This window comes from Chinchilla lanigera, unplaced genomic scaffold, assembly GCF_000276665.1.
Source record: "Chinchilla lanigera isolate Chin_1 unplaced genomic scaffold, ChiLan1.0 scaffold00102, whole genome shotgun sequence".
Classification (NCBI taxonomy): Eukaryota; Metazoa; Chordata; class Mammalia; order Rodentia; family Chinchillidae; genus Chinchilla; species Chinchilla lanigera.
The window spans coordinates 7,844,546-7,916,634 of NW_004955503.1; the positions used below are offsets into that span (position 1 = coordinate 7,844,546).

General features: G+C 36.2%; 1 pseudogene; it reads left to right on the top strand.

Moving 5' to 3' along the window:
- The first annotated feature begins 44,736 nt into the window (after window positions 1–44,736).
- LOC102005159 lies at window positions 44,737–46,617 on the top strand (annotated as a pseudogene).
- The last annotated feature ends 25,472 nt before the right edge of the window (window positions 46,618–72,089 follow it).

The following is a 72,089-nucleotide window of genomic DNA, read 5'->3' on the forward strand; positions in this document are numbered from 1 at the left end:
AGGGACAATAGATATAACGGATTCATACGACCCCATATTTTTCTAAACACTATTTTAAAAAGCATGCAAACAAAAATAAACAGTATCAAACTTGGGTGAAAGGGTACTGTATCTGAATATTTTGTCATTGTGTAAAGCAGCAGTTAATTCAAAGATATGGACAACTGGGGGCTGTGCACTCCTCAACACAATATAGATGATTAGGGGGGAGAAGCTTGACTATGTCTGTGTGAGGGTGAGCAGAAGAGGTAGGATCTTTGTGGCAGAAACATGAAGTGGATGATGGGATCAGAAACTTTGTAGGGCTCTGGGAGAGACAGTGCTTCAGACTGTACTACTACCTTTGAAGGAAAATGTAAGTTTATAAGGGTTCTCAAGATTATAAAAACCATGCGAGACTGCTGGACACTGGGATCTCTGGTCCACCTTATGAATGGGGCACCTATACAGAGGGATCTCTCAGAAGAGAAGATACCAGCTGCGGTTATATTTTAAAGTTCTGGAAAATAAGCGACAAAGAGGGTCCATGTTTATATTATGAGTCACAGCTCTGATAGGAGTTATGTTTGGAGCTTAATAGCTGCATATGCTGTTTCTGAATGCCAGGCTTGTTCTGCAGTATTTGTAAGAGTGAGTTTGGAAAAGAAGTGAGGAAAGGAAAAGGTCTCTTTCAGTGATCACTTGCAATTTGGATCCTTTTCTTCCACTTTAAAGGAAAAATAATATCAATATACAAGGGATGATGCAGCAAATTAAACTCATCAGCAAAATGTCAGCAGAACCTGTAGCAAAATTTACTGAATGTAGATACTATCAGGGATAGGAATGAAATAAGAATAACAAGATAAATGAATGATGGAGGATACTATGGATAATAAAAATAAAAACAGAAACAAAAACCCACCTCACTCTTCTTAAGTGGAGAGTCAGCATTTAAATATTCACTGTCCAGAAACTCTGTTATCTTGGCCCCAGAGCTCTCCTTTTTACTTTCTGAAGTTGTACCTATGGAATTTTATGTGCCATCTGTCAGATGTTCTAGCTTGTAATCACAGCATCTATCAATATTCTATGGGTAAATTCCACAGTAAGGAAAGATTAATGTCGAGGTCATATCACACATAATTATCAAGGACACTCAAACATGTATGGTTTCTTATATCTACTTACATTATTACCATAACTTCTTTGACTTGCATTAAAAAATAAGAGAGAAATCTTGAGAAAATAGCAGCAAATAAAGAAATATAAGTATATAAACCTGCTTTAGGAAGAAATATAGAGAGGTAAGAAGAGGAAGAGGGAAGAAGGGAGGAAGAAAGGGAGGAAGGAAGGAAGGAAGGAGGGAAGGAAGAGGGACGGTCAAAGGAAGAGGGGAGGAGACAACAGAGCTTGTTCTGGACAGCTGAAGAAATAAGCAACAGCCACACTGATAGGGCTAGTAAAAGTGTTTTCCCATCCTCTCTTTACTCTGTTGATAGTTTATTTTGGTGCGCAGAAACTTTTAAATTTCATATGTTCTCATTTATTGATTTATAGTATTTTACACCATTTGTTGATTCTATTTCCTTGGTGCAACTGGAATTCTCTTCAGAAAGTCTCTCCTGTGCCTATGCCTTCAAGAGTTTTGCCAGAAATGCAAGTTAAAACAACACTGAGATTTAATCTTAATCTAGAAAGAATGACTAACAAAACTCAAATATAGATATTCTTTTAAGGACCAACCTGTTTAATAACTGTTCTAACTTATGACCTGGTGTTTGGACTTATGACTTGTCTTTTTTCTGTACAGTTTTGTATATCTTGTTTGTAGAACATCAATGTCTGTTTTGTTTATACAGTACCATAATTTTTGCTGATTGTACTGTATAGCATAGTACTGTAGTTTTCTTTTGTGTCATACATTACAAAACTGCATATAAAAGTTATGCAAATAAAAACAAAGTCAACAAATTGGAATTTTATTTAATCATTTCTTCATTCTGAATATTATAGTCTATATACTATATACAATTCCTCAGTTAGGGAACAATTAATTTAATGACTCAGTTATGAATGGCCTAGTCACAGGAACAGAACTCTCTGTAGTTAAACAAGGCATGTCTATAGTAACAAATGCTGGTGAGTTTGCAGGGAAGAAAGGAACTCTTCTACATTGTTGGTGGGAATGTAAAGTAGTACATCCATTATAAAAATCAGTGTGGAGATTCTTCAAAGAATTAAAAATAGAAATTTCATTCAACTTATTCCCCTTCTAGGTATTTTCTGCAAAGAGTTCAAGACATCATGCTACAGTGATTTATGCATATCTATGTTTATAGAAGCATAACTCATAATAGATGAATCTTGGAAGCAGCCTATACATCCATCCACAGATGAAAGGATAAAGAAAATTAAGTATTTACACAATGGAGTACTCCTTTGTCATAAAGAAGAATAAACTTGAGTCATTTATAGGAAAGTGGATGCACTTTGAGGCCATAATGTCAAGTGAAATAATTTGAATATCACACTGTTTCTCTTATATGAGAAACCTAAAATATAAATAAAAAACAAAATAAAAGATAGATATGGTAATTGGGTAAGGAGACAGAACTCTTGTAAAGGGAAAGGGGTCAAGAGATGGAAGGAGGGGGAAAGGGGGTGAAAAAAGAATTAATGTGTGTTAGCATATGTACCCATTCCCCACAAGGAATGCAATCATCATGTACACAAACATGTATTAATACAACTTAAAAACTGAGAAAAAAGGAAATGAACATCAAACTACAGTAAAGTGATAAAAAAGAGAACAAAATAATGTACACATTAAATTTAAGCTCGAGACTTGCATTTTAGTATATTCATTGTGCAGAGGCAGAAACTGAACTGCTAAGGATGCTTTGCTGGCTCCAAATAAAACAATAATAAACTAGCAGGCTTAGGCATTAGGAAAGAAAGAAAGAAAGAAAGAAAGAAAGAAAGAAAGAAAGAAAGAAAGAAAGAAAGAAAGAAAGGAAGGAAGAAAGAAAGAAAGAAAAACAGTTAACTTAGAGGCTCAAAATGAAAATTAGTTTCAGCTCCAACTTAGAAAATCATACAGAATACTACTTCCTGTATGTTGAGTCTTTAACTGTGGCTTGAAAATTCATGCCTCCTATATATTTTATTTTTGTAAATATTGTACTTATTCACTGGAGAAAATATTGATCAGAACCATGAATGAAACTTCAACATCTCAGACAAAAGTGTAAAAGGAAGAGAGGAAAGAATTACTGCCTTAACCTACTAGAGAGTGCTGTCTAGAAGCTCAGTTAATGAAGAAAATGATCCCAGAATCTTCAGTCATTTTCAAAACTCTCTAAGACATGTGGCAGAGACACAAGCTTGTTGTAAAAAACTAAAATATTCATAACTTGGAAGGTGAATCTATCTTTTCTTTCCTCCAAAAAGTCATTTGATTTTAAAATCCTTTAATAATATCTTTGCATTTACTAGAGAAATAGTTATATACACACACACATACACATAAAATACTCATTTTTTAGCTGTTGATATGTAAGGGATATTTATATATTAGGATTGTTACTTTTACAATACATTTTTGTAAATATTTTCTCACAGAAATTTTATTAGTTTTAGTCCTATTAGTGGTGATTTTGTTACCTATGAGAATGTGTTAAAATTCTGCATATATGCAAAATTCAACATAAATGAATTTAAAGTAAATACCAGGTGCATTCACTACTCTCCCGATGGTAGAAACCTGAAAGTGAGCTGAGAAGGAGATTAGAGATTTACGGAATTAAAAATCTGGAATATGTGAGACTCTGTCAGGGTGAGGGCCTTCAGGGTCAATGCAGTTTCAAATGTTTGCTCTCATATTTACGTATTTGATGATCCAACATCAGTATTTAATTTACTTGAGCCAGTAAAAGATTTGCTATTATTAAAGTTGCTTCTGGGTAGATGACCTACTCTGTAGGCCAAAGGTATAATTTCACATCTTCTGTTGATATCGTCATTGTCACTGTCATCATGATCATGATCATGATCATCATATCCATTTTCGTTTTCATTATGCAGGATGGAAACATGGCTAACAACTTTAAAATATCCAGTACTTGAATCCTTAAAACACATTTAATAGAAGCAGATGGGGATAAAAAGACATATAGTATCTTCTTGCAGCCATTTATTAAATTCTTATCCCTAGAAAATGTTCTCACCCTCCATAAATCTGAGATTGATCACCTGAAAAATGTGAATTATTCTGCCTTCTTTTTTTTTTTGGTTTTTCTCCAGTACCAGGAACCGAATTCATGACCTTGCGCTTGCCAGGCAGGCGCTTTGCCGCTGAGCTAAATCCCCAGCCCCTATTCTGCCTTCTTTAAAGGACTTTTTAAAAGAGAAAATGTATGGTAAGTGTCTGGGATGGGCTAAGGCTTCTAAGAGTGTTAATATTATGTAACCTAACATGGCTTCTTTTCTTCCATTATAGAAATAATATTTACATAAACTAAATGGTGCAATGATCAAATGATCTACTTAAATTAGGTGTATACTGAAACTGCAGTGAAACTGACCTGAAAAGCCTGTCATTGTGTCAGGCAGCACTTAATTCATACCTGAGGACTCCTCAACACAGTACAGATGTCTAGGAGTGGGGAAAGCTTGGCTATGTCGGGATGAGGATAAGCAGAAGAGGCAGAAGCTTGAAGTGGACCACAGAGTCAGGGACTTAATAAGCCTCTGGGAGAGACAGTGCTTCAGGCTGATGCCTGTGGTAGAGTGTATTTCCAAAGATAGTTATGGCAATATTGTCCATTCCACATGATGTTTTGAATGTGATCTTGCTTCCTTCTCAACAAGAAATGAAATTTACTTCTCTTTTTCTGGAGCTCAAGTTGATCTTGTGTTTGTTTTTGACAAAAATGCAGTAGAAGTAATATTGTGGCATTTTCATTGCTGTGGTGTAAGGTGACTTCCGCTTTCACTTTTGTTGCTTGGAATGCCCTTTTTAAAAACCTAACTACCATGCTGCGAGCAGTTCAAGCATTTGTATGGATGGGCCTTGGTAGAGAATTGAGTCTTCCTGCAGTCCACCCTAACTGAGCTCCTAGTCGGTAGCCTGTATCTACCTCTGGACATGTTAGTGAATCTGTGCACCCCAACTAACACTAAAGCAAAAGAAGCACTGAGTCAACCCATAGAATGGTGACAAATAATAATAATGATGATAATAAACTGTTGCTGTGTTTAGCCTGTATATTTGAAGTGGTTTGTTTTGCAGCAGAAAATAACCAAAACATTGTCTACATTCAGACTGGTAAGCTATAGAAAAGATGATTCATCAAGGCTCCCGAGACCTGACAGAACATGACTTCCGGCCCACCTCATTGAAAGCGCCTCTCCCATACAGAAGCCTCTCAGAAAAGGGAGATGCCATCTGCAGGTTACATTTCAAAATTATAAAATTAAGAGGGTATTGCCTTCGGAAGCTACTACTTGCTGAAATTAATTTGGAGCCTAGAAGCTACACAAAAGGTCTCTGACTTAATTTGTTTTGAGGGAGGATAAGCATGTTCTCTTGGTTCTGAAAAAGAAATGAAAGAATAAACTGATTTCTTTCTATTTCATATCTTGGGCAGACTACTTTCATTTTGGAAGGCAGCTATGCTCACCACTATACCACCAATGCACATGGACTACTTTAATTTTGGAAGGGAGAATTGCTCACTATCCAAAGGATGTGGGATTGTCTGATAAACACCAAAAGACCCTCACTACCATATCCAGTGGAAAAGCTATAGCTAACCTATTTCCACAATTCATTTTGTTACAGGACAGGAGGAAAGGAAGGGAGAAGAAAAAGAAGCGAAGGGAGTAAGAGAAAGAGGAGGGAGGAACGAAAGAGAACTTAGAATTAAAAAAATGTTCTATATCACTCAAACGGGAAATAAGGCTTTGAATATCAGTTTCTGGACACCTTGTTGTTAGGATTGCATCTTTGGAATGGAACGTACCCTTGTTCTAGTCACAATAACATCTATTAACATTCAGCAGTCCACTCCCCTGTTAGCAAAAGCTTTGGCATTCGGGTCAGCACAGTAAGAACTAACAGACAATTCAGTTCAGGAATGATTTCATATTTTTATCTCAGATCCAAGCTTACATGCTTTGATAAGTCGCCAAATTTAGAGATTCAAAAAGAGTATTCCAGGAGAAAGGCAGCAGTAAAACAACAGAAAGATGTGAAGAAACCTTCTTGCAGATAGAAGAAGATATACAAACAACACATATATGTTTGTGCATTTATATTTGTAGAACATTGCTGTCTTTGAACAATCCCTCTTTCAGAACAACCTCTGTCACAGAGGCTTGCTGACATAATTAAAGGAGTAACTATATAAAGAAGTTACTACAGTGAGAATTCTCTTAGTTTGTTACCTAGCAGGCAGCACAATGTGTTTTGGGTGGTCTTTGAATTCTACCAGATAACTTGCCAAACATCGTGGGTAGTCAAATGATGAAATTAATATACGATATCTTTTGGAAATCTACTCTCTAGAAATCTAATTTTTCTTACGGACAGTTCTTGTTAAATTGATTCCTTGTGCACAACAAAGCTTTTTCCTTTCATTTTAAGAACTCAGAATGTATATAGAAATAGGAGTCTCATTTATTTCTTCAACACTTCTGAATGCTTGGGAGTGCTCTTTCTGCATCAGGGATTTCTTTGGAAGGAGATAGGACCCACACAGGGCTCCTGATGCTTTTGGTCCTGAGTTAAGAATAGGATAATGATTTTACTGCATCAGCCAACTTCCATTACACAGAAATTGCATTGGATTACATTTACAATGCAAATAAATGTTTAATTATTTTGTTCTTGCATTTCTGAATTTTCTCTAGTATATATAGGCTATTGAGTTCATAACTGCCATTTATTCTAAGGAAGGAAAGAGGTAGTGTGGCCAAAATGAACCTGAGTTGCATTTTCAGATAGAATATCTTGGTATATTTCATTGCTTTTCTTTGAAACCCAGATAACAATCTTCTTGTACAGATCAAGAAGTTAGGTTTTAGACACGCTAAGTAAAGCGCTCAGGTTTATACACCTTCAGTAAGTGGTAGAGCAAGAATTTTCACCCACAGTTACCTGTTTCCAAACTATAGTTTTATACTTGTCCCACCACACTACAATCTTATTTAGATGGTAAGCTTCCAGAGCTTAGGGACTATAATTTGAATTGCCTTGATAAACAGTCTATGCTTGGTCATACACATTAGTACATATTCATTATTCACCATGATGTAGTTGTATAACAGGATCTGGAGCTCAGAAAATAAAAAATGTCTGTGGTATTGATATGATGTGACCTGGAAGCTCCTTGTACTTACTTGATTTATAGGTAATATCTGTTAAAATGACAGAGAGAGAGAGAGAGAGAGAGAGAGAGAGAGAGAGAGAGAGAGAGGTATTTTAGTCATCATCAAATCATGACATAAAACTGAATTAATATTTTCCTTTTTATTCCTATGATTTAAAACAGGACTGGGGTAATTCTGTGTATGCTGTTTTATAAAATGCTTTTTGTAAATAAAGCAAAGTATATGTCTTTTTATTTTGTGAAAAATTATATTTTTAGTAACTATGATGCACTGTTCATTCATAGGGCTATTGTACGTGCAAATAGCAACACAGCACATAAAGTATTACTTGTCTCCCTGCCTTCTCTCCCTCTCTAATAATATGATTTTGATATAAATTAAATGGCAAAATCATTAGACTGAATATTTTAAAATGTAACAGCAACGAATAAAATGTAAATACATTTACAATGGTCTGTGAACTTCAAAGTAATTTCTATGTTTTTAGATAGATTACTTAGTGAATGTGGAAAGGGGAAAATAGTCATATGTCATTTCCTTTATGTTCTTGTACATTCCTGTCTCTGACATTAGCTTCCAGTGACTCATCAACAAAATCCTTTTTATTTGTAGAAGAAATATGACAGCAATTTTTCTGCTGTTTAGAAGATCGATACCATTTACCAGACCAATTACCTGTTATTTGACAATGCTTACTTATCCTCTCCTCAGAAGGGCCTCGTTTTTAAAATACAGTATAACATAGTGTACATTAGGTTAAAATTTAAACATTTGTTGGTGAAAAGGGTCCAAAGTTAACTATTTAATATAGTTCATTTCAATATAAAAATGGTTAGGAATATGGATTTTGTATGCTAGGACCTGGGTTTAAGATTAGATTCCACATTAAACTAGGTGAGCTTGCTGTGCCTAAAGTTTCCCATGTTTTCAGAAACAATAAATACAGTATCCACAGTACTATGTGTAACTGAGAGTTAAACGTCATAATGCAAGTGTTAGATACATAGCAAATCCTCCATAAATGTTAGCTACATTTATTGCTGTTCTTATTAATATCTTTGATTTTCTAAGTAAATGATGGGGGAGAGTTATATTTTCAGTCATAAGAATGCTTTATGAAGCAACAATATTAAAAAAGATGACTGACAAAAGAATCTGAGATATGGTTTCATGGAACAGAATAAAAGCTTGGTCCCAAGAGGGTTTTGAAATGTTATAAACTTAACATTTCCTATCAGTGAATAACATAGGGTACTCAGGAAATGATGTTGGATAAATTGATATATTTTTTCATTTAAAAACACACAGTTTGATCATTTTCTTGCTCTAAAGGCTGGGGAGATGGTTCAGGAGCACAGAGCCTGCCTGGCAAGTGCAAGGTCCTGAGTATGATTCCAGGCACAAAAAAAATATATGAAGTAAAAAAGTCCACCATGTTCCTGATTTGGAAACTAATGCACAGCTCAGTGGTAAAAAATAATATTTTTAAAAAATCTAGAAATATCACTAAATTAAATAGTAGGTATTTTAAGTATGTATCAAATTTGTTAGTAATTTCAAATTTAAACTACGAAATATCACTAAACTTATGGACTGGTAAATTTAGAATGCTGGATAATGTTAAATGTTGTTAAGAATGATGTGGCTGGCTCTGCATTCACTGTTCAGAGAAGTACGTTCTGAAGAACAGTATACAAGTGCTTAATCATATAAAGGGTACACATGCTTAATGACCCTGCAACTACTCCAGAATGTGTATCTCAGAGCTATTTTTGCAATATAACTAAATAAGACGATATGTGCAAGGATATACTGTTTGTGGTGATGGGATATTACAGGCAACTTGAATGCCTATCATAGGAATGAGGGGAAATACTTCTCTGTTGTTGAGAATCAACAGACGTTCTGTTTTCCATTTTGAAGACCTAGTTATTCCTCATCCACAAATCAGCTCTATCATCAAGTCACTAAACCTATTTCCTCAACCACAAAAATAAGGGAATGAACTGATCATCACAGTGCCTCTCCCGTTTGGTATTCTCTGATATATGAATTCAGTGACCTTTCATATAATTTTGTTTTTGTGATTTTACTCTTTAAGATAATGGACAATGGCATTGAACAGTACTGTGAATGATAGGATTGAACATGTCTTTGAAAGAAATCTTTGATGTAAGATCTTTAAGTACAAAGGATAACCAGGGCATAATTCACTTATTCCAAATGTCATAAGTGAAGATATCGTAGCACATAGCATGTCTGTGGGAAACATAGAGAACAAGAGCACAGAAAATAGGATTTTGTGGAGCACTGAAATTTTATTTGAGAAAAAGGTAGAACAAACATAACACCGATTTTATCATAAAGATTTTCCCCTATTGTTTTCTTTCCAGTACTCGAGATTGAACTCAAGACCTCCACACTGAGCAGTATGTATTGCTGTCTTTATTTTTATTTTTATTTTTACAAACTTAATGTTTATTAGTAGATATTTGCAGTACATAATGATTACATTTGCCATGGGGAGTCGGTACCTGTACATGACAGATTTTAATTCATTTCTTATCCTTGTCCCCACTCTTCTCTCCCACTTCCCGCTATATCTTGGTACCACTCTCATTTGCAAAATATTTACAGAAATACTTCAGTTCACAAATTCTTCTGTTCATGAGCAGTTTGGTTCACAAACAAGAGTATTCAGCAAAATTTTGCTTCCATTCGTGAACTCTGCATTGGGTGACAACAGCAGCCATCTTCTCTGTGCAAGCAGGAATGAGGTCACTTTCCTCAGAATCATGGAACAAATTCAGTTCATGAACAGAAGTATGGTGTCTCCCTGTTTCTTGTTATCTATTTATTTATTTATTATGTTTTGCTTTTTTTCTATGTTTATTGTTTCTCCTATAAGAGAAACCATGTGATACTTAAGCTTGTGTGTCATTTGCTTAACATTATAATCTCAAGATGGGTCTATTTTCCCAAGGATAACTTGAATTTATCCTTCATTATAGCGGAGAAGTACTCCATTGTGCATAAACACATTTTCTTTATCCATTCATCTTTTTTTTTTTTTTTTGGCTTTTCTCCTGTATCGGGAACTGAACTCACGACCTCGCTCTTGCCAGGCAGGCACTTTGCCGCTGAGCTAAATCCCCAGCCCCTATCCATTCATCTTTTGATGGACATATAGTTTGCTTCCAAGATTTAGCTATTACAAGTTGTGCTGCTAAAACTTGGGTATGCATGTATCATTGCAATATATTTCAACTTGAGTATGCGTGTATCACTGTAATATGATGTCTTTAACTCTTTCACGAAGATACCTAGAAGAGGAATAGCTGTGTTGAATGGAATTTCTATTTCTTGTTTCTTGAGGCATGTCGTACTGATTTCCAGTTGGTTATAGTAGTGTACGATTGGAACCAACATTGTAGAGGTGTTCCTTTTTCCCTACAATTTCACCAGCATGTATTGCTTTTTGATGTCTTAATGATAGTCATTCTTTCTGGAATAAGAGAAAAGCTCAGTGCTGCTTTAATTTGCATTTCTCTGATAGCAAGGGTTGTAGAACACTTTTTCATGTATTTATTGGCCATTTGTACTTCTTTGGAGAAGTGTTTATTCAGTTGTTCATTGTTTGTCTGGTAATTTACTTTTTGGGGTCTAAAATTTTGAGTTCTTTATATAGCCCAGAGTTTAGTCCTTTTCTGAGTTGTAGCTAGCAAAAATTCTATGGGTCATCTCTTCCCTTCCCTAGTTGTCTCCTTTGCTATGCAGAAGCTTTTTAACTTGATGTAAACAAACATTGATTATGGTGTTGTGTGCATTTGGAGTTCTGTTCAGAAAGTCCTTTCCTACACCTGTATCTTAAAGTTTTATCTATTACATTCTCAGCAGACTGTTTATTTTCACATTTAAATCTTTAACACATTTTGATTTTAGTTTAGTACATACTGAGAGATATAGGTCAAAGTTGAATCTTTTGTGTGTGGATAGCGAGTTTTCCCAGCGCCAGTTGTTAAAGAGGCTATCTTTCCTCCAGAGTATGTTTTTATCTCTTGTGGCCATCTCCCACCCAGGCACTGTGACAGGGTGAGCTCAGCCTTAAACAATTATCCCCTTCCACAAATAGCTCCTGCATAATCTCTCTCATATGGCAGGAAGTACACTGGATTTCTTCTCCAACTGTAGCCTACCATGTGCAAGAAGTCACTTTCAGAGTAAAACCCCATGATGTTTTTGCAGTTTCCAATAACTGTGGGCTTCTCTTGAGGCTAGTACTGATCACCTGGTCTGTTTTCTGCCCTGAGCTGCTGACTCTTTGCACTGACCTTAGGCTAGTGGAACAGTTAACCCTTCATCTCCGGTGCCGGAATAGCTTTCTGCCCACTTCATTCTTTTCTCTGCATTGCGCTCCTCCCCAGCCTTCTTGTAGTTTCTAGTTTTCCTGTCAGCTCCCTACAGATTCCTGGAGGTCTACCTCTTTGTTTTTTCACCAATTTGTTGTTTTTCAGGTGTCTTAATTCCAGATCCCAGACAGGCTGCATTTTGCTGATGATACTTAATCTATCATTTCAGATCTGCACCTTTTTATTCTTTAGTTTGAAATAGAGTCCTCCTCAGTTGCTCAGTTGCCCAAGCTGGGCTTGATCTTGCAGTCCTCTTGGTTTAGCTTCCCAAAGTGTGGCATTACAAATGTGTGCTGCCATTTTACATTTTTTTCTTATTTTATATTTTATTTTAAAACTTTATTTTATTTTTACAAACTTTATTTTAAATTACAAATTAAAGTGCAATATATAGGAAAGTATGAAAAATGTTGATTGTAATTGTAAAACAATTTAATTAAGAGTCTGAAGTAAAATGCAGCTACTTAACCTGGCCAAGAAAACAGCATTATGTAATGCATGTATCTATCCCTTGAAAATTCTCATTTAATATAAAGGAACAAAAGTGGGCTTTTCCAGAGAGCCCTTTTTACAAGATTTGACTGAGTCATACTGATTTCAGAGAGACTCTGCTGTGCAGAGCAATGTCTGCTGAAAAAGAGAAAGAAGAGAGAGCCCATACTTAAGAAAGAAAATCAGTGATTCTTTCTTTCCAGGGTTTCAGGCAGATAGATGTTTGGAATTGATTAATTGCTTTCTGCATCAGACATCCAATCCTATGTAACCTTTTATTATTCAGTGGTTTCTTTGGGGACTAAGCCAGGCCAAGTCTAGCATCCAAATCACAAATCCGTATGTACCATTTCTTTAAACTTTCTTTCTCTTGGATACCAAAAAAAGGAGTGACACGTTTAAGTTTAAAGACAAGAGCAAAACTCCGATAGACAGTTGCAACATTCTTCAAAGTCCAAGCAACTTTATCTTCAGCATGGAATCTGGCAATGAATGTTCTTGAAATGAAGAGCGTGAAGATTCACCTTTCAGAAAACCCTTCTGATCAGTGCACAAAACAGTTACCTTTTGTTGATGAGATGGGAAGGAAAGAAATTGGTATGTCTCAGAATAACATAGGTTCTGTGAGAATTTGGATGAACTTTGGCTAAATATAGTGCCAGTCTGGAAGAACATTTTATCTCAATAATAATATAATGATCTAGAGTCCATGTTATATATTCATTATCCAGCTGTAACTGTAATCCAAGGCTACTGACTCCAAGTCCTGTGGTCTTACTATTAATTACTTCCCACACTACTTCACAAATGTGCTTGAATTTAATATTGCCATTCACTACTGGCTATTTGGAGGTGTATTTGCTGTTATTGTGGCATCAAATCTTCTGTTCAGTGGGATATTATAACTTCACTTTCTATCAGGACACAGTACAACCACGCTGCTCATTTCCCTGAGGCTTTTCTTCGCTTAATTCAGGTTATGGGCTTTAAATTGGTGCAACCTTCTGGGTGGCAGGTGGGAAATCGAATTAAGCATGTGTATACCATTTGAGACAGCAATTCTATGTCTTTAAATGTACCCCAAGGAAATAGTTAAGGATATACACAAAAGTATGAAAACAATAAAATCCATCAATTTAAACTCCTCATTTTGGTCCTTACCTCCGGTATAAATTTACTGAAGGATAAAGAGAGCACCAGGAATATCTGTCAGTGAATAGTGTATACAAAGAGACACAGTTCAGTGTTCTAGGGGCATAGAAACACGCGCACACACACACACACACACACACACACACACACACACACAAATACTCCTATGCATACACATCATATTAGCCATTGAGTTCTATTCATAAAAGCCTCACTGATAGCATGAATTTCAGAGGCACAAAGAGGGCAAACTCAAAATGAGCTAGATCTATTCTAAATGCAAATACAAAATACACCCTTTACCAATAGAAAATAGAAAATAATAAGATGGCATTCATCTCATCGTTTATTACAGGAAAATGTATTAGTGTAAGATAGGATTATGAAGAATGCATGGGGGCTGGGGATTTAGCTCAGTGGCAAAGCGCCTGCCTGGCAAGCGTAAGGTCGTGAGTTCAGTTCCTGGTACCGGAGAAAAACCAAAAAAAGAAAAAAAAAAAAAGAATGCATAGATTTTTTGTGTGTGTGACAGGGTCTCTTTATGCAGTGCAGCCTAGCTTTGAACTCACTATGTAGCCCAGGCTGTCCTTGAACTCGAGGCTGTCCTCCTGCCCCAGCCTCCCCAGTGCTAGGATTACAGGAGTGTACCCCAAAGCCTGGCTTAGATTTTTATCTTTTCTATTTTTTCTTCATGGATAAGTGTTATTTATGAGATAAAACATAATTGAAGAACAAAGGTCAATAAAAAGTTTTTAGATTCTCCCTAACATTAGTACATAGGTCCTTGCAATTTTAATAGCATGTGGAAACTCATTTTGTTATTTAACAACTTAATTTATATTTAAACCTAAATAAAATTAAATCATAACAAAATGTCTTCTATTTCTTTGCTGAAAGAAACTGTCAATGAGTCCTTGATTGATCAATATTGCTTGTCTCTGTTTGTTTTCATGAGAAACCACTTTGAAGATATCAATATGTAATACAACAAGCATTGTTAATTTCCTACCACTTTGTTTCTAACTCCGTATTGTCTGTACTGTTCTTTTGCTATTTTTTTTATTTTCAAAATAAAAGGAGGAAAACATTAACAGACAGACAACATTTTACAAAATAGCAAAAGAACAGTACAGACAGTACGGAGTTACAAACAAAGTGGTAGGGAATTAACAATGCTTGTTGTATTACATATTGATATCTTCAAAGTGGTTTCTCATGAAAACAGATAAAGACATGCAATGCTGATCAACCAAGGACTCATTGACAGTTTCTTTCTCTTTTGCTATTTTGTAAAAGGTTGTCAGTCTGTTAATGTTCTCCTCCTTTTATTTTTACAATTAAAAAAAAAAGAAAAAAACAAAATTGTACATGTGTGCGTCTACTCACTATTGTGTCAGAATCTTCACTAAGAATTGACCAAACCTGGTAAAGAAAACACAGGCATAGTTCCTGCTCTCCTGGAGCTTGCAGTGTAAAGGGAAAGATAGTGAAACCAGCAATAATGATGAAGTTTTCTAGGTACAATAACAGGGGAAGTCGGGGTGCTTTGGGAGTAGAACAGAAAGCATAAGCATCAATTGGCCATGAGTTTGTTGGGGATTCATCCCATACAAAATGACATTTAAACTGAGACCTGAAGAACCAAGAGGCATTAGTCAGAGGAAGAGGAAGAGTAGGATCTCTAATTTGAGATCCTATCCAATTGTAACAGGAAAGAAAAGCTCTATGTTCTGATTCATTCCTTGAGTAATTCTACGTGGGGCTGCATTACTTAGGAGTTAGGCACACCCAGAAAACTGTGAAGCTTCATAATTCTTTAAAATAGATCAGTGATGAGACTTCCTAAGAGTGATCACATCCGTAACTCTTTCTACACCACCTTGACAGTAAGCCAAAGCAGGAGAAGGAAACAAATAGCATGTAAAAAATTGAATACAGTACATGATTCTGAAGGTGGCTGAAATGCTTGGAGCATCAGAATGTCTCCACCCTTTCCCTTCTCTCTGTTTAGAAGGTGATCTTTCAGGGTTTCTTTACTCTTTGGTTTATGCTGGTGGGCCACATTAGAAGTGAACACTAACACTGGCCATGTAGTATATGATATAATATATGCATATAAGGATTATTGCATCAGTTACTGTATTTATTGAGCCATTTCCATTTATTTTAATCTCCAGGTGTCTCAGCAATGAGCAAAGTAACTAGGAGGAAAGGTTTTTTAGCTCACAGTTTGTAGAGATTTCAATTCATAATGGGCTGGACCCAAGGCAGGGTGGTCCATGGCAGAGAGGGAACCGTTCACAGTGGCAGAAGACTGCAAAAGCAAGGAGAGAGAGAGAAAGAGTAAGACTGACAAGCCTCTTTCTGTCCCCTATATTGTATCCCATCTACCAGGATTAGGGCAGTGCCAATCCATTCAGTTGATTGATCCAACAATCACCCACCCTTCATCCCAGCATGCTTAATCCAAGCATTGCAGTACTAATGAATCAAACACTCTAGATTCAGCCACCTCTGAAAAAACTCTATGACCACATGAGGCTTGGGGGGGCCATCCAGACACCAACAATAACGCTGGGTTACTTCTAGGGAACTTCCCTTTCAGATATTGGAAAGACAACATGTTACAAAAGAATGATGCAAAAAAGTGGATCTGCTTGAGGGATGTTAGCAAGTAAATTCCGATGATCTGAGATACAGCAGCTGACTCATTGTTGAGCTTGTCTTAGGTAGCTTACTTCATTTAACATAATTTCAGTAACCAAATAACACAGTCCATAAGTGGTTAAGAGCATTCATTTTGGAAACATGCCGTCTATCACCACAAATATGCTAATAACCATGCAATCTTGTGTAAGTTAACCTTCTAAGCCTCTGAACAGGGGGTAGTAATAGTAACTACGCTACTTGGTGGGAGGGAAGAATTAAAGAGGTAACACATGGAGCCTGCTTGACATAGTAACTAACATAGTGAGTGCTCAGTGAATTTTAACCATTATTGTTGTTAGTCCTTCCAATGAAATCCAAGAATAGAATGAAGTAGGTAAAGTAAGTAGAGCACAAAATTTAAGGAGACACTCATCCCTGAAGTGACATAAAGGTGTAATGCACTTACACAATTGAAAGCCTACGGAGGAAGTGTCTTTTCTAAGCATATCTTACTCTCATCCCTGGCAGGATTTCAACTGGAGATTTTTGTTTTTCCCACAAAGGAACAGAAGGAACTCTGAATATCTGCTATGTCCTTGGCACTGTGATTCCCTCCTTACATATTTTATCTAGTCTATTCATCGCTAATTTTTCTGGTGTAGGAAATTGTCACTTCTTTTCCATAAGTTAGGCTATTGCACAGAGAAATGAAGCACCTCGATTTGGGACACAAATTAAGAGGAGAAACAGAAAGGAGAACAAACTTCCTTCTGACTGCCAGGTCCATCATCCTTTCAGGATACTGCACAGGCTCCAAAAAAATGACATATTTCTAAACTAGTTGATGTTTTCTTAGTATGTTAATGTGTAACAAAATGGAAATACGTGTGTTTATTTCTGACATGGTAGAAAGATCCTAGTTCTCTTTCTCATTTATTAACTGAGTTTGGCCAAGTCATTGAATCACTGAGCTCCATTTAATCATTTGTGGAAATGAGTGGAAAGTCACTATTAAGAACTCTGAACATTTTACATGCTATAATTTACTATAGCATTCTGCTACTACTCAGCTTTATATTTCTTTTGCCACTTCTCTGAAAAACTGCACAAAGATGCCTTTATGTACTTTTCATGTGAGGCCCTTTGAAAGGAGCATCTAAAATAACAAATTCATGAAAATGGGGCTATAAGCGATCTGTTTTATATAACAATGCCATGTACAAAGATAGGACAATAAGGGAAATATTTATGTAGAAAATAGAAATGTGGTTTGGCTTTGAGTTGGGATTATGCCTGACAAAGAAATAAAGAACAAATCAGGTGAAACCTGAGGGTGCTGGCTATGACTATAAAATATGGACCTTGCTGTTCTTTTGAGGATAATAAGCTCATTGAGAATCCACTTGTCGATACCGTATGTTGATCATTTACAATCTCATTGCATGGGTGCATGGGTTTATCAGAATGTAGCTATTATATGAAGACAATCCTGTTCTTTGCTTTTAAACCTTGGTGTTGGTGAGAAAGTACAGAAATGTTAGTCATTACTACATTGTCACTTGAGTGCAGAGAAGAGGCTTCTGATTGAGAAAAGTAGGACACGATAGATAAGATGGGAGGGCAGCTTGATGGTATCTCTTAAGGGAATATTCATAGTTGGGTTCGATGGGGACTTCTGAGTGAGGTCTCTTTGAATAACACGTTTATGTGTGTTCCATTTTGTAGCAAAATGATAAGCAAAAATAATTCTTAAAGAACTTTTACATCCTTCTCATTAAACTAGGCTAATGAGGATAAGGCCTAGGCCTTTGGCAGCAGTTAGCTCCAAGCTGCTTCTTGTTGTCGCCATACATTGGCTTCCCATAGTTACTGACATTTGAGTATAAGATAGATCTCACTTTTATACTGCACAATCCTGGACGGTAGAGTGGTAGTGCAGATGAAATTCTGCGAGGTAAGGTCAGAAAGAGGTGACGGGATATACTCAGTGTTGTCACCACGTTACTAGGTTAGGCCTGCCACAGGACCCAGACAGTTCTGACTGAAACGGTTTCTCCAGAAACCAAAGTGCTGTTCTTGTTCCTATGAGTACATTGGCTTTTAAGGAAACAAGGAAAAATGGTTAACTGAAGTTAACATGCAGAAAGTAAAATAATACAGGGGCTGGGGTGTAGCTTAGTGGCATCTCTGGGTTCTCTTTTCTTTGCTCCTATCTCGCTCCACCTCTCTGGAAGTTTCTGAGCACTTGGAAAGGGTACTCTGACTTGAAGCAAAAAGTGAATGAAAAAAGAATTAAAAGGGCCTTTTTTAAAAGAAGAAATTGAACATAAAATATAGTGACTATAAGTTGTACAGTTCATTACCCATTAAGAGTGGGGTCAGCCCTAAAACTACTCAGAAACCTACTACTCTGTTCTGGCATAAAGGGCTCAGTGGAGACCCTCTTTTATGAGAATGTATCATATCTGAATCATAATTAGATCTCAATAAACATTTGTCTAATTTATTTGCATCCAACTCACTCTTCAGTAAGCTTTTGTAGGTCTTGCTGGCTATATCCAATGGCAACCTATTAACAAAGATGACTGTAAAGTCCAGCAAACTCATGGTTCAGCAGTAACCAGCTTGGCAAGATGAGAAAAGTAAATAGACAAAATGCAGATGAAGGAACAAACCAGATAGTTTAGCTAGTTGAGACATCAAGCCACTACTTCATCTTTGAAGAAATCTTGTATAGAAATGTAACACAGTTGAGAGTATCTACACAATGAAGTACTACTCAGCCGTAAAGAAGGATAAATTTGAGTAATTTGTAGGAAAACGGATAGATGTTAAGAACATAATATTAAGTGAAATAAGTCAGAAACAAGTTACATATTGCATAGCTTCTTTAATATGAGAAACATATATAAATAATTTGAAGGGCAAAATAAAAGAAACATGTTAAGAAATAGGGAGGTAGACTCTGTAGAGATGGGAAGGGAATTTGGGAAGGAGAGAGAGCAAAAATAATAAAAATGCTGTATGTTTACATATCAATCCTCCAAGCTGAATGTAATCATTATGTATTGCAAACACATACTAATAAAAATTGAAAAAAAATTATTTCTTGAATGAATGAATTTAGGGAGATGAAGATTTGAGAGTTATTACCAAATAAAAGGGAAGATACTTTTTGATATTTTTCTAGCCATATGAATTTTTCGAATGTACTTTGGATGATAATATGCATACTATTTCATACTCTGTCACGGTAATAATATTTTTCATTTTAGAAATCAGTGCTTTTCAATTGAGGCAAAGGTAGACTAGTGAGGTAATTGCCACCTGCTGGTCAAAGACAAAATTACATCTCTGAATATCTGGGAGGCAGCCTCGGAAGGATTTGGGAAGGGAGGAGCCTCACGTGTGACCCACCAAACAGGGCTTGCTGGAGACTTGAGTGCACAGGCGGCCCTTCCTGAAAAATCAGTTGCTGCCTGGCCTCTGATCTCCTGTCAGGAAGTTCCATCTCCGTCTCCATGAAGAGAGCGTGACCAATGTGAGTGTCTCTCGAGGGAGTGTGTATCAGTTGTGTGGGCTTATTTTTTATCTTGGGTCCTGTCCTTTTTAGACACATTTGCTTTATAACACGCACTTATACACAGGCATATTAACAGTAAATGAGACTGATCATATTGTATATCTAAGGTATAATCTGTTCTTATATTTAATAGTGAATATATTTTCAAGTGAATAGTTCTATAACGTGTGAATAAGATTGCTACCAATTTTTGTACCAATTTTTCTTGTGGTTTGATAATTATCTTTTAATTACATTTTTGAATTACAAAATTGATGTATTTGTGATTTAAGGACATTGAGCTGTATAGAAATGTACTGACAGAAACTGAAGTTGTGCTGTGTTTACCTTCCCAAAATAAACATTTTTAATGGAGAGTTTATAGCATTGTAAAAATGTTTCTGTCCCTATATAATGTACCAGCACATATAAATGCCTTTATGCATAAGCTTTAAATATACATATATACACAATATAGATGTACATTTATTCATACTTATTCATCAGCAACAAAAGGAGACATGTTAATATACTCCTCTCCTTTTTTCATTTATGAAGTCTTGAAATTTTTCTTTCATTATTGTATTTGGGTAATCATCTCATAGGCTTGTTAGGAATAAAAATATGGTAGTTTTTTGGAATTTTTTTGATACAAGGTCTTGCTATGTAGCTCAAGGTGGCCTTGAACTCAACCATGTAGCCTAGGATAGCTTTGAACTAATGGCAATCCTCCTGCCTCAGCCTCTTGAGTGCTGGATTACAGGCATGCACTACCACATCCAGGGTCAAAAAACATATTGGTTTTTATGAAAACAGAAAGCTATTCTCTATCCATCTTGTACTAGTTGAAAAGAAGTCTTTGCATCAAAAATGACCATTTAATTTATTGTTTGAATTGACACTTTGGAGAGTGAAAGATACATTGACAGACATATAGTGGGAGCCCGTGTTCACCTTCATTTATATCATGAACATTAACTTGATATCTACACAGTACTGCATGTGAACAGTTTTCCTCACTTTATATTTCTTGTTATCATTTTTGCAAAGCAAGTGTTTGAAAATCTTATTAAGTTTAATTACTAAAAGAACATGCCATTAATTATAGTTGTTTGAAGCATACCCTAGAGTGCAGTAATTGCCAGTCTACTGGGAGATTAAACAGAGCGCGCTGAAAGCCCATGAGGTGACAGGGCACAGTGGGGAAAACTTGAGTGCTAGAACAATTCCAGGTTTAGTGTCCCTGGTCTGTAATTTAAAATATTGGTGTCCTGGTTCTACTGGCTTAAACAGTTAGTTAGGAAGAAAACAGTAATCTCTACTTTGCATGTTTAATTTAAAGATTAAAAAGGATAAGACATAAAGCTCCCATGAAATAGAATGATTTTGATGTTCATTTCCATCCTCCAGATCACTTTGCTAGACTAAAATCCCGAGCCTCTGCCTGACACCACTCTGTACTTTGGGGATCAACCTCATGTGGTCCCGCATTAGGTCTCTTGGCACACAAGGTAGGATTTCATCTCATTTTCACCACTGAGAGAGGTTGCTGAGTGGGATCCCTCTGGGCCACCGTAGCTCACCAGGTCTGAAAGCCTGGAGGCCCATCTTCAAAAAATTAAAAAATAATAATAAATTTTAAAAAGGATGGCTGCTCCATGACAGCTAGAATAATTGAGGGAGAGAACTCTATTCCTTGCTTTTACCAGATGTGTGACTCTGGAAAACTGATTTACTCTCTGTGATTTTGAAACTGATCACTGTAAACTAAGAAACAATTTGACACCTTTTTCACAGAGTTGTTTTGCAAAAGTGACTGAACAGGGTGGCATAACTTCAGCAAATGTTTTTCTTGCTAACTGTGGCTCTCCTCTGCCATAGAGAGACTTTGATGTAAACCAAAGAGCAGAATTGTTAGAGATAGAATATTTAACTGTAGTAACAAGAAATGAAATGTGTTGAGTGACATTTTTTAGCTGTAAGATCAGCCATGTGAAGAATTTGGCAGAAGTGAGGAGAACGTTGAACTACTTCCTTTTATCCCATATGATTTCTTGTCCCTGTTTCTTGTCTTTTACTTTCTAATTAAACATACATAGAAACAGTTTTCCAGGAAGCCCTGGAAAGAGGCGACAGTGCAGAGGAGTGAGTCACTTCCTGCTGCCCCTGTGCTGACCTCTCCTCTGTCACTAGGTCACAGGCATTGTAACCTTTTAAGGAATTTAAGCATTGGGTGCTACTAATTTCTGGTTGGTAACACGATCTTGACAAATTTTTAACTTCTCTGAGCTTCATTAAAATGTTCTAAATTGACAAATATTACATGTTTTGTCACACATGTTCAATTGAGAGAGAGAGAGAGGGAGAGAGAGAGAGAGAGAGAGAGAGATATTATGTGAAAGTAAAAGAGGAGCTACTAGAGAAGAGGAAGGGAGTGGAGGGAGGGAGGGAAATGATCAAAGTGTATTGTATGTCTACAAAAATCTGCCCAGATGAAGCCCATTAATCTATATAACTAATAGATTCTAATGAAAACAACCTTTTCAATGGCTATTATAACAGCAACAACTTGATTAGGTTTTATTGAAAATTAAATGAAAAAGTGCATGTAAAAATATTTAGTAAAATGTCTGCAATTGAGTGCTTAATAAATGCCATCTTTGCTTCCTTTTTATTAACTTTCTCAAGCCAAATGGAAGAGGAAAGGGCTTAGGGCTGGGAAGAATAAAGTATATTACCTTAGATTGCAAGGCTCCGTGAAAATGCAGCATTAACAGAGACCAATATTGGTGTAAGAGTTAATATGCTGTGTGGCACTTTGTCTTTACCAGGGTCTGAAAGCATGACAAGAAGTGTTTTTCAGAAAAATGACAATAATTCTTTGATCCGGCTTGCATGGTCTTACCACACAATACTAGCAATTTAAGGCGAAGGGTTATCTGTCTTCACAAGTGTGTTTCCTAGCCCTAAAGAAAACAAAACGTCAAATTTAACAAAAAGAGCTAATATACATAGTAAAGAGACAGAAATGAAAAATAAAAAACAGAACCAAATGCATAGAGACATTGAGTATTTCATAAAGGTAGGATTTACATTTAATTGAGAATTCATATTAACAAGTGGTACTGATTTATTAGTAAACAGTTCAATAAAAAGGTATGGGAGATCTTATCTTCATTCCACTGATATAATGTGAAGGTCAAATATTACTACACTAAAGCATATAGATATCCAGTATAGTTCCACTTATATAAAACGTATTTACTGCTATATGTATATGTGGATGTATGTGGATATTTCTAGTTTCAGTTAAATGCAATAAATTATGTGTGAATAGTTTTTGTTAAGGCTGTGATTGGAAGTTATTTTTATCTTTTTATACTTGTCTTTTATTTTGACAATATTCAAAATGGACATGAATTACTTTTAAAAATTTTAAATAGTTTATATTCCTTCACAGTAGCATGAAAAGGCATACATTTTAATTAGTATTGTTTAAGTATTATAGTTTGAACATTTCTGTTTCATATGGTTAGCGGTGTCACAGAGTATTTAGCATGTCATTGAAAAGTAATACATACAGATCTTTTTATCTTATTTTTAATTTTATAGTATTTAATATAGCAAGGAAACTGCTGAAAGACTTTTGGACTAATAAATTCAATTTAAAAATGTCAAAAAATGCAAAGTTTTTCCATCACAAGAAGTATTAGGCTCTAACTGATACTATAATTGATCTTAGCCAAAAGGCTGAGAAATGATAGGCTCTAACTGATTATAAACAATTCAGTGTCAATCCATTTTCAGATAATTATAAAATGTATTGTCATATATTGTTATTATTCTGGCGTTATTACTTACTGATTTAATTAGAAGATTTTGTATATAACTATTTCTAGTCAGTGAAGATTCTTGAAATTGTACACATATCTTGATTAGTGACTTCGTATCTGGAAAAAGTATAACTTAAAATATTTAAAATTTTATTTTTTTTCTATTTTAACTTAACACATAGTACAAATTTATAGGATACAGTGTGGTGTTTTGGTACAGTGCATAATGATCAAATTAGGGTAATTAGCCTATCCATCAGCTCAAATATGTATTGTTTCTTTGTGGTGAAGCATGAATTAATTTTATAATCAGAAACAAATTCATAAAAGCTTTTATGACTGAGGAACACAGACCAGTATGGTGGGGTAGACAGAGAAAAGACTTTGGGACCATATATATCCTCACTTTGGGTCCTTGGTTAACTCTTCTCATTACTAAAGAATTACCCCAAAATAAGGTACTTAACACCTCCTAAGTTTTTGTTTCCTTGTTCTGAATAGGAGGAAATTAATACAAATTTTAGAGTTCTTGAAGCTATTGGATAGAATTATAAAAATACACGTTAATGTGCTGTGCTTTATTATCATCATTATTATAATTATTATTATTATACTAGGGATTGAACCCAGGGCCTTTGCACTGAGCTACCTCCCTAGCACTTTTTAAATTTTTTATGGTCTTGCTAAATTGCTAAGTTTCCCAGGCGAAGCTTAAATTTGTGATCCTCCTGTTTCAGCCTCTCAACAATGTAAAGTATACCTGAATCCCATAACCAGTTTACTGCTTATTCCTACAGGTTTCTTCACCCTATGAATCTCAGTTTCCTCATCTTTATGTGTGGTGTTAATATTGATCTTGAAATATCATATATATTAGCTGTCAGGCATAGTGCCATAATAGGCACACACCCTTTAGGTTACTATTCCCATAGACATTGTATATCCTCATAATAGAAGAGGAGGTGATAATTCTTGAGTTCTCGCCAAATAATTAGTGTTCTTGTTTTCTTCTATTTAATTAAATATTTTATATTCCAAGAAGCCTTTATGCAACTATTCTACTCTGAGGAATTTATCTTGCTACAAAACGTGTTCCACTAATTTCTTATTTGAAATAATGGTACAATCATGGTGATTTCTATGTGTTTTTGAAACTCATGTTAAGATTTTTTTCAAAGAGAACACCCTCCGTGATTGCAGCTCAACTCAACCAACTGCAAGGATGTTAGAATTGACCCAAGCAAAACCTGTAAAGTGCACACCTACAAAAGACAAGGTAAGGGAGGGATGAACAAGGCCAAATTAAAAAAGATAAACCTTTGATTTTAAAATTTTTATTATTTATTTTAAAGTATTTAATCCCCTTCAATCCCATAATAAAGACGTGTTGATTTTTTTCTAAATGTGCAATACATATTAAGAATTTAATACTTTATTTTGTTGATATTTTATGCTCCGGTTAACTACACATTGTATAATATGATAAGAACCTTATGATAAAACAGCAAGAGCATTGAGATGTCAAGTATGTCTTACAAAAAAGACAGGAAAGCAAAACATGTGTGGTCAGTGTAAGTGATACATGTGTATGGATTGTGCTGTTCCCGTGTGTGAAGACTGCCTTAGGTGTGATAACTGAAGTAAAGATTATTTTTGTTGTAGAGTTCTATTGGTATTTTCATTGTAGTTCAGATAGAAATGTATTTCTGCTGTTATTTTTTAGACTTTGTAACCAAGAAAACCGTTGATATTGAAAACATCGATGCTTATTTATAAACACTCAATAAATATTAAAAATTCAATACGTTATTTTTTGATATTTTCCCTGTTAAGTACACATTATTTAATATAATAAAATTCACAAAATTTAAATTAATAATTCATCAATAGAAATATTTCTAAAAAATAAATGTGGGTGTTATATACCCCCATGATACTCCTTTAAACCAAAATTAATGTGATGTCCCATTCTCACAACAGTTCTGTGAAGGTGACATTTCAGCCCCATTTTGTAGATGAGAAAACTGAGGCTTTATAAGTTGAAGAAATTGTACTGCATTGAAATTTAAGACGTCATCAGTCTTAAGATAAATGCTGTTTTAAGTACTACTAAAAGAGACCAAATTATTGTTATTATAATGGTAAAACACCAGGGATTGAGGTATTGAAAAGTAAGAAACAAAAGTCTGTCTTAAAATCTGTGAAATAGCTCCTGTATAGTGACTGGTAATAAATTGTGTAGAGTAAGTTATACATTAAGTGAAAAAGTTAAGATTGAAATCTTTCTGATATCAAACTCCATGTTCTTACCACAATGAAAAAAACATTAGCAGGAAGTTAGATTTGTTTATATCAGATAACATTCCCTTCTCTCATCCTCCTATTGTATTATAGAATAGAAATATTTGTATTTTTTTTTCTAACAGTGAAGTGTTCATTTTTCCTCCTGTACAATGGCTGTGTGATCTTGGGCAAGTCACTGAATATCTATGCGCTACGAGCCCTAAGTATTAAGCAGATAGACTCTGATTCCAGGATCACTTGATGTCACTCACATTTTGTTATCTAAAATTCTCACTTGTCTGAGTCTCAGCCTTGTGTTACTCTGTCTTCCTCCTGTCTGTTCCTTATATAACAATTAAAAAAGAATTCACTTACTGTGTTTTGATCAAGGGCCAGAATTGGTTAAACTGAGCTGCAAACAAGAAGGGTGTTCTTAAAAGGCATGTACAGGATCATGGTCAAGTCATGGGCCTCAGGCTTTAATTCTTCTGTTTATTGTAATCTACATTACCATTTATGGTGTTCTCTTAAAGCGGAACACTTCTATACAAAAATGGAATGTTCCAGGATGTTGGAATTAACCCAAGCAAAACCTATAAAGTGCATGCTTATAAAAGACAAGATAAGGGAGGATATAAACAAAGCCAAATTCAAAAAGATAAAACTTTAATTTTAGAATTTTTATTATTTATTTTATACCATTATTTTGATAACAAAATATTTATCCTGTTAAATCCCAGCAATAAAACATGTGTAAAGTAAAATTCTTCCTATCCCTATGTTCCCAGTCATTCTGGACTGTTAAATGCCACCCTTTAGAAATGACTTTCATGCATGATTAACTGTTTTTATTTTTGTCTTTTTGAGACAGAATTCCACTATGCAGTTTAGGCTGGCCTTGAATTCATTTTGTAGTCCAGGCTAGCCTCAAACTCACAGTAATCTTTCTGCCTCAGCCTCCCGAGAGCTGGGATTATAGGTGTGCACTACCATGCCCAGCCTTGATTAACTGTTTTTTAAAAATTTAATTTAATTTTCATTAGTATATGTGTGCAGAACATAGCGTTTACACTCCTTGTGGGGAGTTGGTGCATGTACAGAACACATCTCAGTTCTTTGCTCATCCCCTTCCCTCGCTCCCTCCCCTTTACCCCTCCCTCTAGCTCTTGATTCCTTCCCATTTGAGAAAGTTCTAGCTCTCTATTTCCTATTGTTTATCTTGTATTTTGCTCTTTATACCTTAGGTTTCTCATATAAAAAATGCAATATTTAAGCTTGCATGCCTGTTTATTTCATTCAACAATCTGGTCTCAAGAAATTTAAGTTTCCTGTCAAATATGCACATGGAACACTACATTTCTCTACTAAATATGTAGGGAATTACTGGTTAAAAGTGTGATAATTCACAAAATACTTTTTCAGAAGGGGAAGCAGAGAAGAATGTCAGAGGGGAAAGAATAAAGGAAAGTTTTGAAATACATGATAAGGCCATTTTTATGTTTATATTGTAGGAATTATAAAATGATAACATTGTTTGCTATATGTACCTTTAACAATTCAAAACCATAAAGGCTATAAAGTAAAATATGAAAGTATCCATTTCTTGCCAAGATCCTGTTGTGTTACATTATGTACCTGCTTTGGTAGGCCTGCAGGTAAAAGCAGTTGGCTGACTGAGACTTTTTACCACTTTACTGTGCAGAAATATTTCATGCTTTAGAAAGTTAAATGGGGAATGATGCTACCCATAACTCATGTGAAGGCATTACTACTGCTCACAGAAACTGTTCAGAGTAAGATTCTCCACACTCTTCACATTCTATCTCTATTCAGTTTAAGGGATTTTTAAAAATTGATTCCTTACCAGGCTAACATGATGAAGACCAGAGCCCAACCTAAAATTGAAAGCTGTCAAGATATTTGAATTTTTTTAGAACGTTTCATACACTGTATGATATCCTTTTCTTATTGATTCAAATAATGCATTATGTATTCCTCATGAATTAGGAATACCATTCCTTTGTTCATTTTATTTATTGCAAATATATTTTTTCTGTATTTCACATTTGTATTTCATGTGTTGTAAATAATATTTTGATACTCTAAAGTTTTACATTTCATTCTAATTTAATTATCACTCATTTTCTTTATGGTTTATACTTTTCACTTCTTGTTTTAGAAAAAATTTCCTACTGTAAGTTCAAAGAGTTAATTCCTATATTTACTTTTAAGTGTTTCAAATTTGCTTTTTATATTTAAATCTGTATCTACTTGGAACCAAATTTTGATTGATGTGAGATACTGATACAATTTTATTTTATTTTTATATATAAATGAGCAATTAATTGTTTCAATACCACATACTGAATAATCCACCTTTTCCTACTGATTTCATCTGTCCCCTCTGTCATATGTTATATGTTGATCCCTTCCCATCAAACCTGGCAATCCCTGATCTGGTTTTTGTCCCTGTGTTTTTGCATTCCTATTATGTTGCCATATTTACCACATAAAATACATGCCGATTATTTATCTGAAATTCCAATTTAACTGGCTTCCTGAATTCTATCTGGTAATTATATTTGTATCTATACCTATATCACACTTTCTTAGTTACAGTACTATAGCTTCTAATAGGTCTTAATGTCCTATAGGATAAATTCCTACCTTGTTTTGAGCTTCACAATTACTGTGGTTGGTTTTAGAACTTTTGCTCTTCCAAATACAATCATTACTTGGTATTCACATGGGATTGGTTCCAGTCCCTTCTGGAACATCATAGTCTGTGAATGATTAATTCTCTGATATAAAATGGCATGATATTTTCATTAAATCTACAGACATCCTCCTGTATTTTTATTAGTACATGTGTGTGCAATTAATTGCTCATTACTGTTTACATTCCTTACATGAAATTGGTACATGTACATAATACATTTTAGTACCTTTTTTCATTCTCTTTCCCTTCCTTCCTTCTCCTGTCCACCCATCTCTATATCCCCTGCAATTTTGGTACCTGTTTGTGGTGCATAATGTTTCCATTCCTTTGTGGAATTGGTACATGTACATAACACACTTTAATTCTTTTTCCCTCCCTTCCCCCCTCCCTGCATTTCGATCCTTTTATCCTTTGGGAAAGATCTATCTCCATACTTCCTATTTTATGCCTATCTTTTAAAATTTTCCCAGTATCATATAAATGGAATCATACAATGACTATTCTTTGATTTATCTGAGTTTTTTTCACTAAGCAAAATGTTTTTGATGTTCATCCACATTATAACATATATAAATACTTCATTCCTTCTTAAAGTTGAATAATATTTCATTTTATTTTTATACTACATTTTGTTTATCTGTTCATCAATTGATAGGCATTTGAGTTTTTCCACAGTGTTAGAGACCATACAAAGTGGCTCTGAGCAGGAATTAATATTAACCAGTTGGCTTTCCATGTTTACTTGTAAGTTGTCTGAAGCTTAGGCACCTTGTCTGAAGATGGGCAGTTGACTCATAGTAAGTCAACCTCTGTGAGTCCCTGGTCACCCTGTATTGGCCTGTGAAACTGTGACACCACAGGGGACATGATAACCTCACAGCTGAGGACATTTGGCTTCAACCCCAATTAACTACAAGAAGACTGCAGCTTCAGGCTCCACACTCCTACAATAAATACCTACTTAAAGATAAGGTAGTTCTCCTGACTGACATAATTTACTCTTTGGGAAAATTCTCTCAAGGTCCTGCTAGATTCCTGCGTTTTCTTGAGTATCCTCCTCCATTGTTTGAAAACCAAATAAATATGGGCTGCCCAGAGAAGTCTTTGTCTAAACCCAGAGAATTTCTAAGCCGTAAGAGAGTAAGACCCTCCTGGAGCCCTGAAATCATTTCAATTTTCTCATTTATTTAAGCCTTCACAGTCCACTTCCTTGGGAGATTGTGGGCCTGATCAGCCTGCAATAACCAAGGGTTATTTAACCCAATACCACAGTTTGTCTTTTATAAATCATGGTAATATGAACAATCACAGACTGTAGGTTTTAGGTGGATTTAATGTTTTATGGGTAAACAGCTAACAGTGGAATTGTGAGTTGTACACTCTTTATAAAAACCTCCAAATTGTTTCCCAAAGTAATTACACCCCTTTTAACTACCATCCAGAATATATGAGAGTTCAGCTGAGTTGTGTCTTTGTCAGCCCTTTGTGTTGCATTGTCCTTTGTCTAAAAAATTTTTTAGTCTGTTTCCAAATATTTCTCCCATCAAAATAAAGCAGAACAATAATTTGCTCTCAATCCCAGAACTTATACTTCCTTTAATTTATTCATCATTGATTATATTATGTAAAAATTTGTATTTGGGTGTCTGTAGTCCTTATGGTTGGGCAGATTTTATACTAATTCCCACTTTTATTTTTAATTCACATAAAGTTATACATATTTACGGGATACCACGTGATGTTTTGATACATGTATATATTTTTTGATGTTCAAATCAGGGTAAATAGATCTATCTTCTGAAACATTTACCATTTCCCTAATATGAAAACATTCAAATTTTGTTCTTCCAGCTTTTTGAAGTACACAGTTCATTTTTGTAATTTATGCACCATTCCATGTCGGGGCAGATTTCAATAATTGTATTTGGTATTTCTACTGGTTTTAATGAGAATTATAGATAGGTAAGTTTAATTTTTTTTTTTTTTTTTGGTTTTTCTCCGGTACCGGGAACTGAACTCACGACCTTGCGCTTGCCAGGCAGGTGCTTTGCCACTGAGCTAAATCCCCAGCCCCTGTAAGTTTAATTTTTATATCTCTCAAATGGAGCTATTTATATGAGAAGAATATAGTAATAACTTTATGAACACCTGGTGCCTGTTGAGGGTCTTTAAATAGACCCTCTGTGGAGTATCTCTGACTGCCAATCACAACTATGACCCTCTTCAGATGGAAGTAGCCAGATTGGTTTTTGACCCTTGCCCCCTCAGGGCAGTTAGGGGTACTTCTTCAGAGGGGGAATATTATAGATAGCTAAGATAGGTAAGATATTGTAGGCAGTCAGACAGTGTTGGGCCCTCGAGAGGTCATTGCAGAAGACAACTTTGGATGGAGGCATATTCACTGAAAGCCAGGCTTCAAGAAAAGCCCCACTCACCCATATACTTCCCCTAGGGATGAACAGCAGTGATTGATATCTAAATAGGCATCTGTGGTGGATTGACAGCTGTTGGTCAACTTGTAACACCCAGCTGAACTGATCAGTGTGGTGCTGGGTATAGAAAGCCCATCTGAGAATTGTTGTCAACAAAATGAAAAGGAGAACTAGAGAAGAAGAAGAGGTGCTGCTAGAGGACTGTTTGTTCTCCTGGAGGAGCCTGTCATGTTGACTCTCCTGATATGAACTCACCTATTCTCACCGTTGGAGGAGCGTAGGGCCTTGTTATTGCTGAGAATGGCTGTGGTTCACTTTGGGGGAGCTCTGGTCCTTAGTTTGAGCATTGTTTCCTGGCTCTAGAGAGGAAGATGGTACACTGTTCAGTCTCCTGGAGAAGCTTGTCATGCTGGCTTTCCTGATATAAACTCAGCTGTTCTCATCATTGGAGGAGCTCAGGATCTCACTGTTGCTGAGGATAGCTACGGTACTTTCTGGGAGAGCTCTGGTTCTTACTTTGAGAGTCATGTCCTGGCTCCAGTACAGATCCCTCAGGCTGCTGGCACAGATCATTCATCCTGCCAGCGCAGACTTTCTAGCTTCTACCACTGACCTTGGAGCCTTCCCAGCACAGATCTGTGAAACAGACTTGCATGAGACGTTGTGAGCTCTTGGCCTCCAGTCGAACTTGTGTGGGGCATTGTCACAGGCTCTAGTTCTTCAGTTGGACTCATGAAGAACATTACCTTGGGACCAAGGCCCTTAGCTGGATTCTTTGGGTCTTTAGTGTGTGGACAGACTTCCTGCACTCCTTTGTACTTGACTCTCTGGGTGAGTACTATAAAATAATCCTATAAATTATGTGTCCTGTTTTGAATTATTTCTCTTACAGATCTTGACTACAACAGCATCAAGGGGTGGAGGACCAAACCTCCTTAATCCACTCCTTTGAAGAAAGCCCTTGTCTGTCCCTGTGCACTTGCTACTTAATTTGTTTCCCCATTTGATCAATATTACCCAAACGACTATACTTGTTGTATACTTATTGGTTGACTATAGTTTTGTCCCACATCACACCCATCCTCTGATTTGCCATTGGATCAACATTACCTAAGTGACTATACTTGTAATCTTATTGATTTGCTATAGTTCTGTCTCATTTTAAGCCTGCCTCAACTTGTGGCTTTGCTGAGTAAAACACCCTTGAGAAGCAGGGTTTGTGGGTAACCCACTTTCCGGGCCCCCTTCTGACCCACTCAGACAGATGCTTTCTTTCTCTCAATAAAGTCTTCCCATTCTTAAAAAATAAAGTAAATAAATGTGCTTTTCCTTAGGTTTTTCATACACCATTTTTATGTTAAAGTAAGTAACACAAAATTAACTTTTCAAGTATATATTCAGTGACATATAGTACATTCACAAAACTGTTCAAGCAATAATTCTATGTGATTCTAAAAGTTTTTCATCACTCAAATGAAAGCCCTGTAATTTTTTTTTTTTTTTTGGTACTTGGAATCAAACTTGGAACCTTGCCCTTGCTAGGCAGGCGCTTGTGCCACTGAGCTATATCCCCGGCCCAGCCCTGTAATTATTGTGTAGTAATTTTTTATCTCCTTTCTTTCCAGCCTCTGGCAACTATCATGCTGCCTCTGTCTCTATGTATTTACTTATTCTAGATATTTATATAAATGAAATCATACAATAGTAACATTTTGGGTCTGGTTTCTTTCAGTTGGCATAGTACTTTTTCATTTTTTTTTTTAAAAATTAGGGTCATATAACTGTACCTATTTATGATGGACGGTGTCATGTTTTGATATATTTATACATTGTGTAATGTTCAAATGAGGATGTTTGACATGTACATCAACTTAAACATTTATCCCATATCATTTCTCTGTGTAAAAAACATTCAAAACCTTCTCTTCTAGCTATTTTGAAATGTATAATACATTATTATGGACTAAAGTAACTCCAACCGGCAATAGAACACCAGAACATATTTCTGTCATCTAACTATAACACTGTATACATTGATCAAGCATCTCTTCATCCCTACTTCTACACTCTTCCCAACCTCTGGTAGCTACTATTCTACTTTCAGCTTTTATGATGTCATAGCACTTTTCCAATTGCTGGGGCAAAATACCTCACACCCCACAATTTAAAGGAAAAGAGGTTTACTTTGGCTTATACTTTTAGTACATTCAGTCCGTGGTCAGCTGGCTCCAAGGCCAGAACAGCATGGCAAAATCACATGGCAGAGGAGAGGTGTTCACTCTATAGTGGCCAGGAAGCATGGAGAGAAAAGAGGAGCAAGGAAGGACAATATCCCCTTGCAGGTCATGACCCCAGTGACCTGTCCACTCTGAGCAGGCCCCAACTCCAAATGTGAGGCTTTTGCAGGGGAGGGGCTATCTTAGTCACTTCCTTGCAATTGACATACAATACACAACACTCATAATTTAAAGATGGAGAAATTTATTTTGGCTCATGTTTCAATAGTCGCAGTCCTTGCATGGTTGGCTGGCTTCAAGGCAGGATGGCACAGCACAGGGGCATGGCAGAGGAACACCTCCTCACGTCCTGGCAATCAGGAATCAGAGAGTCCATGAAGAAGCTTGGTAGGGAGATAAAAACTTCTGGGTCGTGTGCACAGTAACCTGCCTCTTCCAGCTATATCCCACCTCCTAATAGCCAGTCAGCTATAATGCCCTATATTCCTGTCATTTTCCACTGGTCCCATCTATGATTGCATGTGTTTTTAAGGGGGACACCTATATATAAACTATCACAGGGGATATTTTAGATTGAAACCATAATATATGACAACTTTTTTTTAAGATTCCCATGTGAATCAGATCAGCAGCATAGTATTGTTGATGTTCATGCGTTTACACATTGTATACTGTATCAATACTTCATTTTCTTTTATGGATGAAAGCCCATTGTATTTATAGACCACATTTTACCCATTTATCTGTCAATGGACTTTTGGGCTGCTTTTACCCTTTGGTTTCTATGAGCATTCAGATAGAAGTATTTATCTGACTATCTGTTTTCCATTGGGGGGGTATATATCTAGGAGTAGACTACCTGGGTCATATGGTAATCCTATATTTAACTTTTTGAGGAACCACCAAACCAATTTTATACAACAGCTGTATCATTTTACATTTTTACCAGCATTATATGAAAGTTCCAAATTGTCTATATTCTTGCCAGTACTTGCTATTTTCTATCATTTTTCAATAAACTTAATAAAAATATAGCTATTCTAGCGAATTGAGTTTGGCTTGCACATCCCTAATGACTAATGAGGTTGAACATTTTAATGGGCTTGTGATGTCCTCTATGGAGAAAACATTACTTCAAGGCCTTTGTCTATTCTTTTTATTGCTTTAGTTTTTTTTATTGGGTTTTAAGAGTACTTTATGTATTCTGTGCCCTGGACCTTATCAAATATTTGATTTACAAGTATATTCTTGCTTTCTGGAGGTAGTCTGTTTTATTTTCCTGTTAGTGTCCTTTGTATGCAAAAGTTGTACATTTTGATGAGGTTCAATTTATCTTTGGATTGTTTTTGTTTTCAGCATCACTGCTAAGAATCCATTGCCAAATCCAAGGTCATGAGGATTTACTCGTACGGTTTCTTTTTAGAACATTATCCTTTTAGCTCTTATAGTCAGTCTCTGATACATTTTGAGCCAATTTTTGTTTAGAGTGTGATATATTCATTTTTTTTGCATGAGGATATCCTGTTGTTAGAGCACAATTTGTTGACCAGACTATTTTTTCCTTATTGAAGCATCTTGACATCCTTGCTGAAAATCAGTTTATTATAGATGTATGAGTTCATTTCTGGAATCTCATTTTTAGTGCATTGGTCAATATGTCTATCCCTGTATACCACACTATTTGTATTACAATAGCTTCATTGTAAGTTAAGTGTGAGCCTTTATACATTGTTCTTATAACAAATGGCTGTTGTAATCATTTTGGTTCTCTTGTAATTCCGCATGAATTGGAGAGTCAGCCATTCATTTCTGCAAAAAAGTCATTGGAATTGCATTGAATCTGTAGGTTGCTTCGGAAGAAATTGACATCTTGACAATTTTGTTTTTCAGTCCATGTGCAAAGAAGAGATACTTTTTCATTTATTTAGGTCTTCCTTTATTTCTTTTAGCAATGTTTTATAGTTTTTGTTACACAATTGTTTTACTTCCTTGGTTAAATTTCTAGTTATTTTACTGTCCTGACACTATCATAAATGGAGCTGTTTCCTTGTTTTCATTTTTGGATTGTTAATGGTTGATAAATAGAAGCACAACTGATTTTGTATGTTATTACTACACTCAGAAACTTTTTTGAACCAGTTTATTTGCTATAAAGTGTTTTTTTGTGGCTACCTTGAGATTTTCTAAATATGTGTAGGATCACGTCACCTATGCGCAGAGACAGTTTAATTTCTCATTTTCAAAGTGGCTGACTTTATTTTTTATTGTGTAATTGTTCTATCTAGAACTTCCAGTATAATGTTGAATAGCAGTGGTGAAAGTAGGCATTCTACTCTTGTTACTGATCTTAGGGGAAATCTTTCTGTCCTTTTATCCTTGAGCAGGATTTGCACTGTGGATTTCTCAGAAGTGTCTTTTATCATGTCAGGAAAGTTCTTTTCTACTCGTTTTCTGAGCACTTTCATTGTAAAAGGATGTTTGATTTTGTCAAATGCTTTTCCACACCAGTTGAGACAACCATGCATTTTTCTCTTTTTCTATCAATTCAGTGTATTATACTCTTTGATTTTTTTGTTGTTGCTGAACTACTCTTTTTCATTTGTATGATAGATCCCATTTGTTCATAGTGAATAATTCTTTTAACATTAGGTCAGATTTAGTTTGCTAGGTTTTTTTTTTTTTAAAGATTTCTGTATCTGAATTCATAAGGGAAATTGGTCTATAGTATTGTTGTGGCTTGTGATTAATGTTGGTCTTATAGGATGAGTTAGGAAGTGTTTCTTTCTCTTCTATCTTTTGGAAAACTTTGTTAAGAATTGGTATATACTTTTTGAGTGTTTGGTTGACTTTACCAGTAATGTCATCTGGTCCTGGAATTTTCTTGTTGGGAAGTTTTTGACTATTGACTCAATCTTTTTACTTGTTATAGGTCTATAAGATTCTTCTGCTTTTGAGTCAGTTGTGGTATTCATGTTTTTTTCTAGGATTTTGGCCATTTCACACAAGTTATATAATTAGCGGTAATACCGTTGTTCACAGTATTCTTTTATAATTTTTAAAATTTCTGTAAAGTGGTAGTAGTGCCCTGACTTGTATTAATGATTTTCATTATCCAAAGTTTCTCTGTTCTTAACATTCTGGCTAAAGGTTTGTCAATTTAGTTGAACTTTTCAAAGAATAAAATTTCAGTTTTATTGATTCTATCTTTTTTCTATTTCCTATGCATTTATCTCTGCTGTAGCATTTCTAATTCCCTTTTTTTCTGCTAGGTTTAAGTTAGTTTGCTCTTCTTTTTCTAGTACTTTATGGAATAAACTTAGTTTACTTCTTTGAGATATTTTTCCTTATTATGTACTCATTTTCAGCTATAAATTTCCCTCAGAGCATCATTTTGACTTCATTCCATAAATTTCTATAAGTTGTAGGTTTCTTTTCATTTATTTCAAGGTATATTCTAATTTATCTTCTGATATTTTTCTTTGACATCTTGGTGACTCTATGAGTATATTGCTTAACTTACATATATTTTTAGAAGTTTCTAGTTTTCTTCATGTTACTGATTTCTGGTTTTACTCCACTGTGTTAGAAAAGATACTTTGCATGCTTTTGATTCTTTAGTACATGTTTGCAATACATGCAGTTTACAATTCTTTTGGGGAGTGGACACATGTACAAAATATTGCTTCGTTCTTTTTTTAATCCTGTTCCCACTCCTGCCTCCCTCCCTCCTCCTGTAAATCCTTTTCCTCCATTTTTATTTTTGACATTATTAATCTTATCTCATGATTATGACATATAATGCTTACCTTCATGGAGGTTATTACGTACCTGTACGTGGCTTATCTTTTTTTGTTTTTGTTTTTGTTTTTTTGTTGTTTTTTGGTTTTTTCTCTGGTACCGGGAACTGAACCCACGACCTTGCGCTTGCCAGGCAGGCACTTTGCCGCTGAGCTAAATCCCCAGCCCAGCTTATCTTTATTCTATGAATTACCCCTTCCCCTTTCCCGCTCCTCTTGGACACTTTCCCATTTGTCTCCTCCTAGCCATCTTTTATTGTGCTCTTTGTACTTAAAATTACTCAAATGAGATACACGATGCAGTATTTAAGCATGTGTGTCTGATTTATTTCAGTCAGCCTTATATTTTACAGGTACATCCATTTTCTTACAGGTGTCTCAAATGTATCCTTCTTTATAGCTGAGTAGTATTCCATCATGTATATGTACATTTTCTTTATCCACTCATTTGTTGATGGATACACAAGCTGCTTCCAGAATTTAACTATTATGAATTGTGTTACTATAAACATTGGTATGAATATATTGCTATAATATGATGTCTTTAGCTGTTTGGGGAAAATACCTAGAAGTGGGATACCTGGGTCATAGATAATTTCCATTCTTTCTGGTATAAGATGGAATTTTAGCATTGTTTTAATTTGTATTTGGGGGCTGGGGATTTAGCTCAGCAGCACAGTGCCTGCCTGGCAAGCGCAAGGTCATGAGTTCAATTCCCGGTACTGGAAATAAAAAATTTGCATTTGTCTAATGGCCAGGGATGTTGAACTTTTATGTATATATTTATTGACCAGTGCCATAGGGGTGGAATCATGCAAGTCCTTTGGAGCTTGCAATGTGCCACAAGTTGCTTCAGATGCTGGATTTGGAACTACAGGACATAATGTTAGCCCTCCTGGACTCTGGATTTGCTTTGGTCACATTCCTTTGTATTCCCCTGTCTGTAATTTTTGGAATGAAAATGCTTATTTTGTGCCATTGACTGTTGGAAGTATTTAACTTTTCATTTGTACAGGGGCTTGCAACTAAGAGTTTGCCTTATATCTAGGAGGAAACTTGGTACTTGGACTTTTCAGCAATGCTGAAATCATGCAAGTCCTTTGGAGCTGCAACTTTCTCATGCTATTTCTCTTCTCTTTAGGGGATTCTTTACTACACTATGACTTTAAGTGTTTTACTTATTTTATCTTTTAGTGGGTTCAGTGTTTCTGTTAATTTGGATGGGAAGTAGTTTGCTTTTAGGGCTTGAGGTACCAGCTCTCCTAGCATTTAAGGTCCATGTTAAGAAATCTGCTATAATTGTAGTGGGTTTACCTTCATATGTAATTTTTTGTTTTTCTTTAACAGCTTTTAAAATTGTGTTTTTTGGTGTTTACCCAATTTAAAAAGGGTATGTCTTGGTGAGCTACTTTTTTATCATAGTTGTTTTGTGTTCTAGAGGCCTTATTTACTTGTATGTTGAACTTTTTTCTCATATTTGGGAAATTCTCTGTAAACAGTAATTCCACCTGTCTTATCTTCTCCCTTTTTCTCTAACTTTAATTAACCTTAGTTTGGTCTTTTTAGTGTTCCCTTTTCTTGTTCTCCTATTTTTTGGCTTCTCTTAGTACTTCTCATACATACTATTTTGTCCTCAATTTCAGACACTCTGTGTTCACGTTGGTCATTTTTGCAATTTATGAATTTTATGTAGTTTTTTTATTTCAGGCATTTCTGTATAATACCTTTGTGAGTATTCTATATTTTTGGCAAATTTTTCATTCATGTTTTAAACTGATTTGCTCAGCTCTTCCAATTTTTTAATTATTTCCCCTGTATCCCATCTGGGCATTTTAAGTGATATTTCCTTGAACTTTTGTTTCATTTTTTTTAAAACTTCTCTCAGTTTTTCATCTCTTCTATAATCTCTTTGCAGAGTTCAGCTACACAAACATCCCTTATCTAGAACAAAAAGATCTATGATTATTAGTGAGGACAATTGGACCTCACAAACTTCACTTATAGTATTTCAGAACGCTAATTTCTGCTAGATGTAGGTAGCAATGGTGGAGCTCGAACATAAAACTAGGCTGACTACCTTTTCCTTCAGGGCTGCCCCCTTTGACGATTTCACTCTTCAAATCTGGTTTCTCACAACAGAATACAGGTCCTGTGATCTTCCAGGTCTGATCCCAGGCCTCCCAGGGGATCTTAGGAGATCTCTATTTAGCTCTCCCCCTCTCCAAGCCTGTCTCCTAAGGGTGCCTCTCATCTGGTCTCTGTAGTATGGTAACACTTCAGTCCTCATGCAGAACTCTCCTTGTGAGCATGGGTCACTTCTTGGATCAGGTGGGTCTGCCAGTTGTAACTTCTGATGCCCTGTGCTGTGGTGAACCCAAGATCAGGGATGGCATCAACTTGGGGCAGGCCGTACACAGTCCAAGGCTTTTTCCTGGCTCAGCGTGTGGAGCCCAGTGATAGCAGCAGCATCTCCTGGGGGCCACTTTTGATCTTTTTAAAGTTTATTGAGGCTTGTGCTGTGACCTAACATGCTGTGTATTCCACAGAATGTTCCATGTGCCCTTTGAGACAAATAATAGGAAAAATTACATACCAAAACTTATGGGATTCAGCTTATATGTTTAAGAGAGAAGTTTACTGTATGTTGAAGGCCCGCTGTTTACTCTTGTCTAATTATACTTTCTTATTTCCCAGAGGTAAATGCCATATTGAAATTGGTTTCTATGATTCTCATGCTTTTCTTTATACTTTCATTGTCAAAGACTTCATCTTAAATTAGAACAAAGCATTATTTTACGTGGGCCTATGTTCATGTTGGAATTACTAGTGTATTTGTTCTTGTTACTACTGTCATCCTACTTTGTGTTTTTTAGGAGTTCCATGTGCTGATCCTTGTAATATTATTCCATTCATGCTGTACATTATGCAAAGTAAAACGTATGAAAATATTCAATTTTTTTTAGTATCCCATAGTGGGCATTTTTTCCTTCTGCAGATTTATTACTGATTTACAAATCATATTGCAAGGGAAATTCTTAATATTCCTTGTGCTCACATCTCCCAAGTTGTATATCATCAATGTAGTTGCTGGATTTAATGTAGGAAAGCATTCAGCTTTGCCAGGTATTTGCTAGGTGTTACCATATTTCACTGTAGAGTGGCTATGTCAGTTTGTCTTGCCTCAGCCATGCATCTAATGTAGACATCTGTGTTCCTGAATTTAAACATAAGCCCCAGGGTCAGACAAATAGGGCTATGATACTGTCTTTCCATAACTGAGTAAACCTGAGAAATTTACTTAACCTCTCTGAGTCTCACCTTCCTAGTATGTAAAAGGAAATTCTTTCATTCCAGCATTTCTGTTTTTAACAGGGAAGTTGTCTTATAATTTCAATAGTGTTATGGTTTGTGTCCGGATGTTGCCCCAAAGCCTCATGCAGTCATGGGGAGGATTTCTAGAGTTTATAATTGATTCATGGTCCAATGTTGGAATTATGGGTGTGAGTGCTGCACCCACCCTGGGGCGGGTAGTTTGCACACAGTATAAGGGAAGGAAAGAGGTTACTTGTCACTGCTTCCCCACCTTGTGCTCTTACTGCTTTTGCTGTCTTCTGCCACCTTGGACTGTTGCCCTGTTCCATGCCATCCTGCCTTGAAGCAAGCTGATTACAGACTGAAACCTCCACAAACTGGGAGCTATATAAACCTTTCCTTCCTTCATTTTGGGCATTGGGTATTTTATCTCAGCAATGAGAGAAAAGTAACTGAGACAAATAGCATCACTGTGTTTGAGTAAGTATTTGGGAATGCTGTAGGAAGGGAACCACACTGGTTATCTGTATTACACAGGAAATTTAGTGCCATCTCTGGACTATACAGTATTATGGATTTAGGTGGAGAAAATCCTCATCCTTTCCATGTAATAATTGTGCTTTTCTTGTACCCTGTCAGGGCCCTCTGTGTTCATATCAGGTGTGCACAGAATGTGGGGATGTGGAACATTCTTGGAGGTTCAGGAAGAGGTGATTATAGGGCTGGGGATTTAGCTTAGCGGCACAGCTCCTGCCTGGCAAGCATGAGGTTGTGAGTTTGATTCCCTGTACTGGAAAAAAAAAAGAAAAAAAAGAAGAGGTGATTATGAGTAAACATGAGGGTGTAGGGACACCAAAGTGAGAATTAGGGGCTTTTCTTGTGTAATAGTGCCTGAGCCACACCAAGATGAGTTCTTTCTCCTGTCCTTACCTGCTCCATCACACATGTGTTCACTTAGTATCTGTTCCTCTTTGCACTTCTGGTGGCGCACAGGATGGCGAAGTCATGGTAAAGCATTGTTCCAGGTCCAATTCCTTGTGGAACTTACGTTTACCTCTGTAGAACCACATTAACGTAGAAGAGGACGAAGTCACACTCAAAAAGAAGCAGGGTCTGGTACCATGGGCAGGTCTAAAGGGAGAAAGGGGACAGGGAGCCCAGCCTGGCTGGAGTAAAGAGTGTAGTCCTCCCAGGGAAGTACACAGAGCTCTGAGATAGATAACTTGATACTCCAGGGTCTGAGGTAATCCAGACCTGGGTCTTGTTGCAGGATTATTTGTTTGTTTCCTTTTGCTGTGAGAGGAGCTTTCAGCAGGTCTGTGTGAGATCAAAGTCTTGCATGATCTAAGAGACATCTGGCCAGAAATGTGCTATGTTAACATTTTATCATTTTTTGATGCAAGTTAAAGTGATAAATACCCAGATTTATCACTTTGTAAATATACCACTGGGTATAAATACCCAGATACCACTTCTGTCCACCTTTATGTTATTTTTTGGGAGTGGAGGAACATGTCAAACCTTGCCTGCTCAAGGTCTGAGGCTAATATCCTTGGATATGGCCACTGAAGGAAGGAAAGCTCACATCTAGTGACTAGCTTCTCTAGCTCAGAGGTTGCAGGTAGGTGGGATTACAAGGGGCAATATATGGAGGGGGCATTGCACAGTCATTAAGGAAATTAAGCCACTTAAGTCATATGAGCAAGGAAAAAGGATCAGGGGCCTCTTTAGTTCCAACAATAAACATGAGTTAAGTATGGGACTGAAGGTCAAGATTAAGACAACAGGGGTATCAATTCAGAAACAAATTTTGAAAAAAAGTGTTAAGAGTGGAGATGATAACTAGGAGCCAAAAGTATTATGAATAAGCACACAAATTTGTTAGAGATAAAAGTTGGAAAAACACGTGATCAAGGCCTTCCCCCCTGGAGTTCCTCTAGCCACTTCTGAAATTCCTTCCCCACAGAGGCTCCTGATGGACCATGAAGAGGGGATGCATTATGGACCCTCACCTGTAACCTTTGTAAGAAGGCATCCACAACCTTGAAAATTTTCCATATGATGGGTATGTAGGGATGAGACATACAGGAGCTATTACCTATTCTTAGAGCTAGGCTTAAATGCAGTTCCAGTCTAAGCTCTCCTCCCACCATGTTCCTAAGTGGACTGTATCAGTGCCTAAGGGGTTGACCAGAGTTGCTGTGTGGCTTGGACCTTGATAATTGTGGCTACCCTTTTCTGCATCTGGTTCTAATCAGCCCTTCTACACTATCCTCTATATCATACTACAATCTACTACACTTTAGTACGGGCATCTATGATGGACTCTGTCCCTTGGAAATCACTGGTCATCATGGAGCACAGGCACTGTGAAAGCAAGAAGTGACTTGACTTAGGAAACCCTGCATTGTCACTCTAAACTGGTGGCCAGCCAGTTAAGGACCTTTATTGTCTCTAGCCAAAAGAGCACCAAGAGTACACCGGTAGCCAACAAATTTGGGCTTTTACTCATTGCAAAAGGAATGATGCACACCAAGGAGATCCATGGACTGTCTCAGTGGGAAAGTGTTCATAATAATTTGTAGAATTTGAGCATGTATTAGGTGATTTTGTAAAAAATTGAAGAAAATAGGGTATTAATCAAGATTGGGTGTTGTCATGAAGTGTGAGTAATTGTATAACTGGGTATCTATTGCTGCTTGTCAGGAGAGAGAAAAATAGAGCAAAATTAATATTATGATTAGTAAAGAAATAACAGTCTCCCATATAAGGCAGAAGGAGATGTTTGGTTATTTTGTGATTTGCATGGTTGCCTTATTTTTTGTTGCATCATAGACAAAGCATGTCTGATGTTGCTAATCTGTTAGGTGGACTCTGTTCAACAGGAGAACCCCATGACCCTGCTGTGAGTGGCAAGCTACTTATGTAGAAGATGTTTGTGTGGAGAGCAAGGCAAACACGAGAGATTGTGTGTATACTCAACAGGACAGCCAGACAGTGCTAGACAAGGCAAAGTCAGGAGAAGCCAATGAAGACGACCAGATTACTTATGGTGATAAAGGCCCTACACGTTTTTGCTTATGTGAGTGTCTGGTGAGCAAACTTGAGTACCGCTGTGACAGAAGGCAATGGAATAAGGGAATCAAACCTAGGTCTGCCTTACTGCACTGCACTAAACTGCTAAACATAAAATTTGGTGCTATTCTTTACAGATGAGGCCAGCACAAAGGACGGGATTTAATTCATGCAGGGACAGTTTTTATATAAGGAAGTGAGACAATAGGTTGATCCTAGACCGAAAGCCTTAAAGTTAAGACTGAAAGCTTTAAGGTTTGGGCAAGTTAGATGTATCTATTGATTCTCCTAAAATGTGCTATCTCACACACCCCTGAGATTTTTACAGGGGAAAGCTTACTGTGAATGAGTTTTCACATTTTTTCCTTCTCATGTTCTGTTTAATGGTCAGTATGTTAAGGAAAAAGTACATCACACTTTTTTGACAGTTGTCTTTTTGTTTTGTTTTGTTTTGTTTTGTTTTTTGGCACTGGAAATTGAACTCGGGACCTTGCACTTGCCAGGCAGGCACTCGTGCCACTGAGCTATATCCCCAGCCCTGCACTATTTTTTATACGATAGAAAGTCAATTTCCCTAGTATTGTGGACATTCATCTCTGCATTTTGGATCAACAAAACTGTACATATTTATGTTGTAAAACATTGTTGTGTTTGTTTGTTTTTTGAAACAGGGTCTCCCTCTGTAGTTTAGGCTGGCCTTGACCTCACTATGTAGCCCAGGCTGGCCTCAAACTTGAGGTGATCTTCCTGCCTCAGCATTCAAGTGCTGGGATTACAGGTGTGCCTCCTCATGCCCAGCTAGAACACTATGTTTTGAAATATGTGTACATTGTGGGCTGCCTAAATCAACCTAATTAGCATATGTATTACCTCCCATTCTTATCAGGCCTTGTGCACTTTAAAGTAGTGTCTTGTACTCATTGAAAGAGTGCCTTTTATCTAGTCATCTTTGTTTTGAGAATGTAAGGGATGGTGTTTAAGCTGAGTCTTCATGTATTCACCATATCAGCCAGATTCCATATTAGTCAGATTCAACGGTTTTGTTTATTAATCATGAAGAAATGTGAAAGTATGTTAATTTTGACCTCGATTTTTGCACTCTAAAAGCTACGTTACCTTTAACCAAATATGTTGCTATACAAACCCTAATTGCGACTTGATTGAAATTGAAAATAATTATTTTGTTACAAGAAAGAACTATCTTCCTCGAATGTGTTTAGCATGTTTTGCTACTAACATTCTGTTAGTAGTACACTGTCAAAGACAAATGATATATATCTTTGTTTCTGTTTTAAAAGTAATACAAATCAAGGGAGGCAGCCACAGCATCTTCAGTGACTCCCAGTGCAGGATGGTGCTGGAAGCGCTGGCGGTCATGGTGGCGGCAACAGTGCCCATGGGGGCTGTAAAATGGCAGATTTTGAAGAATTGAAGAACATGGTTTCTAATTTTCATGTTTCTGAGCTACAGATGTTACGAGGCTTTGCTGCATGGAATAAAAGTGGACAGAAGCATGACCTCCTGATAAAGGCCCTGCATTTATTGAGGAGCAGCTGCAGCCTTGTGGTTCAGATTAAAATTGAAGAACTATGTAGACGCCAATATCCACTGCCTCTTAAAGGGTTGTCTGATTTATCTACAATCGGATCATCAGTTCTCAGTGTGGATGGTAGCTCATCACCTGTAGAACCTGACTTGGCTGTGGCTGGTATCCACTCGGTGCCTTCCACTTCAGTACCTCACTCACATCTCTTGTTCTGTGCTATTTCAAAAATATTAAACCCACTTATGAGATGCAGCAATGGTCTCTTCCAATTCCTCCTATCACTATGTGAAGTTAAAAATCCTGCCCTTTCATGATGTCTTTGATGTTTTCATCAAGCTCACACATTTAGTTCAAAGCAGTATTCAATGATTTCAAGAGAAGTTTTTTTTTTTTAAATTCTTGCTTTGACACCTCAACAAGTTAGCGAGATACGTGTATCAAAGGACTTTTTGCCAGATATCGGAGAGATTATACAGTTCAAGTTCAGCTGAGACTTTGCCTGGGAGAGACAAGTTGTCTTCAAGAAGGTAGCTATCCCAATAGTCTGTGTATAAAAGTAAATGGGAAGCTGTTTCCCTTGCCTGGCTATGCTCCACCACCTAAAGATAGGTTTGAGCAGAAGCGCCTTGGGTGCTTCTTGAATACTACTTCTTTAGTTAGGTTGTCCTCAGCTGTGCCAAACCAGATTTCTATAGTTTGGGCATCCAAAATTTGAAAGAATTATTTCCTGTCCTTATATTTTGTATGCCAGCTGACACCAGCCATGCTATTACAGAGATTACAAGTGAAAGGTATTAGAAACCCTGATCATACCAGAGCACCAATTAAAGAAAAACGTACTGCTGATCCTGATAGTGAAATTGCTACAATTAGTCTTTTGATGTCCTTGATGTGCCCTTTAGGAAAAATGAGGCTAAACAGTCCCATGCTGAGCAGTGACTTGTACACATCTGCAGTGTTTTGATGCTGCTCTTTATCTACAAATGAATGAGGAAAAGCCCACAGGGTTTTCTCCTGTGTGTGACAAAAAAGCTGCCTATGAAAGTCGAATATTAGATGGATTTTTAATGGAAATTCTCAATAATTGTTCTGATGTGGATGAGATCAAATTCCAAGAAGATGGTTCTTGGTGTCCAATGAGACTGAAGCAACTATGAAGGCATCCAGCCAACATGTACAAAAATAGAAAGTTTCAGTGTCCTCAGTAAGCTTTTTTCAGTTACTGTAGCCAGTTAGGCAAGCAAGAAGAAAGTGTGTTATACATCTAACAATAGAAAGCTCTTCTGATAAAGAGGAAGACCCTGCCCAAAGGAAATACATCATTATGTCAGAAACACAAAGCAGTCCAACCAAAGGTGTTCTCTTGAATCAGTCGTCTTCTGTAAGGGTGCCCAGTGTGACTTCAGGTGATGCTCCTACTATTCTGCCTTTATTAACAGACTGCTCAATACCATTCCACCACACACCAATATCAAACATGTCATCAGATTTGCTAGGTTTGGATTTTCTTTCCCTTATTCAAGTTGGTCCTCAGTATTGTCCTTCTTTTTTTTTTTTTTTTTTTTTTTTTTTTGGTTTTTCTCTGGTACCGGGAACCGAACTCACGACCTTGCGCTTGCCAGGCAGGCGCTTTGCCACTGAGCTAAATTCCCAGCCCCTCAGTATTGTCCTTCTGTGTTTTTGTATAGTTTCACTTCACCCTTAACAGCAGGCAGTACGTCTGTCACCACCACCAACCCCCATGAAAGCAGTACTCATGTTAGTTCATCCATCAGCAGGAGTGATACAAGGTCATAACCGCCAGTGGAAGTAGCATTCCTGACATCATCTCATTGGACTAAAGGTGAATGCACTCAATTCTGGGAATCATTTATCAAAACTGTTCTTTCTTAGATCTCTAGTCTATGGCAGCTATTTTTTTTTTTTACAGTTTGATATGTATTGAAACATAAGATAGATTCCTTGCTTTCTGAGAGATGAGCATAGATGACAGCAGCAAGAAAAAAATTATATTTGCAAATGGTGAAGTTGGTAGAGGTACTAAGGTCTTAACATTCTGCTAGCTTTTACAGTGTGCTTCCCACAAGAAGTACGCTTAAATAGACTTGGGAAATAAAAAGGCATTAGCCAGAGGAAGAGAAGGAGGAGCTATACTGAGATTCTAGCCAGATGTAAGAGTCAGGAAATGCTCTATGACATGAGAAATCCTGTGTGAAAATCCATTTAGACACGATCAGAAAACTATATGGAACTTTACAGTAAACTCAATCTTTTCTCCTCTCTGCTCTGGCCCCAGGTCTGTAATATACATCAGCTTTCACAGTACAGTATTATTTATCATTACTATTATTTACATTTGTGAAACTATGGAAAAGAAGAAAAATTGCTGAATAAATTTGAACATGATTTTGTTTTACATACTCTTTCACCACTTGAATGCACAGTAATTTTAACAGATAATTGTTTCATTTTGGAAAATAATACTTTTAATTGGAGAAAATCAGAAATTGGAGATTAATATCAACTAGTGACCAGATATAGTTCTGAGTGCATAGCATTAATAGGTAAGTTCATATAAACCTGTATTTCATCTTCAAAATTTTAATCACTACAGAATAATATATATCGATATATCTTATTCTTTAATGTGCCTTTTTTGGGTATATATTGTAATTTTTATTCTTTCTTATTTTTTATAGGTTTTATTTTCTATATGTTTAATTGTGATCCAGAATTATTGTTTGAATTACTTTACTATACATTTAAAATACATTTAAAAATAAATACATTTTAGGTATGCATATTTGTTTATGTATCATGAATATTAAATTTTGCTTGGAAAATATGCTGGAAATTTTTTCATAATTCCCATGTCTTAAAATTATTTTTCTGATTTTGGACAGGTTTTTTAAAAAACATTTTCTTAATATTTCTACTTACATTTATAATATAATTCACTGTAAACATTTTCAAACCAATTAATGTACATTTAGTACTTTATGATCAACATTAAAAAGAAAAGGTTTGACACTGCTGATACTGTACATGAGCTGAGGATTTTGTTTGGAAGATGTGTGAAATGGTAGATTTTTAGAATGAAGTTTAGAAGATCAAGATGTTTAGGAGAGTGATAAGGAGAAATTTAGAAAATAATGTGAAGATGAACATTGTATAAATAGAATGAATGCTAAAAACCTCAGAGAAACAGAATTTATCCTTAGAACCTTCTTTGTATTTTATGCGCTGTTCTGTCTTTCTAATTTCCCCTTTTATTTGAAAGTTAGAAAAGCAATTTCCCATTAAATTTAAGGAAGAAGTGTGTCTGCTGGACAGATGGCTGAATCAAAATACCTAGGCATCAGATACCAGATCCATCACTAATCATAGGACTTTTGGTGAGTCATTTCCCCACTGCTGTATCTGCTCTAACATGCAATAATCTTCTCTAAAGAAATAAATCTTTAATGAGGCGTTACCTCCATCACTGAGAACTTTAATAACTACACTGCTTACAAATTTCACCCCGCTGGCACTCCCTACCCCTTTTTCTTGCTTTAATTTTTCTACAATAGAAATGATAGTATAAACTTATGCAGTTCCCACTCTTATCCAGGAACAGTTCTCACTGCATTATATGTACTAGTACATTTATTTTTTCACGTCAAGAAAAAGAGGAGGTTACTATCTTCAAAGTAGTTGCTCAGAATACAAGATATGGGCATAAAATTGTTCCAATCAACACTAGCACAAATCTTCCTTTTCAGTGAACTAAGAGACACTCATAGCATAACTGACTTGCATTTTCCCCCTTTTCTCCTCTTTGAAGATAGAAACATGCAATGTATTGACTATTGTTACTCTCTTATTATTTTGTTATGAAATTTGGTTTTACCTTTTTTTTCCATTAAAGAAAGAACAAGAGGAGGTGATATTATTGTGCCTGGCTCATCTCCAACTCTGAGATAAGGAAAGGGAGAAACATAAAAATTTAAGCAGCTTCCATAAGGTCAAATGCTTTTTATTCAATTTTATTTTACTTTATGAAATGTATTTTTTGTTAGCACATGTTTGCAGTATGTGACATTTACATTCCTTGTGTGGAGTTGGTACACGTTCTTCTCCTCCTCTCCACCTCTTGATCCTCTTCCCATTTGAGAATTACTTAATATTTTTTTAACTGATACATATTAATAACTGCATATATGTATGTAGCAGAGTCAAGTTTTGATACATATATACATTGTGTAGAGATCAAATTGTAACATTTAGTGTCTTCATTATCTCAAATATTTCATCATTTCTTTTGGGAACTTTTCCAGTTATTTGAAAGTATATATTACATTGTCAGCTATAGTCATCCCACTGTGCCATAGAACTCCTGGACTAATTCTGTCTAACTCTAATTTTGAACTCTTTGACCATTCTCCTCCCATCATCCTCTCCCATAACCTCTCCTCAACCTCTTGTAACTACTGTTCTACTCTGTACTTCTATGAGGTCGTTTTGTAGATTCCACAAATGAGATCATGAAGTGTTTGTCTTTCTGTGCTAGGCTTATAATTTGGCACCAGTAATATCTGCTTCATTTAAAGATGAGCACATGTCTTGAAACTGTACTCCTAGAGAGTTGGAAACAGAGGTTCACACAAAAGTTTGTGTGTGAATATTTATGACAGCCTTACTTGTGATACCTAACTGGTAGAAACAACCCATGTCTATCATGGATAAGTACAGAGGAAGTATATATCTGCATAGTAGAAAAATCATTATTCAGTCATAAGAAATTACTGATAAATGCCACAACATGTGTGAAACTTGACGATATTAGTGTTCCATTCTATTGGTACGACATGTTGAGAGTAAATATGCCCAGAGTAGATTAGTGATTGCTTAACTCTGGAAGGGAGGATGGGAATAATAACGAAAGGGCAAGGTGACTCTTTATGGTGAGAAAAGTGTTCTAAAATTAACTACAGTGATGGTGATGATATTGAAAATTTTTGAATTGTATACTATATGTAATTATATCAAAATAAACAGATATAAAATATAATTTCCAAAATAAACACATCACTTATTGGTTTTGATCACTGAATATTTAAATCTAAAGAATAGTTGAGTTCAGCATATTAAAGTTTCCAGATTAATTCCCAGTGCTGCTCCAGTAGGGCAACAATTGTTCTTTTTCTTTGAGACAGAGTCTCACTATATTTTAGGCTGGCATGGAATTTGCTATGTAGCCCAGATTGGCCTAGATCTCACAGTCTTTTTTTGTCTCAGCCTCTTAGATTGAATGGATTACAAGAGTGTGCTGCCACACCCAGGTCGAGGCAGAGATTTTTATTCCTTTCATTTACCACAATATCTGCTACATCTAGAACAATGCCTGTCATTTAGTGGGCTCAGTGAATTCCCACGTATAATCCCCCAATATTTATAACTATTATCCAGTAAAATGTAAGTTTCAGAGTGGCAAGAACTCTTGTCTATTCTCTTCATTGTTATTTCTCTTAATCTTGACCAATGCCCAGCTGAAAAGTATTTGTAAAATGAGTATACTGCTTATTCTGTCTCAAACTCAATGGAAAACTGTGTTAAAATTCAATCAGGCAGGAAAATGGTGAAAAAGAAAAGTAAATGACAGAAAATGAATTGGCAATGTGTAAAACAGATTATTCAATGAAGAATGGAAGTCAAATGTGTGAAAAGTTCTCCAAACTTTCTAACAATTAAAGGCATTGAAGGAATGCGAAGTTCAGGCTGACTCTGCTTCGCACTTGCGGAAGCTAAAGCTCCTGTCATCACACTAAAGTGTTCATTTTATGAAAAACTCCCTTGCAGATGTACAGTCACAGAGTTGGAAAAGTAAGCATGAGAGGTGAGGAACTTCATTCTGGGGGCAGGTAGAGCAACTTGGTTGTCAAACATTTCACCCATATAAGTCCTTTCCCCTTACACTTGACACTGCTATTGGGAAGTCTCTCTCTCTCTCTCTCTCTCTCTCTCTCTCTCTCTCTCTCTCTCTCTCTCTCTGTATGTGTGTGTGTATGTCTTGAAAATATGTTTAAGTGATAACTCCCATCATATTTGTTCATAAGGTGTCTAAGTTACTTTCTCATGACTGGGGCCAAATATTCAACACCCACAAATTAAAGAAGTTTATTTTAGTTCACAGGTTTTAGATGTTTCAGTCCATGCTGGGCTGGTCCCAAGGCAGGGCAGCACAACAGAGGAGAAACAGTTCATGGTATGGCAGGCAGGAAGCAGCAACCTTCCTTTTGCTTTACTTTTTTATTCCATCCAGGCTGCAAGACTATTGGTTGGTTCTACCGACACCCAGCATGTATCTTCCATCTTCAGTAAATCCATTCACACTCAGAGCTATGTTAAACTAATCAGTGCACTAATCAAGTATCATGTATTCCTGATCCAGTTTCATACACCCATCACCCAATCATTCCCAAAAGCCCCATCTATGAGTGCATAAGGCTTTGGGGGGGCATCTAAATACAAGCCACCGTCTCAGGTAAGATTTAGGTTAGCAGCAGTTCACACTTGGTGTTCTTGAGTGAGCATCTGCAAGTTATTTTTTCATTACCAAACAGAATTTTGATTATCGGAACAAAACATTTCTATTACCCGTTATAGTAAGTCAATATACTTGTATCACTCGGTTATAACTGCAATTTACAGGCTAAGAGCAGCACTGTGGTATCCTGAAAGAAATCGAACTGGATATCAGAAGGACATTGGTGCTTATCTCTATTTATCCACTTAGTGGATAACTAAGATAACTCACCAATTTATCCACTTAGTGGATAACTACAAGATAACTCACCAATTTGTGTTCCAGTATCTTTATCTAGGAAATGGAGATGAGAATTCTCTTGTATCAGAGCAATGTAAAGGGTAAATCTGACAGGATAGGTAAGGCAGCAGCCACATCATTCAGTAGCATGCACCTAGAATTGCCTAAGTTTTCAAGAAGGTGGTAGATATGTATCCTACTCCTGGATTCCTCTGCTTCTTCTCCACTTCTCAATCATATTTGATCCCACTTGCCTTCCCCGACACACTGATTAAACCTAGAAAGGGCAATGGTGTTCCCGTAGGAGGGAAGCTCTCAGTAGGGAAACTAATGCCAATATGAATTTGGTTCTTCATTTTGTTACCAATAGCTTCGCTGATCATTAACCTCCAGATTATGTAACTCACTTATTTCAAACCCTCTAGTATCAGAGCATATCAGCCCCTTCCTTCTGCTAGGCAGCCTCAGTATCATGACAGGTGATTGCTTCAATGACTTTCTTGTTTCCTCAAATCTCTCATCCTATCTTCTTGTCTCAACTACCACTCAAAACTACACTGTAAGGTATATGGTGCATTATTTACCTTAGAAAATCTTATACGTCACTGTACTGAGAAACCTGGTGGAAATAACAGTTCTGAGGTCAGAACCAAGAGTCCATAACACTATGTGGAGAATTCAGGACCCGATGCCGAGGACTTTGGTCATGTAGTCTATATAACCCGATGAAAATATCAGAGGTGTAGATAATTTCCTCTCCTTTTCCTAATACCCTTGGGTAAGTCATCCTACCACTGAGTGATAGCCCTGGTCCTCATTCATGAAATGATGGGTTCACATTTCTTCTGATGATTATATTTCCAGACACACTTTTAAAGAATTATGCTACCAGTCATCCTTTATATGAGAAAAAGGAAGAGGTAGGCTAAAGCCAAAACCAAAATTTTTGTAGGCCTACTGCATGCCAGATACTTTTTATGGGTTTGATTATTTTCTTACCACAATCATATGAGAATGATGTTATTAGTTTTAGTTTACATAGAACTCACCTGGGACACACAGCATCATAAATCACGGAAGAGACAGAAGTAGGAGTCTGGGGGCTGGGGATTTAGCTCAGCGGCAAAGCGCCTGCCTGGCAAGCGCAAGGTTGTGAGTTTGGTTCCTGGTACCGGAGAAAAACCAAAAAAAAAAAGAAAAAAAAAGAAGTAGGAGTCTGGGTTGTGATTGACACCATCCAGAAGCCTCCCACTTAGAAGTCTCATGAGCGTCTAGACCTAAGAATTGCTAGTATTAATTTGTGTGAGTTGTGTCCTGAAGACAAGGAGTAAGTGGAATAAGTATGGTGGCTTCATGACTAACGTAGTCCCCAAATTACTGAAATATTTTGTAAAATCATGGGCTTATAGTGGGAGGAAAAGATCTTGGGAAAGGATGAGAAATTAACAATTTTAAAGTCCTGTGTTATGCTAGCACATTTTAGACCTTTTAATCCAAATCATAGTTGATAGAGGCCAAGCCTGTAGAATTCCTATTATACATTAGAAAAATAAATCAAGGAGATAGAGTGTTAGTTTCTCTAATGATGCTCCATGCCTAAAATTTAAGCTGCTTTCACAGCATCCTGATGCCTTTTCAAAGAAAATATCCTTTAATTTTGTAAGAATATGAAACCTTAAAAAGAAATAGAAAATATTTACAAATTGGAATGTGAGATTTGGAAAATATATCTAAAAGGGAAAAATTCTTGGATGGGCTTCACAGAATACTGGAGATAATATGGAAGGTAGTGAACATTAAGTTAGGTCAGTAGAAATCATACCACCTGAAAAAAAGGGGGAAAAATATTTGAAAAAATAAAAAGTCACGTAACCTGTGGACAATGCCAAATGGTCTAATATGTGTATACCTGGAGTTTTAGAGGAGTACAAGAGAGAAAATGAGTAATACCACATATTTAAAGAAATAATGATGGAAATTTCCCCAGTACTGTGAATGGTAAACATTTCCAGATTCAAGAGGCTGAGATAATCTCAAGGAAGACAAAGACAAAGAAAGCACACCTAAGCACATCATGATGAACTGATGAATGCCAAAGATAAAGTGAAAAATCTTGAAAGTGAGATCAAGATGATCCATTTATATGAAGAAGAGCAATAAAGCAAATGATAGCTAACTTCAGAAATAATGCAAAAAACAGAAGAAGTGGAGAACATATTTGAGGGAAAGAAACCAAAACTAAATTGTCAATCCATAATTCTCTATCTAGCAAAAATATACACCAAAAGTCAAAGCAAAACCAAAATAGTCATAACAAAAATGAGGGAAGAAACTTGTCAGAATATCTCTAATATGAGATAAGCCAACAGATTTTTCAGGCTTTCAGAAGAAAATTATACGAGATGTAAAATCAAATCTACAACAGGAATGAAAAGCAGAAAAACGGTAAACATGTGAGTAAATGTAAAGCATTATCTTTTACTTCCACCTTAATCCAGATAAAATATAACAGATTGTTTAAAAAAAGACTTGCCATATATTTTGTGGAGTTTAATGTATGTGGGTAAAGTATATATGGCAATTACTGATGTTTCTTGACGTATGATGGGTTACAATCCCATAATATGATCTCCAAAATATTGTGAAAGGTTAATGATTTGTACTGTAATCTGTAAAAGAACCACTTAAAGTGCTAAGATTTGTATAGAAGAAAGTAGAGGGGCAAGGGGTATAGTTCCGCAGCACAGCGCCTGCCTGGCAAGCACAAGGTTGGAGTTTGATTTCCAGTACCAAAAAGAAAGTAGAATAGAATTCTAAAATATATTAATTTACTATAAAAATCGGTAAAGTGAAATAGAAAATTTCAAAGAAGATATATTAAAATATAATTAAATCAAATTTTATTAATAGCTACTTTCTTTTTCTTTTTTTATTAGCACATGCTTGCAGTACATAATGATTACACTCATTGTGGGGGAAATGGGACATAATTTACATAAAACATCTCATTTATTTTCCCCCTTCCCTTCCAACCCCCCTTTTTGCCAGCATCAGATTCAGTTATTTGTTCTATAAGACATTATGAAGTCAATTATCATACATACAGATTAACAGCCAGAATAATGGACCAAATTGCAATAATGTTTTTCTCTCTTTTTTCCTCTTGTCTGTCTTTTATTTTGCATTTTATTTATATGAAGAATTTCTCATGCATAGAGTTTCTCATACAAGAGAAACCGTGTGATATTTAAGCTTGTATATCAGACTTACTTACTATTCTGGTTTTAAGGTGCATCCATTTTGCTACATATAACTCAAGTTTATACTTCATTATGACATAGTAGTACCACACTGTGTATAAATGCCATATGTTCTTTATTTATTCATCTGCTGGTGGACATACATGTTGTTTCCAAGTTTTAGCTACATGAATTTTGTTGCTATAAACATGGGTATGCATGCATCACTGTTAGTATAATGTCTTTAACTCTTTCAGGAAGATACCTAGAAGAGAAATATCTAGGACCAATTGTATTTATATTTTTAGCTTTTTGAGGAATCGCCATATATGATTCCCATACTGGTGGTAGCACTTTACACTCCCACCAACAATGAAGAAGGGTTTCTTTTTCCCTGCAGCCTCTCAAGTATTTTGTTATTGCTTAATTTCTACATGGTATCCATTCTTTCTAACATGAGATAAAACCTCATTGTTGTTTTAATTTGTGTTTCACAAATGACTAGTGATATTGAACATTTTCTCATGTATTTATTGGCTATTTGTACTTCTTCATTTGAAAAGTGTTTATTCATTTCAGGTACCCATTTTTTGATTCGGTTTTCAAATTGGTTCTAATTTATTCAGATCTTTGTATATTGTAGATATTAGTCCTTTGAGGAGTAGCTGACAAAATGTTTTCCCATTCTATAGGTTGCTTTTTCACTCAGTGGTTTCCTTTGCAATACAGAAGTTTTTAATTTGATGTGATCTCATTTGTTGATTATTGATATAATTTCTTGTGCAACCAGGTTTCAGTTCAGAAAGTCTTTGCCTACACCTGTGTGTAAGATTATTGCCTATTTTGTCTTTCAGAAGATTGTTTCTGTTTTAATATTTGGATTTCTGATCTACTTTGATCTTAGTTTCGTGCATGGTGAGGTAGATGGATCTAGATTCAATCTTCAGCATGCGGACAGCCAGTTTTCCCAGCACCATTTGTTAAAGGGACCATCTCTCCTCCAGCAACAGTATTTGGCTTGTTTGTCAAAGATCAGGTACCTGAGGGTGCCTGGAGTTGTTTCTGCATCTTCTCTTCTGTTGTATTGATCCATAAATCTGGCTTTTAAATTTTATTTTGCCAATACCATGCTGTTTTTATCACTGTAGCTTTGTAGTATAACTTGAAGTCTGGGATTGTGATGCCCTCCACTTGTCCTTATAGCCCAGAACAGTTTTTGCTAATTTAGGTCCCTTCTGATTCCATATGAATTTTAGGATTTCCTTCTCTAGTTCTCTGAAGAATGTAAATGGTATTTTAATTGGTACTGCATTTAATCTGTATAACAGTTTTGGCAGTATGGCCATCTTGAATACTGGTTCCCCTTATCCAGGAACAAAGAATGTCTTTACATTTTCTGATATCTTCTTCTATCTGCTTTTACAGAATATTACACTTTTCATTGTTCAAGGTCTTTCAGTTTCTTACTTAGGTTAATTCATAAATATTTCTTTCATTTTCTTGGATGCTGTTGTGAAAGTTTTGGTTTCTCAAATTTTTCTCTTGGTGAGTTTGTTATTGGTGCACAGGAATGCTATTAAATTGTCAGCATTGACTTTTTATCCTGTTATGCTACCGTATTTGGTTATTAATTCTAGGAGTTTTTGTGAAGTTTGGGGGATCTTCTATGTAGAAGAGCATGCTATCTGCAAATAATTATAATTTAAATTTTTCCTTTCTTATTCCTGTTTCTTTGTTTTTCTTGTCTAATTGGCTTGAATAATATTTTGAGAACTATACTGAATAGAACTGGTGATAGTGGGCATCCTTGTCTTGTTCCTGATTTTACAAGGAAATATTTTAGCTTCTCTCCATTATATGTGATGTTGTCTGTTGGTTTGTTATAGATGGCTTTTATTAGATTGAGATAAAGACATTCTATTCCTGTTTTCTTCAGGGTTTTTTAAGATCATGAATGAATGTCAGAATTGTTAACTGCTTTTCCTGTGTCTATTGAGATGATCATGTGGTTTTTTGTTCATGCTTTTGATTATGTTGTGTATTACATTTATTGATTTACATATGTTGAACCATCCTTGCATCCCTGAAATGAATTCTATTTGGTCATAGTATATGATTTTATAAATTATTTAGTGCATTCTTTTGAGAGTATCTTATTGAGAATTTTTGTATCTATGTGCAGTAAAGAGAATGACCTGCAGTTCTGTTATTTGGATGGGTCCTTTTCTAATTTTGGTATCAGGGTAATGCTTCTTTCCAGGAATGATTTTGGAAGTATTGCTTCCCTTTCAATTTCATTAAAGATTTTGAGAAGTATTGCCATTAGATCTTTTCTAAAGATCTTGTAGAATTCTGCAGTGAATTTGTCCAGACCTAGGATTTTTCTCAGGTAGTTTTCTTTGTTACTTCTTCAATTTCATTGACTAATATTGGATTATTTAGAATTTTTATATTTTCTTGCTTTGGCCATGATAGTTCATGTGTTTATAGGAATTTATCCATTCTTTCCAAATTTTCCATTTTATTCGAGTATATATTCTCAAAATAGTTATCTTCAGACTTTGCTAGAATCTGTGGTGACTTTGCCTTTTCTGTTTTTAATTGCATGGATTTGGGTATTTCCTTTGTTAAGATTGGCTAAAGGTTTGTTTATTTTGTTTAATCTTTTAAAGAACCAACTTTTCAATTCATTAATCTTTGCATAGATTTTTATTCTTAATTTTTATTCTGCTCTTTGTAATTTCGTTCCTCATACTAACTTTGGTTTGGATTATCCTTGTTTTTCTACAACCTTTAGGTCCATCATTTGTTTATTTATTTGAGCTCACTCTGTTTTCCTGATGTGGGAATTTACCACTATATAAGACTGGTTTCATTGTGTCCCATAGGTTTCAATAGCTCATACTCATTTGATCCTAGGAATTAATTTCTTCTTTAATTTCATCTGTGACCTATAGATTATTCAAGAGAGTGCTGGAGAGGCATCATGACATTTAAGGTTTGTGTAAGGAAGTCTGCTGTAATTCTAGTGAGATTTACCTTTATATTTCATTTGTTGTCGTTCTCAACAGGTTTAAAATTTAAAATTTTGTCCCTCTGATGGACTTCTGGTAATTTGACTTTAAAGCAACACACAGAGATTTTCTTTTGGTCATGGCTATTTGGGGTTCTGTATGCCTCACTTTTCTGTATGTTTATTTCTTTCTCTGTATTTGGGAATATTTCTGCCATTATTTCTGTGAACAGGTTTTATATGCCATTTCTGTTGTCTTCTGACTTTGTACTTATTCCAGCTACTCTTAGATTAGCTTTCTTTGCATCATTCAGCAGCTGTTGCATCCTTTTTTCATGTTCTCTTGTTTTTAATGTGACTTTGAGTAGTTGTTCTTAGAATATATCATTTCTGAAAGTTTTCACATTCTGTCCTCATGATGATTAGTTCTGCCTCCCAAACTTCAACTTGATTTTTATTCTTCTGGATTTCTGATTGAAACCTTTTCCTCGACTCTCCTTCTTTAGTAAACTGATCTTCGTATTTTGCACCATTTTGTTTAGCTCATGTAGCTTTTTCTTACTGTCTTCTGAAATCATGTGCATTTTTGTTATTACTTCCATTATCTGTTTAGTTATATCCTCTGTGATTCCACTGAGTACCTCTTTAATATGTTCTCTAACTTCTTCTGTTAGCCTTTAGATTAGTTTTGGTGTGTGGCTTTAGCTATTCTGCCCCTTGATGACCACTGGATTAGTTTCGGGGGAACTGAGAGGTTGGGGAGGCATTTTGTTGCCTTGTCTTCTCATGTTTCTAATTGGTTTTTGTTTTGTGCTGAGGTTGTGGATGCTTACAGTCTAATTACTTTGTTACTAGTATAGAGATTTTTTAGTTGCTTTTCAGTGGTGTACTTTGGGTATGGTAACTGTAATACTTTGCACAGCCTCAAGATTTGACCACTCTTGTTAATTTGGGAGAGGAGGATGGAATGTAATTAGCCCAGCAACCAAGTTCTCTGGGAATGTACTGTAGTACTGTTAATGTCACAAAGATAATCTGAGTGTTGGTTACAGAGAAATAGCAACAATTATGCAACCCTGTTAATATCAAGCAAATAAACTACAGTATTTTTATCTAATGCAAACTTGGATATTAACATACCATAAGAACCAACTGTGTACCATCCTTAATCCTAGAGAAAAAAATTCACAATTATGATGTAAACAGTAAGACAACCCAGCTAACATGTATTAAATGTGACAGTTATCACTCTGGAATGGTAGAAAAATTTCAGCAGTAATTTTACAGAGTTAACAAACAAAAGATCAAGAAAGTTTCATGCTTATACTACTACAAATATAGGTTTTAGGATGGAGGGACTACGAGGGGAATTCTTTGACACCTTAATCTCTATGATTTGTGAAGGAAGAGAGAGAAGTGGTACAAATGATCTTATTGCAGAGTAGAAGGATGTTTGTAGAATTAGGTAAAGGTAAGAGAAAAAACTGATGAGAAATAGAAAATAAAAAGGAGAAAAAAGAAAGAAATTGTATAGGGAATAAAAGTAAGAGAGGAAATAATTGAAAAGAGAGAAATTAAAAGGGAGGATAGGAAAATAAGAAAAAGAGATAAGAAACAAAAAAGAAGAACAAAGGAAAATTCTCCAAGCCTCATTCAACTGTCAAAGAACAAAAGAGGAAGAAAAGCAGAAAGTCTAAAAAAAAAAGTACAGAACCACAAAAAACAAAAACAAAAAAATTCCAAACATCAAAAATAGAAAGAAATTTCTCTGTGATTTTTGATACATATTTTTTTTTCTGGAGTTTAAAATTTTATGGCATTGCCCATGTGAAGGCACTGCTGTCCTCATGCTTAGAAAATAAACAAGATAATTAGACTCCATATCTGGGTCAGATGCATGTCTAGCAAGCTGTAGGATTATGGCTAGGGCACCAATTCTGTGACTTTCATTTTCAGAGTAATTCAAGCTGGGCTTGGCCTCTGGATATGGGGGTGGGGCCTGTGTCCTTTAGCTTAAATGCCTCAGGGAGTCTCCTGCCAACCTGACCACAGCTATCTGACCGTAGCTGTGTTCCATGGCTGTGTCTCACCCAATGTGATAACTGAACCTTGGGAGCCCTGAATTCCTCCCATAGCTGCTCTGAGTTCCAGGCTCAGTCAACCCTTCCTTGGAATGGTGTCCTACCAGGCACTCTCTTCAGGAGCTATGGTGGGCACTTGCCTTCAATCAGTCACCAGCTTTTGAAGCTCACAGCATACACTGGACCATTTCACTTTGGTGTTTCTCTCTGAAGCCATTTTGAGTTGCCCACTTTCACTTTGTCTCTGTAGATTTGGCCTTCCTTTTAAGTAAGCCAGGAACCTGAAGCCAGGAGCTAGAGGTCAGGAGCCAGGAGCCAGGCAAAAAGTGTGGGTTGTCTCTTTTCTTCTTTGCATTGTGCTATCTCTTCAACTTCTCTGTAGGTTTTCATTTTTCTGTCTGATCTTTCCTGTTTTCCAGGGATATTCTCCTTCCCCCACTACATACATTTTTTTTCCTTCCCTGAGTTGTTATTTTGCACAATCAATTCTGAATTTTGGAAAGTTGAGTTGTTGCTTACCACGATGCCATTTCTAATAGCTACTTTAAACATTAATATAATTTAAACCTCAATTGAAAGGTGGAAATTATGAAAATGGATAAAAACTGAGATTTCAATATATTGTTTATGGGAAACGCAGTTCAAGTATTAGGGGAAATAGGCTAAAAATCAAGGGAAAGAAAAAGACATCACATAAGTAGTAAACATAAGAGAGCTATATTAGTTATCTTAATTTCAGAATTTTTTACTTGGTGGCTAAAGGACACTGTGCCTCTATCTCAGGATGTAGCCATGGAACATGTTACCAAATCCTTTGCTCTTCTATAACTCATGGTCTGGTTGACAGTAGGTAATAAATAAGTTATAATATATAGAATATGTGAGATGGTGTAGATCATTTGGAGTGACACAGCTAAGTGACTGGTATAAGCAGGGAATTAGAAACCAAGATGATGGATTTCCATCATAACTGTACCCCCTGAAAAGCTGTGTGGGGAGAGGATAGTAGAGGGAGATCAATCTAAAGTTACAGTTACCTAAGAACAGTAAGTTTGTTGTTCTATATAGCACTGTAGCATGACTACAGTTAACAATATTGTAGTGTATAATTCAAAATAACTAGAAGACAGGATTCTGAATGTTTTCACCACAAAGACATGGTAAAACTTTGAAGTGATAGATATGCCAGTTGCCCTCATCTGATGGTTATAATTGTATGCATGTATTAAAATATCATGGTATAGCCATAAATATGTCCAATCACTATGTGTCAAATATGAAATAAGACTTAAGGAACCAAATGAATAAAGAGATATACCTATTTTCATGGTATTAGCCAATGGCTGGATATGAACAAGGACAAGAAAGGAGTATAGAAAAATGAATTACTCTAAATGGTGAGAGAGTGCATTTCACAGTTAAGTTAATGCCTTTCTATCATTCATAAATAGAGTGTGAATGTAGGAGGCAGTAAGTATTGTTTTTGTTACTTGTAGTCCAAATCTATTGAATTAAATCCCTAAGCGAGTGGTGGTGAACCCATAGCACTCGTGCTGCAATGAGGTATTTGTATCATTGAAAGCTTTAAAATGTTCACCATCACTGTCCTAAGCATTTGAACACTTAGAATTATGTTGGATATTTGTAATGCACATTATGTAAGGCATAAAGCAAACCATACTGAAAATATGCAAAGACTTTCCAGACTAACATCTACCTTTATTGTGGGGTGATACAACTGAAATACCATCTCTACATCACTCACTATGTCAGAAGAAAATATCATGGCCAAAGGTAACTGGACACAGTAATGAATTTATCTGAGATGTATCTTTCCAATGGTTCATCATGATTTGCCAGTCGCAGGTGACATAAAAGACTATGGTATCTTTTGTCTTGGCAAATATAATTTCATTATATCATATCAAACATTTTTCTAATGTGTTATTAAAATTGCTTCAAAAATATATTTACATTTATTTAAAAATACTAAAATGCAAACATTTTTCAAATTCTCAGAAAGGTTGTGTGGAATGTAGAGAAGCCAAAATGATAATGAAGATATAAATTTATATACATATATATAAAATCAATATATATATATAATGAAGATCTATATCTATATATCCTATATATATGGAAGAGCCTTTTCTACCACAGGTAAATGCTCTAGTTTTTTAAAAAATTAATAGTACTATCAGTCTTTTTAATCCACATAATAAATTTATATTTATAGAATACAACTTGATGATGTTTATACATATGCACATATTGTAGAATGATTAAATCAAACTAATGTATTCATAGCTTTACCTATTTCACATTTTCATGGTGAAAATGTTTAAAATATATTTTTAGTTTTCTCTTTGAGAAAAGTGATAGTAATAGTAAATAATGCAATAAAAATGAACATTCTGTGGCAGGTGGAGTCAGATAATAGGAAGTGGTGACAGGAATAGTGGTCAACAAAATAAAGAAGCTGGTACTCACACATGTAGGAATGTAGGGCCCTGTGTGGCCAAAACTTCTCATTTTCAAGATAAGCTGGAGACATATATGAATTTATGAAATCTGATTTTTAGATGTTGTCTATTTTAAAAAATTAAACATTTTGTGGACAAAACTGTTTTCCCTAAATACTAATTTTACCTTCTGCTGTAAACTAATATTTATTGAAATGATATGCTACCTAAAACCAGATAAGTTAAAAATTAAAAGATTAAAGATATGGCTAATATTTTATAGTTATCTGTATATAAACAGAAGTTCAATTAAATAATTTACAAGTAGGAAAAGAAAGTGAATAAATTAACAGCAGAAACACAAAGAAGTTGACCTTACATTCTTCTTCCAGGCATAGGAAAGATCTTTTTGTTGCTTTAGTTATTAGGGAGGTTAATAAAAATGTTTACCAGAAAGTTAAAACTATGAAAGATAAATGTAGTATTCAAAGAGAAAAATGAAAACACTATGTTCAGGCTCCAAAAACCTCACTAAAATAAAAACAGTTCTGAATTTTAGCTTGCCGTGCTAATATTACTTCATTATGTCATACAGAGACACTTGGTTTATATGGACTCTTCTTGGATGACCATGGTCCCCTTTGTGACAAGAGGAATGGATGTATTCCTCAGATCAGGAAATCAAGGGCATAAATCATGCTGCAGAGAAACAACTAGGAAAAAGTAATCTATTATTAGGGCTGGGGATGTAGCTCAGTGGCACAAATGCTTGCCTGAGAAGTGCAAGGCCCTCAGTTGGATTCCTGGTACAATAAATTTAAAAAAAATCATTATTCATTCAAATCTCCAGTATAACTTCACATTTTGAAAAAAGAAATGTCAACCAGATGTGTAGGAGTCAGAAACTCAGTACTAGTCTTTGCTGAGTTTTGAATATTATTTTCAAATTCCTGTTAATGTGAAAGGCTTAGGACTCCTTTTAACCTTATTTATAAAGCTTTATATGCTAATATGTTGACACTTTTTTATAGGGAAGAATTTATTTGTCATTTGACTCTGAAAATAATTCACCAGTGCAAAAATCTTATTGTTAAAACCAGGCAGAAAACATACAGAAAACACAATTTCCTACTGCTTGATTTTTCTCAAAATTAAATATTTTAATTTTAAGCATCAGTATAAAATGGCATGTAAGCATATTTGCTTCTGGGCAATATAAATTCAAACCATACAAATTGAGAACAAAACTAAGTTGTTTTGACTCCTACTTAAGGAATGTTTTCTTTAAAAAAATTCCCTGTCCCAGAATATACACACTCTTACTAAATTCTCAAAATAAATATGACTGACTACGAAGCCATACTTGTTCCCCTGTTGAGACAATCCACTTTTCATACAATGGGAAAGCAATGATTTTGCAGAAGGGATGAGTACAATGTGTCACAGATACCCCCAGGACATAAATGTACCTGTATCTTCCTTCAGGCACCTCAAGGGGATTAGAGGACTCCTGGACTGAAGAAGAAATGAAATTGGGAGAAAGGATTGAAGACTAAACAAGGGAAAAACTGGGCTCTGCTCTTCCATGCATAGAATGTATGAACCTTCACCCTGCATTTTTTTTGTGCATGTCAAAGAGGAGATTGAAAAATGGCCTTCAAGGCTTTCTCTGGCTTATCTAGATCTACCACGTACTGAATTCATATGACCCTGAAGTTCCTTTCCTAGAAGCTTGGAACAGAACCTTGAATTTCTATAACTGGCTCTTGGGTTGAATAGTTGACCTGTGAATGGGCACTTGGCAGCAGTTAGTGGAGAAAACTATGCTGGACCAAAAGGCTTTCTGCAGCCTGCTTCTGCCACTAACCTCTGATATTGGCTCAGACACCTTGCTTTTAGTTCTCATGACTGTGAAATTGGTATAACAGGTCCTCATTATTCATTGATTCTATATTTATCAACTCTTCTACTTGTTACAATTTATTTGTTACCCCACATCAACACCTATTGATGTGACACATGACACTCTGGTTCCTTGTTCCTGCTTCACAACATAAATAAGTAGTTTTTCTACAGTGTTTATTTGGTAGCATAAGTTATGATTTTTTTTTCTTTTTTGGTGACTTCATTGTTTAAAATAGACTGCTAATCTTGTGCTAATGTTCCCAGGCACAGGAAGGCTATGTTGTAGCTTATGGAGAAAATGCATGTCTCAGATAAGCTTGGTCTGGGCATAAGTCAGTGCAGTTGGCCATGAATTCAGCTTCAATGAATTAAAACTATATATTCAATAAGATGTCTTTAAGCAGAAATTAACATAAAACAAGTTATATACTGATTGAGCAGAGAGCATCATAAGCCCCTAACTCTGTGCTTCCCCTAAGGCCAAGGGTTGCATATTTGCTAATTTAGTAACTTTATAGAACATAAATCCTAATAATAATGAGGAGGCTGTACTTGTTCCACCCAACTCCAAAGATTGTTTTAAAGATCAAATAAGACATTAAATGCAAAATTGCCTTCTAACCTAGAAGCACTAAATTCTAAGGAGAGAAATGCATCCACAGCATACAAAGTGCGTTTTGACCTTTGCTATCTCAGCTGACCTCTATTTGAATCTGTTCGCTAAGGGCTGCCTCCCTCTTTTGCCTCCATGCTCCAACAGCCACAGTCCTTCTGATCAAGAAAGCTGACAAGCTCACCTTAAGCCGAGACCTGTCTTTCCAGGTGCCACATGCTGTACTGGTCCTCGTAAATAACTGTGGACCACTCAATCCTGCCAAATACCCGCCCACCAAACTGGGCCTACCAGACCATGACTGAAAAATAAACCCACTGGCAGATGCTGAGTACATCCTGATTATGGATGGAAGTAGCTCGGTTAAGAATGGAGTCTGACAGGTTAGATATGCTGTGGTTAACTTGGACAAAGCTATTTTGGCCCAAGATTTCCAGCTACTGCTTCCTGCTGTTGTTTGGGAACCTGCCACTAGTGCAAAATAATTTGATCCAGAGGCCTAGGCCCCCTCCGGGGTTCTGATTGCCTGAAACATTAACTCCAGGCAGAAAATCTTTACCTGGTACTTCCAGAAGATCAGAGCCAGACCTGTCCCCACCTTTTTTTTTTCAAGTTCAAGCCACAGCACTGTCACGTGTACCCCTGCAGCCAGATCAGGCTGTAGCATCTGTGTCACTGGCCCGGACCTCATGTAATATAGTGGATTCTCCTTATTTAAAGACATATACATAGATTACACAGAAATAAAACCCTACAGGGGTTACAAATATCTGTTAGTGCTCATCTCCACCTACTCAGGCTGGCTCAAGACATTCCATACCCACACTGAAAAGATAATAGCAGTTTATAGGGTCGTGGTATCAGCTATACCTATAGACACTCCTGCACACACATATAGCCCAAGTACATATAAATTACCTCTAGAAGTTTCAGAAATCCAGCCTTAGATCTGCTGGAAAACTGACCTGGAGCAGACAGCTCACTCTTAAAAGACAACACACTCAAAGCCCTGCTCTGGTTACTCCAGATGCTGACCAGTCCATGCATGGTTGGCGCCTGAGGCCATAGTTCATGGGATTGCTCCACACCTATTCCCCTTGATTTTTGTGTCTTTTTAGGCTGCTTACCCCAGTCCTTGCTTTCTGGCCCCTGCTAGCTGTGGTTTTTGCCTTAATGTCTTATGGATGGTTGCCCTAAGAGAATAATCAAACACTTGACCAAGATTTTGTAAGCATCCTTCTCCTAGATCAGATTAACTCCCTCACTACCTTGCAGGTGTAATGTTACAGAAAAGATGGGCCTAAAGTATGTCTCTCCTTAAAAGCAACTGAGGGGAAAAACAATCTTGGGACCTTGGCTAGGACCCATCCTGGGATCACTGACAACCCTAACGCTACTGCTTCTAGTTGGGCGTTGTCTCAGAAGAGCACGTGTAATATATCCAGCAAAGATTTGCCAGGGAAACTAAAAGAGAGGGGAAATATAGCAGAAAATGCCCTCTCCCCAACAGCCAGTATACTTCAGTTGCCCAGGTGATAGTTTCTGTTGCAGTTCTGCTTGCTTTATCTCTTAGAAATGGTTGGTCATTGTGATGCATAGCTGGTCACTATGATGCGTATTGTAAGAACCAATCAAAGACAGTCAAGTACTCTACCTCCGTACCTCACTCTCCTTTGCAACCCCATAAAAACCTCTCTCCCTGGGTCTTTGAAGCCTAATATTTTGAGGAACAATTGATTTCTCGTCAGTGCCCATCTGTTGTTCAATAAATCTGCCTCCGAATTGTGGGTGCCATTTCAGTGTTTCTGTTTGCTGTAGCATCAGATGAAGGCTCTCAGGAATTGTTTTCCCAATCTTTTGTGGTCCATAGATTTCTTGGCCAGGCTGTGGGTCCTGCCAGAGGAGAGCTCTGTTTCTGGGAACCACTGTGTATATGTTAAAGCTGTCAAGTGGCCACAAACTAAGCCACACCTTGCCAGGCCACTATGAGATCAAGAACACTGCCAGGTGTTGAGGCAGGAGATTAGGATGTGGCAAAGCATCTGGGTAAATGGGCATGACCTGTCAAACATGGAGATCCAGGACACATGCAATCAAATCCTGCACATGGAGCCAAGCAAAGAATGCTATCTTCAGTTCTTTTGGCATAAGATCAAGCAGATTTTTGATAGGATAGCGTAGCTCTGATAACAGAATGCAGGATATAAAAGACATGGGCCACGGGCCTTGTGGTCATTATCTCCTTTTTTTTTTTCTCAGTGGTCTGCACTGCACTCTGCAGAGCATATTTATTTTCCCTTCTTTTCTTATCTTTAATACCTTTAACATATGTAAAGCCTCTCTGAATATTTTTTAAAGTGAAGAGATGAATGTTTGCATGGAAAGGCAATAAGATGAACTTGTACAATGGGCAATAAGCTAAAAATTTGGATTTGACTACCTTTCAGCACAGTGGTGTCTACATTTGCTCACCATGTACTCAGACATGCAAAATTATCTAGAAACTTTGTACCTGTATAAGTGTCAGATTATCTTTACTGGCCCCAGCTCCAACTGCACTTCCTGCCTGTCCTATTGAGAATATTGACAATATCTCAAATTGGCCATGTTCTCCACCCAAGCATTTAACATCATGAGGTATGGGGCACATGGATGGTTGTGGGATGAGGGACAAAGGGCAGTGGTAGTGTGATAGATTAACTAATGATCAACTGGTAACACCCAGCTGAACTGAATGAGCATGGTTCTGGGCGCAGAATGCCCACCTGAGGATTGTTGCCAACACCATAAAAGAACTGGAGTGCTATTGATTCTCCTGAAGAAACTTGTCACATGCATCAGTTTTCTGATATGAACTCAGTTGTTCTCATCATTGGAGGAGCTCAGGTTCTCGCTGTTGCTAAGGATGGCTGTGGTTCTCTTTGGGGGAGCTCTGGTCCTCACCTTGAGCATTGCTTCCTGGCTCCAATGCTGATCCCTCAGCCTGCTGGCATAGGTCCTTCATCTTACTGGTGCAGACTTTCTAGCTTCTACCATTTACCACCGGGCCTTCCCAGTGCAGATCCTTGACAGAGACTTGCATGAGACATTGCCATGGGCTCTAGGTCTTCAGCTGGACTTGTGCAGGATTCTGATGGTATACTGAATCAATGAGTGATGCGAGAAATTCAGCTTTTGGAGATCCAGGCCCTCAGCTGTGGGATGCAGGCCCTCAGCTGGACTCTTTAGGTCTCTAATGAGTGGGCAGCTCTCCTGCACTCTTCTGCATTTGAGTCCTTGGGTGAATATTATAAAATAATGCTTTAAATTAGGTGTCCTGTATTAAATTTTTTCCCTTGTAAACTCTGACTATATTAGGTAGCAGTTTTGTGCCTATGGCAGTAGACTGCTCCTTGCCCTGGTGACTGCTAACATGGCCTTCTGCTTAGTCCCCAGCCCTTTCTTCAGCACAATGTTTTCATGCACAGTAATTCTATTTTTATGCTATATGTATATAAATATTTTTTCATATGTACAAATAAATATAAATAACAGAATAAAGTTGTGAAGTAACAAAAGTAGGATTTTTAAGAAGAATATCAAAGAAACTATCCAGTTCCTGGAATATACTAGGCCTTTAAGAAATATTAGAATTGCTATTCTGAGAATTTTTCCTTGGATGAATAAGGGGATTTTGATGTAAAATACATAGCATAGCTGCATTAAAGAACATTTAAAATTTAACAATGACATTCAATGTACACACATTTATACAGTTTATGAGTTTTGGTGCTATTTTGTAGTATATATTTTCTGGTGGGGTTTGGAAGAGGAAAGAATATTTGTTCTATTTCTTTTTATTATTTTATTTAATTACTATATCTGATTCTTTATTCCAGTTTAACAGTACAAAAACACACACTCACTGCATACCTGTAGAGAGAAAGCATAATCATTTTTCTTCAAGTTTGCATCCCCATAGCAGCTGGAAGTGGAAGTCTGAGAATTAGAAATGAGAGGGGTGAACAAATGGTTTCCACCTAGCAGTGCCCTCTGATGGTGTATTGAATCAATGAATGATGTGAAAAATTCAGCTTTTGGAGTCATGATCAGTAAATGAAAGTGCACATAAACTTTCATGTTTTTTTGCATATAACTTTTTCAAATATATTTAAAACGATTTATCTCTGCGAAAAATTGATGTTTTTCAATTGCAACAAACGTACTCTAGCAAGGCAGCTGCCACCTGCTGGTCAAAGCCAGAACTACATCTCTGAATATCTGGGAGCAACCACATAAGGATTTGGGGAGAGGTCTGACCCACTGAACAAGGCTTGCTTGACATTTGAATGGCACAGACAACCCATCTGGCAGAATCAATTGCTGCGTGGATCAAGGGTGTGTATATAAGTTTTGTGTGTAGTTATTTCTATTTTGGGTCATATCCTTTTAGACGCATTTGCTTTTTAACACGTACTTACTCATACACGTAGGAGTATTATCGTATATAAATGGGATCAATCATATTGTACATACAGGTATGCAAACTGCTTCCTTAAAAAAACTTGACTGTTAACTGTGAATTCCTTTCCTTACTAATGTTTAACATTAGTCGTTTTTTAAATATTTTTGCTTTTTATTTTATGGAAAAATAAAACAAATTTTTATAACCAAATAAGAGAATAGCAATAGTTATCACAATGTGCATCACTACCTTCAAAATTCTTACTCAGTGCAAGACATAAACCAAAAAGATTCTGACAAGAAGAAATAGACAACACAAACTTTCTTTGCAAGGAGTGAATATAAATTATTTGTGGAAATGTGATAAATTAGCACACATATTGAAATATTTTTATAACAATGGAACATGTAAGTTGGGATGTAATTGAACTGCTGTCTGTTTCCTACTTATCTCTCTTCTATTTTGCTCTTTATTCGTATGTGAAATTGGCTTTTAGTATCAGAACATAACATTTTTTCCCCTTTCCAAAACATATCTGTCACTTTTCTAAATCACAAAGCTAATACAAATTTGCAGTTGAAAGAAATCAAACAGTAAAACATATACATATATAAAAAATGGAAAGATCTTGTATTTACCTTCTTTGCCTCTGACAAGATATCCTTTGTTAATGGTCTGGGGAATATTCTGTAGATGATATTTTTCTCCATAGAGAGGAAGAGTATATGAGAATATATCTATATGGAAATAAATATGTACCTTATTTTTTAACAAAAAACAGATGGTTGTAAATGCTATATGCTATTTACCATTTTTATCTGGGAATAAAGTTACCTATACTTTCATTTTTCTGTTGAATTTTATTGAACATGTTCTCATGAATTTAGTTATATTTATATTGTTTTCTTTGAGATTTTAGAATTTTCATTTGTTTTTCTCTCTCTTGGTTAAGAGAGTTCCTGGTATTTAAACTGTTTCCTGAGGTACATATGGATAATTTCCCTTCTGATTTTCATATATCTTTTAACTTTTAAAAGTTATTGATTTTTATGATTAAGAAATCAGCACAGTTCATTGTAAAAGTTTTGAAGAATCACAAGTGTGCAAAAATTGCCATATTATGGGAAGATCTCAAGTACAGAACATTCAAAAGTCGAGAAGACAACACAATTGGAAGAGGTTGGATTTCAGAGTCCTTGGCCTGTGTTTTACATGCTTAGCACTGAGGGTAGCTTGCTTAGGCTATAGAGCATGTGTGTCAAACCATTTGGCTTATGTGGGTTCATTGAATGAGGAGGAATTATCTTGGGCTGCATATCAAATATATGATATAGTTAATGCATATATGTAACAAAACAAAACTACTTTACTTTTATATGTCACTACAAAAATAGCATAGCACAGCAAACCAAAGTTTAATGATTAAACAAGAAAACCTGAATGCCTACTTAATAATACTAAATGCCTAACTTTATAGGCACACACAGGTGCAAGTAGATTGAAATACTCTACTATTGTCAGTAATCACTGCATTTTACTTGCCATGCACACCAGCGCATGTAACATCTGACAAACTCAGGTTTCAGGAGGGTTTCCATTAGGCTATGTGACCAGTTCAGGAGGAGCACTGTACTGTACCTTCCTCAACACAGTGTTACATTGCTGCCTAAGCAGTCATCCTCGAGCACTGCCAATAAACTCATGAAAAACATTATTAAATAAAACTTCATAATGTTAAAAGTTTACAGTATCATGGGGCAGAGTTACCAGCTCTAGAAGGCCCCACATGTTGGATACACTTGCTCTAGAGTCTTAGGTTTTCTCACTTCTACTGAGGGATCCTTGTTTTAATTCTAATCTTCTTAACAACTAAGCTCTCCTCTGTCCCATCTTTGCAGGTTCCACTTTATCAGACTTTCCTTACTGGCCAAACTCAAAACTTTTAAAATCACTCTGCTGGGCCTTTTTCGCTTGATTCTCAACATAGATCTGGCTAAGGAATCCTTTTCGCCCAACTTGAATATTTATTATTATCATGATTAGAGGAGATGCAATAAAAAGTTCTGCAGACAGCATTCAAGCTTTTATAAATAAGAATTTCCTTCTTTCTTGTTACTTTCCCAATGTTTGAAACTTGTACTTTCAAGAACAAATTGCCAGTCCTCATGCACTGTTGCCTACAGGAAGAGATTCCTCTCTTTTGTCATCTTCACCATTAAGTGGAGTTGTCTAGTATGTATCCTGTGGGCATGATGTAGATCAGGCACAGTATTAAAGAAGTTAATTCTTGCTAGTTCAGAATTCCTGAGGGAAGGCTTCAGTGGTTATTATCTCTGCCACACCTTGCTTTCCCTCTCATGCAGCAAAAATATCTGTGATAGGAACTAAATGGACATAACTCTAGATAAAGCAATTGAGACTCTAAATATAGGCAGAGAAATGTGTGCATTAACCATTGATGTGTTAGCCATGGCAACTATCCAGTGTTGTAGGATGACTTTCCTGAGGTTTTTGGGAAGACAGCAGAAAACCCACACACTTTTTTAACTATCTCACATGCTTTCTTGTCCTCAGTGTTTTATTTTTCGTGTATTAAAGGAAGAAACACTGTAAGAGGTGTAAGAGAAGGAAATTTCCCTTAAATGAAGAGAC